The sequence below is a fragment of the Coffea eugenioides genome, chromosome 3, assembly GCF_003713205.1.
Source record: "Coffea eugenioides isolate CCC68of chromosome 3, Ceug_1.0, whole genome shotgun sequence".
In the NCBI taxonomy this organism is placed as follows: Eukaryota; Viridiplantae; Streptophyta; class Magnoliopsida; order Gentianales; family Rubiaceae; genus Coffea; species Coffea eugenioides.
In genome coordinates, this window is record NC_040037.1 from 47,768,476 (window position 1) to 47,840,564 (window position 72,089).

General features: G+C 36.2%; 1 protein-coding gene across 1 annotated transcript; it reads right to left on the minus strand.

The window, feature by feature from the left end:
- Nucleotides 1–34,293: 34,293 nt before the first annotated feature.
- LOC113766786 (probable disease resistance protein At5g43730) lies at nucleotides 34,294–56,308 on the minus strand. The gene is made up of 5 exons (XM_027310938.1): nucleotides 56,263–56,308; nucleotides 40,746–43,074; nucleotides 35,822–35,897; nucleotides 35,465–35,682; nucleotides 34,294–34,557 (listed from the first exon to the last, which is right to left on the minus strand). Exons 2-5 carry the CDS (start codon nucleotides 43,071–43,073, stop codon nucleotides 34,294–34,296), a joined length of 2,886 nt encoding a protein of 961 aa, XP_027166739.1. The 5' UTR covers nucleotide 43,074; nucleotides 56,263–56,308.
- Nucleotides 56,309–72,089: the final 15,781 nt, after the last annotated feature.

The window sequence follows — 72,089 nt, forward strand, 5'->3', positions numbered from 1 at the left end:
CATCAGATGGTTCCCCAAAAGGCAGCCGACTTCATCCAAACCGTCATTGAGAGGGTTTAGTTTTCTGAGGGCTGTGTAAAAGGGAAGAGAAAAGGGGAGAATCGGGGAAGTTCAGGGATGACGGCTGAGTGAGACCGAGAGAGGAGCAAGAGGGGAGCGGCTAGGTTCAGGAGAAAAAAAAAACAGAGCAAGAGTGAGATATAGAAAAGCTTACGGCCGAGAGAAAAGACGGAAGACGGAAGGAAAGACAGAGGGTTGGCTGAGGAACCGAGAGGTTCAAGGAAAAACAAGGGGAAGAGGAGATCCAAGGCTGAGAACGTAGCTTCCGGTTCTTCTTCGGAGTCGAACTCAAGCTGCAGTTTCAGATTCAAAGGCGGTGAACAGGTAGCCTTCAAACCCTTTTTTTTTCTTGCCTGTTTCCATTTCATATGAAATCCAGTTTATGCAACCAGAAATTCTGGAGTCTTACACTGAGTCTTGATTGCTAGAGTAAAAGCTTGATGCTTGGATGATTTTTGCGAGACAGTATGCTGTTTTCTTGTGTTCACTTGCTTGTGCAAGCCAAAGTAGTTTCTTTTCCTCGCTGTTTTTCTGTGCTTTGGGTATAGCCAGGTCTGATGGCTTTTGTTTTTCTTACCTTTTTTGTTTCCAAAATCTAGAGCCGACTCTATCTGTTTCTTTTGCATTCCATCTAGCACTTTTCGTGTCATGGCTGGGTCTTGATATTAGAGGAAGGTTGGGTTTTATCTTGGTTTTGGTTGAGGACTTTGTGGGTTTCGCTTGGATTTGGGGACAGAAGGTCGGGATTTTTCTTTCCTACAGGAGGTTTATCAGAGGAAGCCGCAAGTTTTTCTTTTGATTAAGTTCATGGCTGCTTGAATTTGTTGAACAAAGTCAACCCAGGAGAGTACATTGTGCTGATTGAAATTTTTGTATGTTGGAATGATTGAGTTGCTATGATGTTTGTTGCTTCAAGATCCAAGGTTTGATGTTTGCCATGTTTAGCCAAGAGAAATAGCATAAAACCCAGAAATTGTAGTCTAGAAAACCATGATTCTGCTAAGAAGATGCATGAACCGTCACCCTTCTTGCCGCTGGTTTGTTGGCTTGTTCCATAGCTTCATCATGTTTGCTCTTTGATGTTTCCCTTGCCATTGCTTTCCTTTTTCCTGTCTTGTATATCTTGGGCATGGGTTTTAGAAATAAAAAAAAAAACATCGGCTGCACGATTTGGCTGGGACTTCATTTTCCTTTCGGTTGGTGTTCGGTTAGAGCCAATACAGGGGAGTTGTAGAAGAGTTATTGTGAAGATTTGTTGGATTAAATGATTGGATTTTTCTATGATGTTTGTTGTTTAAAATCAGAACCCCGAAGTTTTGACATGTTAACAAAGAAAAACTTGCAGTAAAAACCAGAAAAAATTGCAGACGAAACCAGTGAAGGAAATGGCATGTTCCGTTCCTATTTTTGAAGTGTTCGTTGCTTGTTCGGATGTCAAAGTTCTCTGGTTTTGTTGCTGAAGTTTTAGTTTGATTAAGGTCTATGATTTGTGGTTCAGTTATGCATGTCTATCCTAAGTTTCTTGCTTTCCATCCTTGCTGCATTTTAAGTGTCTGAACCAAGAAACTTATAAGAGCTTGCGTCTCTTGCCGTTTCTTTTGCTGTTAAGCAACTCAGACTCCCGGCTCTGATTTTGCGGCAAACAAAATGTAATGCTCGGTTGAATGGATGATTAGGACTTGCTGTGTTTACTTGTTTTGCTTAAAAATCTAGATATTCATCAAACTTCTCTTCCATAATGAAATGGAAGAAAGCCGCGGCTGGAGTAGATTTATTGCAGAAATAAGAGCTAAGTCTTTTCCTACGTAGTTGCATGCATGTTGAAAAGAAAATTGTATTCTAACCCCTTAAATCATGCTTAAATCCCCTAAGGCCCTTGATAATTGAAAAATAGTCCTCTTTGTCACTTTAAATGTCAATTCTTTGATAAGGTTTTATCCTTCTTCTTTTTGGGTTAATTTTTAGTGGATCATTCATAATGGTTTTGAAGGTTTAATAATGGTTAGTAGATTTATAGTTTTGGTTTGGATTTCAGTAGAAATTTTAAATAATTTGTCATTTAATCATAGTAAGTCGGATTCTCTTCCTTTTTGAAAAGTCTAACATTGGATTTTGGTAGATTCCATTAGTCTTAGTTCTTCATTTTAGAGTTTTTAATTAAATTCTTGTTCACTCCATAGATGATTTTTTTTTAAGTGTTTTCATTTCATGATTGGTTTTTGTTTCGTGTTTAATTTTTATTTTGTGTTTCATGGTCAATTTTTATTTCATGTGATTATTTGATAATTAAAGTGGTACCTTGACCTTTTTATTATTTTGGAGGGTAAATTAGTAATTTCGCCTCATTAGGGACACCATTTCAAGGGAGGTACACGCTAACCCTTTATTTGCACTTTATTTGACCCTATGTGTACTTATGTGATTTATGTGTTTAATTGCATGCCTTTTGAATGTTTTCATTTTATTTATTTATTCGCTTTGGTCTTTTTAATTTCATATAGTTATTTTTGGGCTTCAATTTTATCATTTGGGAGGCACTCGAATGCCAAAATTGTAATAGTTAGGGATTTAATTGCTTTATTCCTTCTATTTCCCCTTTCAGATTGTAGTAAGCCTTCCCCCCAAAAAATGTAATAGTTAGGGCCTTAATTGCCTTGTGTGTTTCGCATGCGTATGTGCTATGTGTTTAATTGCCTTTTTAGGGTTTAGCATCTAGATATGCATGCTTATGTGTTATGTGTTATGTGAATTACATGCACACATGTCTACTTGCTTTAATTATGCATATTACTTATATATGTGTATGATGGATGCAAATGCACGTAATTGTGGCTAGTCCAATGCTAGTCATGATTATCCCCTCGAGCTCTTATAAGTCCAATGCTTGTGAGGGAGCGTAGATGTGGGCTAGTTCAACGCTAGCCCTTAGGAGCCCTTCGCGCGTTAGATCATGATTGCGTGCTCATTTCATCTCATGCATATCTTGACTTTTAAGGCTTCTTTCACCATGTTGCATGATATCCCTCCTTATACGTATAGCCCTTATCCCTAATTTCCCTATATATATACCCCTATGTGTGATACATAATATTAGAATTGCATTTCATTTTAGAATTAGGATCAGAATAGGGCATTTGCTTGATTAGATAGGGTTAACCCCTTGATTATGGGATATGGACGAGTTTGGCTTTTTTAGCCTTAGCACGCTCGTATTCCCTCTATTAAAAGGGAAAATTGAGTCACGAACATTAGTCCCCCGTACCCGACATGATGCATTCCTTTAACACATGTATATTTGTATAATTATTTTATTTTATTTCTTTTCTTTTCTTTTTCTTAGAGTCTCGTATTTTTACATTATTCGTGACCTTTCCAAAGAGTCATTATTGGGCATCACAATTAATGTGATTGGCACCATTCAGCTTTGAAGAGAAATTTTGCCCCCCGATGTCCCCCTAGGTCTAGGGTTTGCATTCATATAGCACATCCAAATGTGATAAATTCTTTGGTTAAAACAAGAAAATCTTTGACTAAATCGCGCAACTAGCCTTAGCTAGGTTGAGAGGGTGCCTTGGATCTCGTCCTTGCCTTCCCTCTCATCAAATGTGACTCCCGAATCTTTTTCTTTGATTTTTGTAGACTTGGAGTCGTTTAAAAAGGGTTTTCTACTTTTTCCTTCAAAATTCATTTTTAGGTGACTTGGTACACCTCAACTCAATACCAAGTGGCGACTCCATTTTTTTCATTCAAGAACCCTTTTTAAACTTATTTTGGGTCAAAATCGTCGCATTTCAAAGTCCCATTTAGACCCATTTCATTTTCTTTACCCATTTTCCTTTTAAATCAAAAATCACATTTTCAAATCAAAAAATTCACTCTTTAAACATTTATTTATTTTTCTTATAAAAAATGGGGCGCGACATAAAAAAGCCTTGAGTTGCCTCCCACGCAACGCCTTTCTTTAATGTCTTTGGATAGAAATCGCCATGTTTATTCACGAAGGATAAAATTTTGTAACTCGTTTCAGTGCTTCATCTTCTATGTATCCCTGATAACCCTCGTAAATAGAGTAATCATTGAGCACACGAGGTATGGTCTTCCATGAATTAGTAGATGGCGCCAAACAAGTCAACAAGAATATTAATTCTTCACTCACTCCTGCATCCCGAACACTTACTGGTTCGAGATATTTTGCCATCATAACTCTTAACTTATTCCTGTCATGAAACTCAAAATTTTCTGGCATAATAAAATTAATCTCACCAACAGGAATTAAAAAATAAAAGTTAGAAGAATATTGATTAAGGAATGGATGAGATGTCACTGCATTAGAGATTGTTCACTCGATTCATTCACTTGAACCATTTGATATTGGAGTCCCATTTCTTGCACTTCAATTTCCTTTTCAACTACATCTTTAGATTCTTCTTCTTGAGACTCTTGCAGTTCCTTGTCATTTATCAGGATAATTGTACTCTCATCTTCTTTAAGGTCGTTGATGGCTTGTGAGGGCAATTCTTCATTTAGAGAAATCAATTTACTCATTGTAGATGTCAATTCACACCTTCCTTCTTCCATCTCTTTAATCATGCTTTGTGTCTCCTGTTGAAAAAGATATGTATTAGTAGCTAGTGATTCAATCATTTCTTCAAGAGACATACCTAACGTAAATGACGTTTCTTGAGACTCTTGCTGTTGAAAACCCATTGGTCTGGTCGCATAATTAAAATTGGAATCATCCACCATCCTTGATCGTACCCGTTTTGAATAAGGGTCATACCACGTTTGATATTGAGATGAAAAATTTTCAAAAGTATCTATTGGAGCACTTAGACCATCTTGAAATACAGGCCACATGTTGGGTGAATGATCTAAGGCAAAATAAGTTCTACAATTTGCAACAACCCATTAATCATTAGAAAAAGCACGAGTCTCATAACCCCTTCTAGAAATAAAATTCAGTCTATCATCAAAATAAAGAATGTTAGCAACCATAAACGATATATAAAAAAATAGAGAAAAATAAAAAAATAAAAACAAGATGAACTCAAAAAGAAATAAATTAATCTGACATTAGTCCCCGGCAACGGCGCCAAAAATTGACAGGAGTCAAACCTGTGCAATAATAAATACCTACTCGAGAAAAATACAGATTTTGTATATAGTGGTGTGCAAAGTCGAATCCACAGGGATTGGAGATAACTTATTTCTTTTAGAGTCCAGAGATGGGGGATTTTTGGAAAATATAAAATAACTAATTAACCAACTAATAAAACAACTAATAGAAATAAACAGGAATTAATCAATAACCAATACGACTCCAACCAAAAGTACAACTTTTCAAATCTGGTCCATTCAACTGATCATCGATGCAAAGATAATTCAATTACTCATTACCAGATTTGTTATGCCCATCAACAAGCTCTAATAGCCAACTTTTTCTTACTTTATCAATAGCCAAGGTACGACCGTTGACAATTTTTCTAACCAAGACACAAGTCCAGGTATGACCACAGGATTTAATTTCTCGATTTCATTAATAATTAGAAAAATCCAATTCTAACCAACAAACGCGCTACAAGGGTTCGTTTAAGTTAGATCATATGTTTTACCAACATAAACCCAATTACGCCAGTTGCTACTGGGACGGAGGTAATCGAACAATTACGGATTCCACTATCCCCAATTATCAAAATAGCCTACGTGAATAATCAAATATTGCGCACAATTCAATCATACACAGAAGCTATAACAATTAAAAGCGAAAAATATATAAATACTAATGAATAAAAGAAATAAGCAAAATAATTCGATCTCACAGATGTTTAGTACCGAATTCTCAAATTGACCTTCGACTAGAAAATGGAAATTTAGCTACGCATCCTAGAAGAAATTCCGCCAGACTCCATGGAATCCGGTTGCAATTGGTTTTCCTCTAAAAACTAATGAAAGCAAGCCGAATTAGCCCAAGCGAGTGACGGCTCCCTTTTTGCTTCCCTTGCGGCCGAAACTACTCAAATCTTCTCGTGAGATTGTTGCTAGCCAAACTCTTGATTACGCAGGAATCCAGCTTTTCTTTATTCTTTTTGTTCCCTAATGGAAGTCTACTACCAAATAAAATTGGTCTCCTAAATAGAAAAATAAACCACAAAAGAAAGTATTTCAAGTTTCCTAATTCAACCATAAGACTAATAATTGGAATTCAAGTCTTCCAAATCTTCTTCTAAAGCTGCCCAAAGTTTGAATTGAACTTGAAAATCGGTCCCGAACGTGCCACCATCAAATTAATGGGAAGATTGCCCCTTTTTGTCACGTTTTGCTCTTTTCCTACAGTTTTGCACCATTAACCAAATATAAATAGAATCTATCAATTAACGCAATATTTGGCTATAATCAAGGGACGAATAACTATAAATTTAGCAATAAATTATAACCTATCAATTTCTCTAACGCCTAAATCATATTTGTCCTCAAGCATGGGAACAACAAATCAAATAATCAAATTCAAACAATGGCTTTTGCTCAAATCAATATGCACAAAGATAGGCAAAAATTGGATAAAATTCGACTAAGCCAAATAAAAAATTCCAACAAAAATGCCTACACTTACACTTTTTCAATAAAATACCTATATCCTACTTCCCCACACTTAAATCTTACATTGCCTCCAATGTAAGAGCTAAAAAATATAATATGAAACAAAAGGGACAACGAAACTTCCCTGAGCACGTAATGGAGGGTCTCGAGCAGCTATGGCATCGGTGAAATTGGTCGGTTCTTCCTTTTATCCTTTGTTTGAGTAGAGATGAGAACAAGCAGTAAGGGACTGAGGAGAGGGAGACCGCCGATGGTGAACGATGGCTAGCAATAGTGGCTGAACGAAGACGGCGGATGGAGCGGGTTAGGGAGGTGCTCAGTGCGGTGGCAACAGAGCAGTGGCGGAAAGCAGGCGAAGGCAGCAGCGGGATAGGGGGAAGAGGAAAAGAAAGTAAGAAGAAGAAAGAAAAGGAAAGAAAAAAGAAAAAAGAAGAAGAACCATGGATTTTTTTTTTTTAATAAAGGAACCCCTGTGTTAGGCGTGGGCATGCCTAACTGCCTTCGAGTCTTTTGACCAACAGTCCGAAATTAAGATTCTTAAACATAACCACCTGGCATGGGTACACCTAACTACTAGAGAGTCTTCTGACCGCCGACGTGAATTGTCTTATTTAAGCGTGATCACTTGGCGCGGGCACGCCTAACTGCTGGGTAGTCTTCTGTTCGACAAATTAAAATTTCCTTCCTTAGGCGTGACCACCTAGCGTGGACACGTCTAACTGCCAACTTCCTGCCACAACAATAACAAATCACTAAATGACACTGATACTTAACAAAAACTCCAAAAATATAAGAAAACTGAAAACAAAAAAGCCTTGAGTTGTCTCCCAAGCAACACCTTTCTTTAATGTCTTTGGATAGAAATCGCCATATTTATTCACGGAGGATAAAATGTTGTAACTCGTTTCCGTGCTTCATCTTCTGTGTATCCCTCATAACCCTCGTAAATAGAGTAATCATTGAGCACACGAGATATGGTCTTCCATGAATTAGTAGATGGCATCAAACAAGTCAACAAGAATATTAATTCTTCACTCACTCCTCCATCACGAACACTTACTGGTTCGAGATTTTTGCCATCATAACTCCTAACTTATTCCTGTCATGAAACTTAAAATTTTCTGGCATAATAAAATTAATCTCACCAACAGGAATTAAAGAATAAAAGTCAGAAGAATATTGATTAAGGAATGGATGAGATGTCACTGCATTTAGAGATTGTTCACTGGATTCATTCACTTGAACCATTTGATATTGGGGTCCCATTTCTTGCACTTCAATTTCCTTTTCAATTGCATCTTTAGATTCTTTTTCTTGAGACTCTTGCAGTTCTTTGTCATTTATCAAGATAATTGTACTTTCATCTTCTTTAAGGTCGTTGATGGTTTGTGAGGGCAATTCTTCATAAATTAGAGAAATCAATTTACTCATTGTAGATGTCAATTCACGCCTTCCTTCTTCCATCTCTTTAATCATGCTTTGTATCTCCTGTTGAAATTGATGTGTCTCCTGTTGAAATAGATATGTTTTAGTAGCTAGTGATTCAATTATTTCTTCAAGAGACATACCTAACGTAAATGACGTTTCTTGAGACTCTTGTTGTTGAACCATTGGCCTGGTCGCATAATTAAAATTGGAATCATCTCACCATCCTTGATCATACCCGTTTGAATAAGGGTTATACCACGTTTGATATTGAGATGAAAATTTTCAAAAGTATCTATTGGAGCACTTAGACCATCTTAAAATATATGACACATATCGGTTGAATGATCTGAGGCAAAATAAGTTCCATAATTTGCAACAACCCATTGATCATTAGAAAAAGCACGAGTCTCATAACCCCTTCTAGAAATAAAATCCAGTCTATCAACAAAATACGGAATGTTAACAGCCATTAACTATATATAAAAAATAAGAAAAAAATAAAAAAAATAAAAACAAGATGAACTCAAAAAGAAACAAATTAATCTGACACCAGACCCCGATATCGGCGCCAAAAATTGTCAGGAGTCAAACTTGTGCAATAATAAATACCTACTCGAGAAAAATACAGATTTTGTATATAATGGTATGCAGGATCGAATCCACAGGGATTGTGGATAACTTATTTCTTTTAAAGTCCAGAGATGGGGGATTTTTGGAAAATATAAAATAACTAATTAATCAACTAATAAAACAATTAATAGAAATAAACAGAAATTAATCAATAACCAATACGACTCTAGCCAAAAGTACAACTTTTCAGGCCCGATCCATTCAACTGATCATCAATGCAAAGATAATTCAATTACTCATTACCAGATTGTTATGCCCATCAACAAGCTCTAATAGCCAACTTTTTCTTACTTTATCGATAGCCAAGGTACGACCGTTGACTATTTCTCTAATCAAGACACAAGTCTAGGTATGACCACAGGATTTAATTTCTCGATTGCATTAATAATTAGAAAAACCTAATTCTAACCAAAAAACGCGCTAGAAGGTTTCCTTTAAGCTATATCGTATGTTTTACTAACATAAACCCAATTACGCCAGTTTGTGAGGATCCGAAAATTTTCTTACTTTTGTCAAATATTATTGGTTTGTTTAAATAGTTATTTACTCTTTTTCTCCGAATTATTTAATTCGACTACTTAAAATCCATTTATATGAAAAAACGTCTCTCTTATGTTTTTAAAGCGTTTTGTTAGAAAATTTACTTTTTGAAAACTTGTTTAGTTCGGAATAACAAGTACACGTTTTTCGAGACTATATTTGAATCGAGAGTGTATTAATTTTGGAGAAATAAGAATAATCAATAGTAGATTAAGAAAAATTAATTGGCAATTTGAGGAATTAAACTCGACTTATGTGAGGACTCGCAAAATTTCCTATTTTAAACCCCTATTACTAGCTTATTTCAATATTTAATTGCCCGTTTGCCTCGAATATTTTATTTCAACCTCTTTATACTCAATTACATGGAACTATGACTTACTTATATTTTTAAAATGACTCGTTTCAAAATTTAATTTTTGAAAGCTCATAAAGTGAGAATAGTGAATACGCGATTGGAAATAATAATCGATTTAAGGATACAATAAGTTTGAAAAATTGGAGACCTGTACATTAGTCTTGAAATAGGTATTTTTATGTTTAAATGTTCAATTATTAGTTAGTGATACTATCATTATAAGGATTTATTGGAATTTTCACTTTATCGCGCACAAATCGGAAGTATGCGTTTTTACGGCGCGATTAATTGAGGGACTTAAGACCATTATTTTTAGACCATTAAGAGTGAATAATAATAGTACAAATACAAGTGCATTAGAGGTTTAGAGCACAAGGGAAACAAACTCGAGAGGAATCAAGCACGAAACGCGCACACACGTGCACTATCCTTAATTGACTTTTGGAGCAATTTTGGCCACACATTCTTAAGCTTCTCATGGAAGCATCACACAGATCAAAACCCTTCTTTTCTCACCTCAAGTGCACGGATGAAACTCTCATTTTCTCACCTCAAGAGCCAGCCAAAACAAGAAAGAAAAGAAAGGAAAGAAAACTCTTTATTTCTACCTCAAATCTTCCACCAAATAACACCAAAATTTAACCACACTTAGCTAATCACTTGGAGACCACATCAAGCTAGGAAAGAGGGCTACTTTCACGGTTTTTCTTGGGCTAAGGAGGGCCGAAAATTTCTGTCTTGATCATACAGCAAAGTAAGTGATGATCAACCTTGATAATCTTGATTTATGAAAGCTCTATTGCATATATAAGCTCATGCATGCATGTGGGTAGCTTTGTTTATGTTGAAAAGTTGATGTGTGGGCTCTATGAACTCCCACTATGGTTGGATGGACTGATTTGATGAGTTATGATGTTATTAATGTTGGTTTAGTACTTAATTTAGTGGAATAATGTTGTGCTGTTGGTGGAAACTAAAAGGATGTGAAGAAGGAAAATTTTCCAGTTCTGCCCCTGTCTTTCCCGTGACCTTTAGTGTGATTTTTGGTGGTTCTAATGACTTGTTTCTGATGTATATGTGTAATATAGGTTGTGCAGAAAGTTTCATAAAAAAATAAGGTGATTTGGTTGGCCAAATGATGTATTTTTGGAAACCAGTAAAACTGGAAATTTTTCCCGCAACTGCTGTGGCAGTGTTTTTGTTTCAGCTATAACTTTTTGTTCCGATGTCAAAATCGAGTGCCGTTTGTCGAAATGGAAACTAGACATTCCTATATTTCCAACAGTATAAAATGCACGTTCTGATTCCACTTGAGTAGTCCATACCAATCGTTTGAACATAACTGTCCTGTTTTACATCTACACTGGGAGCTCTGTTTTGAGCAGCAAGTTGATGCTCAAATATGAGCTAGCTGTGGACAGATTTTGGAAACAATTTCTTCTAGAAAAATGTAGTTTTATGAATCTAGTTTTCAACGCCACCAACCATGCTTGATTCCAATTTGAATTGAATGAGTTGTGGTCGAAATCCGAAACTGACTCAATGATTTAAAACCCTCATTTTGGACAGATTTGTAACCAATCTTGACTTGGGACTTGCTATTCGAAATTCTTGGTGTAAATCACCTACCAAATGTATCTTGGATCCTTATTAGACCTGGTTATCATAAATGAGACATGTTATAGGCCTTTTTATTGGCCAAAGGTTTGAGGAAAAGAAAACAAAGGTACAAGGCAGATTACCTTGGAAATTCTTGAAACTTCAGCAGTTTTGTTAACTGACTTTCCGTGCGAGATTTTGAGTGAAAATTTGTAGATGAATAGGCCCTACATGGTAGCGTAATGCTGCCAAATTTGGTGCATTCCAAGTCCGTTTCGATGTTCAAACAAAGTCCCAAAAGTACGTGATTTAAACCTGAAATTGCTTGACAACTTCACTTTTGCAGCAAATTTAGCTACCATATCTGGTGCTCAAAACTCCGATTTCGTTTCCCTGGTTTTCTTTAACTTTGATTAGCAACTCTAATTGTGTTTCAAATTTGAGAGACTAGTTCAAATTCTGTGAATTTTGCCGAATTTCCAAAGTTGGCGAAAAAACCAACCTCAAAACTGTCTCGCAAGCTTAAAACAGTAATTTTGAGCCAATTTTGAATATGCTCCATTTGGGAATCATGGTGTATTCTCTTCTAGGAACTTTTACTTCTTTGGAGTTAGTTTCCAACGGCTAAAGTTCCCAATTGGATTGTAGAGAGTGAGATACGATTTTTCAAAGTATGGTGAACAAATCTGAAATTTCAAAACTTAAAGAAAATTGAGTTGCAAACTCTCTTTTTCCTTTGATAACTTGCTATCGTTTTACACTTGATTTCAAAGATGAAAATCAGATTTTTCTTGTATGTGTTAAAACTCCACTTTTTGAGCCTCGATTTACGAGTAATTAAGGCTCATTTTCATGAAATTTTCTTAGATTGTACAAAGGTGCAATCTTCCTTATTAATTGGGGTTTATAAGTGATAGTTTATTGTTAAATGCTCAGGCACTCAAGAGGACCCTTAAGAGGATTTCACAGGAGACGCCTAAACTTTCATTTGTACTTGCTACTTGAATCACTGTGAGTGTCAAGTGTATGAATTTATTGCTAAGTGGTTCACTGTTTCTTATCCGTTATGTGAATTTGAAAATTTGAGACGAGTGTGTACTTTACCGCATTCGCTCTCTTTCGAACGAAATTATATTCGTATTTTGTTATGTGAATTTATATTCGACTTGTACATAGTAATGTGGATGTGATTCGTATTTGTGATTCCTATTTAGAATCGTCGATTTGAGCGTTGCTCATCGACTTACATTCCTATTCGTATTCGTATTCGTATTCGTATTCGTATTTGTATTCGGGGGACACCCAAACTCGTTGGCTAATTTTGCGAATCGAGCCAGCATGGGCTTGATCGATAAGCTTAGCAAACCATGAGATATTCGTAGAGCATGATCTATTGGAGAGATCTTGCTCGGCATTACTCGTGCAGTATTGCCATGACATACTCGAGTATTATCAAAATTTTGATGAGCGGGCCTGGTAAGGGGGCGTAACGGTGACGGGAATCGAAGAAAGTGGTGTATCTACGAATTTGATACCTATGTGGTTGACGGAGTGTCAACAGGAGATGTGATCAAGACTCGGACGCGACTACGTGAAATTTAGCTCCTGAGAGTTACAGTATCCTTGAATTGTTTCTGTTTATTTTTCCTATTCGAAGTGTGAATTATTTGAAATTTGATAGCTTTGCTTACAATGTAATTGTTGTTGCTACTTGAATTATGTGTTTGCATGTGTGTTTCTTGGCCTCATTGAGTATTGGCTCATCCCATTAGTTTGTTTTCCTTAACAGGAACCCGATTGCAAGGAGTTAAGCAAATGCCGCCTTGAGGCACTTTTGTATTAGTGTTTTAATTGTAATCGACTAGACACTTTTGGATGTTGTATATTTTGGAAAAAGTGATTGTAAATTTGAAATTGTGATGTAAGACTGGATATTTATGTATGGAAATGATTTCGTACTTTTATTTCGACTTTCATTGTTAGTATTAGATTAGGTTTGAATTGGATTTGTCTCGAGTCCTGACGAGAGTTGGGCAAGCGTCCCGCGGATACCCTTGGGTTCGCCCTTGGGAGAAGTGGGGGCGTCACACAGTTGCTACCGGGACGGAGGTAATCGAACAATTACGGATTCTGCAATCCCCAATTAGCAAAATAGCCTACGTGAATAATCAAATATTGCACATTATTCAATCATACACAGAAGCTATAACAATTAAAAGCAGAAAATATATAAATACCAATGTATAAAAGAAATAAGTAAAATAATTCAATCTCACAGATGTTTGTAACCGAATTTTTAAATTGACCTTCGACTAGAAAATGGAGATTTAGCTACGCATCCTAGAAGAAATTCCGCCAGACTCCATAGAATCCGGTTGCAATTGGTTTTCCTCTAAAAACTAATGAAAGCAAGTCGAATTAGACAAAGCAAGTGACGGCTCCCTTTTTGCTTCCCTTGCGGCCGAAACTACTCAAATCTTCTCGCGAGATTGTTGGTGGCCAAACTCTTGATTACGCGGGAATCCGACTTTTCCTTATTCTTTTTGTTCCCTAATGGAAGTCTACTACCAAATAAAACTGGTCTCATAAATAGAAAAATAAACCACAAAAGAAAGTATTTCAAGTTTCCTAATTCAACCATAAGACTAATAATTAGAATTCAAGTCTTCCAAATCTTCTTCTAAAGCTACCGAAAGTTTGAATCGAACTTGAAAATCGATCCCGAACGTGCCACCATCAAATTAGTGGGAAGATTGCCTCTTTTTGTCACGTTTTGCTCTTTTTCCTACAATTTAAAACCATTAACCAAATATAAATACAATCCATCAATCAACGCAATATTTGGCTATAATCTAGGGACGAATAACTATAAATTTAGCAATAAATTATGACCTAACAATTTCTCCCACACCTAAACCATGCTTGTCCTCAAGCATGAGATTAACAAATCAAATAATCAAATTCAAACAATGGCTTTTGCTCAAATCAATATGCACAAAGATAGGCAAAAATTGGATAAAATTTGACTAAGTCAAATAAAAAATTCCAACAAAAATGCCTACACTTGCACTTTTCAATAAAATACCAATATCCTACTTCCCCCATACCTAAATCTTACATTGTCTCCAATGTAAGAGATAAAGAATATAATACGAAACAAAGGGGACAACGAAACTTCCCTGAGCACGTAATGGAGGGTCTCGAGCAGCTATGGCATAGGTGAAATTGGTCGGTTCTTCCTTTTATCCTTTGTTTGAGAAGAGATGAGAACAAGCAGTGAGGGACTGAGGAGAGGGAGAGCGCCGATGGTGAACGATGGCTAGCAGCGGTGGCTGAACGAAGACGGCGGATGGAGCGGCTTGGGGAGGTGCTCGGTGCGGTGGCAACGGAGCAGCGGCGGAAAATGGGCGAAGGCAGCAGCGGGAAAGGGGGAAGAGGAAAAGAAAGAAAGAAAAAGAAAGAAAAGGAAAGAAAAAGAGAAAAAAGAAGAAGAACCATGGGTTTTTTTTGGAATAAAGGAACCCCTGTATTAGGCGTGGGCACGCCTAATTGCCTTCGAGTCTTCTGACCAACTGTCCGAAATTAAGATTCTTAAACATGACCACCTGGCGTGGGCACGCCTAACTACTAGAGAGTCTTCTGACTGCCGACGTGAATTGTCTTCCTTAAGCATGATCACTTGGCGACGGCTAACTGCTGGGTAGTTTTCTGTCCGACAAATTAAAACATCCTTCTTTAGGCGTGACCGCCTAGCGTGGACACGTCTAACTGCCAGCTTCCTGCCACAACAATAACAAATCACTAAATGACACTAACACTTAACAAAAACTCCAAAAATATAAGAAAACTAAAAATAAAAAAGCCTTGAGTTTCCTTCCAAGCAACGCCTTTCTTTAATGTCTTTGGATAGAAATCGCCATGTTTAGTCACGGAGGATAAAATCTTGTAACTCGTTTCAGTGCTTCATCTTTTATGTATCCCTGATAACCCTCGTAAATAGAGTAATCATTGAGCACACGAGGTATGATCTTCCATAAATTAGTAGATGGCGCCAAACAAGTCAACAGGAATATTAATTCTTCACTCACTCCTCCATCACGAACAATTAGTGGTTCGAGATATTTTGCCATCATAACTCATAACTTATTCCTGTCTTGAAACTCAAAATTTTCTGGCATAATAAAATTAATCTCACCAACAGGAATTAAAGAATAAAAGTCAGAAGAATATTGATTAAGGAATGGAGGAGATGTCACCGCATTTGGAGATTGTTCACTGGATTCATTCATTTGAACCATTTGATATTGGGGTCCCATTTCTTGCACTTCAATTTCCTTTTCAACTGTATCTTTAGATTCTTCTTCTTGAGGCTCTTGCAATTCCATGTCATTTGTCAGGATAATTGTACTCTCATCTTCTTTAAGGTCGTTGATGGTTTATGAGGACAATTCTTCATAAATTAGAGAAATCAATTTACTCATTGTAGATGCCAATTCATGCCTTCCTTCTTCCATCTCTTTAATCATGTTTTGTGTCTCCTGTTAAAATTGATGTGTCTCATGTTGAAATTGATATGTGTTAGTAGCTAGTGATTCAATCATTTCTTCAAAAGACATACCTAACGTAAATGACGTTTCTTGAGACTCTTGTTGTTGAAAATCCATTGGCTTGGTCGCATAATTAAAATTGAAATCATCCCACCATCCTTGATCGTACCCGTTTGAATAAGGGTCATACCACGTTTGATATTAAGATGAAAAATTTTTAATAGTATCTATTGGAGCACTTAGACCATCTTGAAATGCAAGACACATGTCGGTTGAATGATCTGAGGCAAAATAAGTTCCACAATTTGCAAAATAAGTTCCACAATTTGCAAAATAAGTTCCACAATTTGCAACAACCCATTGATTATTAGAAAAAGTACGGGTCTCATAACCCCTTCTAGAAATAAAATTCAGTCTATCAGCAACATACGGAATGTTAGCAGCCATAAACTATATATAAAAAAATAAGAGAAAAATAAAAAAATAAAAACAAGATGAACTCAAAAAGAAACAAATTGATCTGACACCAGTCCCCGGCAACGGCGCCAAAAATTGACAGGAGTCAAACCCGTGCTATAATAAATACCTACTCGAGAAAAATACAAATTTTGTATATAGTGGTGTGCAGGATCGAATCCACAGGGATTGGGGATAACTTATTTCTTTTAAAGTCCAGATATGGAGGATTTTTGGAAAATATAAAATAACTAATTAACCAACTAATAAAACAACTAATAGAAATAAACAGAAATTAATCAATAACCAATACGACTTTAGCCAAAAGTACAACTTTTCAGGCCCGATCCATTCAACTGATTATCGATGCAAAGATAATTCAATTATTCATTACCAGATTGGTTATGCCCATCAACAAGCTCTGATAGCCAACTTTTTCTTACTTTATCGATAGCCAAGGTACGACCGTTGACTATTTCTCTAACCAAGACACAAGTCTAAGTATAACCATAAGATTTAATTCCTCGATTGCTTTAATAATTAGAAAAACCCGATTCTAAGCAACAAACGCGCTACAAGGGTTCGTTTAAGCTAAATCGTACGTTTTACTAACATAAACCCAATTACGCCAGTTACTACTGGGACGGAGGTAGTCGAACAATTACGGATTCCGCTACCCCCAATTAGCAAAATTGCCTATGTGAATAATCAAATATTGCGCACTATTCAATCATACACAGAAGCTATAACAATTAAAAGCAGAAAATATATAAATACCAATGAATAAAAGAAATAAGTAAAATAATTCGATCTCACAGATGTTTGGAACCGAATTTTTAAATTGACCTTCGACTAGAAAATGGAGATTTAGCTATGCATCCTAGAAGAAATTCCGCCAGACTCCATGGAATCCGGTTGCAATTGGTTTTCCTCTAAAAACTAAAGAAAGCAAGCCGAATAAGCCAAAGCAAGTGACGGCTCCCTTTTTGCTTCCCTTGTGGCCGAAACTACTCAAATCGTCTCGCGAGATTGTTGCTGGCCAAACTCTTGATTACGCGGGAATCCGGCTTTTCCTTAATCTTTTTGTTCCCTAATGGAAGTCTACTACCAAATAGAACTAGTCTCCTAAATAGAAAAATAAACCACAAAAGAAAGTATTTCAAGTTTCCTAATTCAACCATAAGACTAATAATTAGAATTCAAGTCTCCCAAATCTTCCTCTAAAGCTGCCCAGAGTTTGAATCGAACTTGAAAATCGGTCCCGAACGTGCCACCATCAAATTAATCGGACGATTGCCCATTTTTTGTCACGTTTTGCTCTTTTTCCTACAATTTAGCACCATTAACCAAATATAAGTAGAATCTATCAATTAACGCAATATTTGGCTAAAATCAAGGGAAGAATAATTATAAATTTAGCAACAAATTATGACCTATCACGCTTGCATCATAAACACATTTCTCAACCCACCTTTTTACATTCCCAACCACTTTTTTATCTCACATACATCACATCACAAAAAGTGCTACAGTAATTATTCCAAATAATATTTCAAATAATATCCTATCCAAACAATTATATTTTTTGATTTTAATTTCCAACTGATGGAAAATAAAGACTTTAGGCCAAGTAAATTATTGTGAAGGTTTCTAACTCTTATACAAGATTCCATTTAGTCGTCAAACTATTCTGAAAGTTTTATCAAAATTTCAGTTTCTCTTAACAAAGCTCCGATGCCATTCCGAAATATATTTCAGTTTCTAATCTAAATATTACATGTCAATTTAAGGCTAAATAGCAATCATTTCAACACTTATTTGATGCAAAACTCATAAATTTGTCGTTGATAGTTTGTTGTTACTAAATTAAGAGTGAGTTTGTTATGTTACATAGATTCTCTTTTTTTTAAGAGAAAAGGAGCCAAATACAATTGATAGCTTGCAATTTACTACCATTGTATTTATCTAGTGACTTAGGTGCACCATAATATTCTGTCCATCCAGCTAACGCTAGGCACTCGCTAAAAAGGATAAATTATCATAATTGATGAATTTTTAGTATTTAAAATATGATGTTTTTAGTTTTGAAAAACTTCTGATAAGGAAAGAATTTTGGAAATGACAAAAAATACCTTTTCAAATAAACCGATAAGAGGTAGAGCAAAAGTATAACTATTTGTGCTTTAATTTCTTTTCCTTTTTTGTTTAGTTTTTTTTGGCAACATAAATTTAGAAATCTAATAATTCATTTTTGTGAAACTAAGAACAAAAGTGGAGTCACTTTGTGCTTTGTTTTGTATTTTGTCTAAAAGATGTATAATACTATCAAGATTTCTAAAGTAACTTATTTTTGTGCTTTTATTTCTTTTTAACTACAAAGAGATTGTAGGTTCTCAAATTCTAAATGAAACCAAATCAAGACCGTTATGGCTAAAAAAAGGAAAACAATTATGAATTTGGAACTTTTTATCCTCCACAAAATGACAAAGTGACAGGAAAAACACAATTTATTCTAGAAGAAGACATTGAACAATAATTTTTTTAAGAATTGTAAAAAGAAGAAAATAAGCATATCATATATGATATTATTTTTCTTTTGAAGAATTGGTTTACTTGGTTTTCTTTTTCTTTTATTTGATAAATGAATTTAACACACTCCTCGTGACTTTTGACAACACTAGTCAAAACTAAATTAATGATTTTAATGTGAAACTATGTTAAAAACTAAAATGGTTTGAACTTCAAATACAAGAACATTTTCAATTGAAATTATAATTTTCTCTTGGATTTTGCATTTGTTTTGTCTTTAATATATTTTCTAAAATTATTGAAAACTTTTAAATATGAATTAAAATTTTTATAGTTCCAAAATGCTTTCTAAGTGCCAGCGAAAGATTTGTGATGTTTATTTTTAGAGAAAAGGTTAAGATTTGTCATTTAATATGTGAATTCTTTAAAAATAGCTTTACAAAATACAAAATAATTAATGTATTAATTAAGTTGACTATTTCTTACCCATATTAACGAGTGCCCATATTCTTTTGTTTCATGCTATGACGTCTTTGTCTCTTAATAATGCTTGGTAAATGCAGTAAACGAATAAAAGTCAAGATTATGATAACAATCATGACGTTGTTAAAAGTGCCTACTTGATTTGTGAAATTTCAAAGAATAAATTTGGGTGGATAGTAAAAGATTATGGATTAAATTGAAGAAATAAAAAATACGGTAAACTATACAAAAGTAATATTAGGGACAATGTTCCTACTTCCATTACCTAAAGTGAATCACTTATACCTACCCAAAAAAAAAGGAATCCATTAGTTTGAATATTCTGAGCATTAGAAAAGATGCAGGCATATGATTAATTTATATGAAAAAAAATGTCATGGGAACTCTATTCTCGTAGGTAAACAAAAGGGTAAATAATATTAACATATTAACCTCCTTCTAGTTTTGAGAAACATGACCACCCCCTAAATCTCATTATGATAATGACCTCCTTTCCACATGTTCTCTCTATCATCATCAATAGCAAGTGCATGTTTACAAATTTACTCTAAATTTTATTATTTTTCTTTTGCATTCCTTAGTCTGTCTTTATTATTATTTGAATAAATGACCAAAATAATCACTAAACTATTTAAAATGGTACAAGTTGATCACCAAATTTTTTTGTGATCAAAAAGTTCACTCAACTGTCTAAAACGAGCATTACGATCATTTTGACCAGTTAGCCAGTACACCAATTAAAAAAAACAAAAGCAAATTTGACCTACTATTGTAGGTTTTTAAGGGTACAAATGTCCTATTCTGATTGACACAATTTTTCTTTAAAGAAAAACTAAATTTTAGGGGTTAATCTAGATTTTGGCAAAACTTAATAAGAGGTAAATGCCATTAATACAAAAAATCGTCAACATATCATCTTTTTCCTCCTCCTCTACCTCCACTACCCACCGCCAGTATTACATAACCACCATCAGACCCTCTCTTCTCTCCTCCCACCGCCTCCTTCCCTGGCTTCCCCTTCCCTTCCTCCTTCTTCCGTGTCTAGATCTAGTCGCTAGTAGGGACCAAATTTAGTCACTAGGGATGTGGATTTTGGGTTGAGAGTGTTTTTTCCCACTAGAACTAGAAGAGGGTTTGTTGGAGAAGAGCGTAGTGCTGCGATTGGAAACTGAAGCAGTTGAGCAATAGGAGTTGTTATTGTTATTAGCAGTTGCAGTGAGAGGCCTAGATCTGAGATTCAAGGACTAGGGGAAAGCCATAGCAAATGAAAAAGTGACAGTAGCAACAGCAGATGATGATGATTTAGTATCATCAGTACTAGCAGAGGGAAAACTATGCTAATGTTTTGGAGAAAAGGAACTGGTGGCTATTATCTCAATATTTGAATTTAGTATCATTAACTGGTGGCTATCAACTAGTGGAGAAAACTATAGTAATATTTGAATTTTAAAAAAAAAGTAAAATAGTAGAACTAGTACTGGGCACTACGGTACATATCACTAGGACTTTCGAAGAAGAGAAAGAACTAAATTTATTATCTCATCTCATAACTATGGAGCAGAGAAGAGAGGAAAAAAAAGGAGTGGTAGAGGTGGGAGAGTGATGGTGGAGGGGGAGCAGGGAGAAGTTGGTGGTGGGTGGTGGAGGTAGTGAAGGAAGAGGAGAGAAGGTGGCACGAAGATGGTAGAGGATGTTGCTATGGCAGGGATGGGAAAAGAGTAATCGCATTATTTGGATATTTTTGTCCCTAAAAACTTGTACTTTCAGTTAATTTAGTAGGAAATTATCTCTTTTAGGGAAATAAACTTGTGTCTATCCTTATAAAGCTACTGTTTTCACAAGCATGGTACACTTTGTATCCATATAAACTAGCATGTTCAGTCAATCCATCTACTTCAAAAACACTTACACCTATGCTTTTAACATAGTCAATGATAATACATCTCCACCCTTATAATGTGGACAAGGGAGTGTATGAAATCAACCCTTCATGGTGACACCTTAGGATTATAAGTGTGCTACCTTGTTCTGATAAAAAAAAATGAACATGTCAATCATTCAATAATCAACATGCCATACATTAACAACAATGCAATCAATAATGCAAACATCATCGACCCATCTAAATATTATAATCAGAAATATGGACCACATGCATATTATTTAAACATTTATTGTAAAGAATCACAAATTTATCTATTTTAAACTCCAAATTCTAACTTATTTAATTATTTACTTGGCCATTAACTACGAATATTATTTTCTAACCTCTGGAGACCTAACTACATTGATCTATGACTTACTTATATTTTTAGAGTAGTTCGTCTCAAAAATTAATTTTTCGAAACCCATTAAGTGAAAATAGTGAAGGCACTTTTGGGAACGATAACCGATTTAAGAGTACAATGAGGTTAGAAAATTGGAGACATGTACATTAGCCCTAAAATAGGTATTTTTATGTTTAAGTGTTCAAATGTTAGTTAGTTATATTATCGTTATAAGAACTTCTTAGAAATTTCGTTTCATCGCGCACAAATCAGAAGTACGCGTTTTTACGCGCGCGATTAATTGAAGGACCTTAGACTTTTATTTTGGGACTACTAAGAGTGAATAATAATGATATGAATGTAAGTGCATTAGAGGTTTAGTTCACTAGTGCAACAAACTTAAGAGAAATCGAACACAAAACGTGCACGTATGCGCACTATTTGCGGTTGACTTTTGTGCACCAAATACTTAACCATTAAGCTTCCTTTTAGAAGCTATTTCCATCAGATTTTTACCTCTCTCTCCTCACTCCCAACAGCCGAACAAGAAGAAGAAAAACAGCTCCACTTTCCTCTTCATTTCCTTCACCAAATCTTCTCCGTTTCACCTCAAATTTCACCTACACTTAGCAAATCACTTGGAGATTACATCAAGCTAAGAAAGAGGGCTGCTTTCCACGGTTTTCTTGGGCTTTATTGGATTGAAAATTTCTGCCTAGTTCATCAAGAGAGGTAATGGACGATCAACCCTTTAAATCTTGATTTATGGAAGATCTATTGCACATATAAGCTCATGCATGTATATGGGTAGCTTGTTTATGTTGGAAAAATTGTTGTGTGGGCTCTATGAACTCCCACTTTGGTTGGATGGACTGATTTGATGAATGATGATGCCATTAATGTTGGTTTAGTGCTTAAATTAGTGGAATAATGCTGGATTGTTGGTAGAAACTCAAGGAAAGTGCAATGAACAAAAGTGACCATTTTACCCCTGCCATGGTCGTGCACTTTGGTGCGAAATTTTGAAGTTTTAATGACTTGTTTATGATGTATACATGTTATATGAATGGTGTAGAAAGTTTCATTTAAAAATAACGTGATTTGGTTGGCCAAACGTTGTGATTTCGGAAGTTCGGCAAATCTGGAAAATTTTCTCGGATTGCCCAGGCAGTCTTTTTTGTTCGGCCATAACTTTTTAGTCCGATGTCAAAATCGAGTGCCATTTATGGCACTTGAAACTAGGCATTCCCATATTTCCAACGGTATAAAATTCATGTCTTGATTCCACCCGAGTGAACCGTACCACTCATTTGAACATGACTGTCCTGTTTCGCTAGTTCACTGGAAGCTCTGTTTTGAGCAGCAAATTGATGCTCAAATATGAGTTAGTTGTGGACAGATTTTGAAAATGATTTCTTCTGGTAAATTGTAGCTTTATGAATATAGTTTTCAATGCCCCTGACCATGCTCGATTCTAAGTTTAATTGAATGAGTTGTGGCCGAAATCCGAAACTGACTCAATGATTTAAAACCCTCATTTTGGACAGATTTGTAACCAATCTTGACTTGGGACTTGTTATTCGAAATTCTTGGTGTAAATCACCTACCAAATGTAACTTGGATGTGTCTTAGACATTATCTACACAAATGAACCATATTTGAGAGGTTTTTAGTGGCCAAATGTTTGAGAAAAGGAAAACAAAGGTACAAGGCAGATTACCTTGGAAATTCTTGAAACTTCAACAGTTTTGTTAACTGACTTTTCGTGCGAGATTTTGTATGAAAATTTGCAGAGGAATAGCTGCTATATGGTAGTGTAATACTGCCAAATTTGGTGCCATTCCAAGTCCGTTTCAATGTTCAACCGACGTCCCAAAGTCAGTGATTCAAATCTGGAAAATAGGCCAACGGTCTCATTTTTCAGCAACTTTGAGCCGCCATATCTTGGTGCTCAAAACTCCGATTTTCATTCCACTTATTTTGTTTTAAACTTTGATTGTAACTCTAATTGAGTTCCAAATTTCAGAGGTTAGTTTGCATTGTGTGAATTATGCCGAATTTCCAAACTTTGCCGAAAACCAACCCAAATCTGTCTTGATAACGCAAGTCATTAACTTTGAGCCAATTTTGAATGTCTTCCACTAAGATTCATGGAACATTGTCTTCTAGGAATTTTTAGTACTTTGGAACTAGTTTTCAATGGTACCAAGTTTTTCAATTTTGGACCTATAGAGAGTGAGTTATAATTTTTCAAAAAATGTCACAAATTCGATAAATCTTGACCGTTTTGAAAAGAATTCGCGCGGGAACATTTTCAAAGAGTCCGGCCGCGTATCCGGCTAGTTCTTGGCGGGATTGTGACGTGGCCAGTCCTGGTCCGACTTCGATCGTTCATTTTGAAATTGATTTACATGATTTCATACCTACTTGCTTCTATCCAATGATTTTAAGGATGAAACTCAACCTTTTCTTCCATTTTTGAACAACCACTTCCGAGCCTCAATTATGAATAATTAAGGCTCAATTCATGAATTCTCCTTAGAATGAACACTAGTACAACCTTCTCGATAAGTAAGGGATTTTAAGCGATGGTGTGTAATAGACAACTATTGTTTGCTCAGGTGCTCAAGGAGACCTTCAAGAGGATCTCGAGGGGAACACCTGAAGGATTGTATACGCACTTACTCTTTTGTTGCAATAGGTGAGTGTTCCATATAGGAGTACGTAATTTGAATAAGTCTATGACATGCTTATCCATATCATTAAGTGTTAAGTGCTACATGTTAAGTATTTACCACACTCATGCATATTTAAGTAAGTATACTTGAATTACTCGACATGAAATGCTTGAAGAGCATATTTACGTGACTACTTGAATTATTCGACTGAAATGCTTGAAGAGCATATTTACGTGACTACTTGAATTATTCGACATGAAATGCTTGAAGAGCATGTTTATGTGACTACTTGAATTACTCGACATGAAATGCTTGAAGAGCATGTTTACGTGACTACTTGAATTACTCGACATGAAATACTTGAATTGTATATTTACGTGAAGTGTTTAAATGATTAATTATGCTATGGCTGCATAAGTCAGTTGGAGTGAACTTCCTCGACTCTTAAGTGGTAAAAGTGAGAAATGGCCAATGGCGGCCTATTAAAATGACTAATGTCTACCAATTAACCGTGATTACTACCGTTAACCGTTTACCGTAATTACTTACCGTTTTCCTATCTACTTGATTACCTGGTACTTAATTACTTGATTACCGTAAATTGCATGTTCACATGAAATTATCAAATATTGCTTACGTGTTTATGTGTTAATTGTTACTAGTAATTGCTCATATGAAATTGTCCACCATTTTAAGGCGAGTGTGTACTTTATCTAACTCAACCTACCAAAAGAATAAATTTTTACCGTTCGCCAAGTTATTTGATTACTTATGCATGTTGTAAACTCTAAGCTGAACTTGGGCCCTGCCCTTGGTTACTGACCTACTCGAGTCTGGACTGGGCTCGGTCGGGTAGGTTAGAATCCTGGGCCACCATTTTGGTATACTCGAGTATTACCATTAGAAGGATAAGGCAATGGCCAGACAGTACCGTGGGGACCGGAAGTCATAAGGTGCAAATGACCGAAATGGTTCCAATGGAACACCGTATCCTTCAATGTGTTTTTATTTTACATCATGATAACCATTTCATGCAAATGTGCTATACCTGTGATATGCTCAAATTACTCGTAGAATGATAATTGTCTCATGTTCATATGTCAACGTGCAACCCTGAACCATACTGCGGTATGCTCAATTACTTGATTTATTAGAACTGCTAGAGTGTCTTGGAACCTCACTGGACTGTGTAGCTCATTCCACGATTTTGTTTTCCTTAACAGGGTTCGAGACCAAGAGTGCTCGTGAATAGTACTAGATTGCTTTCTTTTGAAGACTTTAAGTTGTATTACAGCAGGTGGCTGTAGTAAATATTCTTTTAGGTTGTATTAAGCTTGAAAGCTGATTAATTGTAAGTGTGAGATATTTTGGAGTACTTTAATTATGTATTGAAGATATTTGAAATATTCCTAGTTTTGAATGATGGATTGTACCGAGTCCTGGCGAGAGCTGGGCAGGCGTCCCGCCGATACCTTGCGTTCGCCCTTGGGAGAAGTGGGGGCGTCACATTTATGCTCTGACATTTCAAATAAAAATAATTAAACTTTTCAACCCACTTCAACTCAACTCAATGAGGATATACCCACAATGCAAGCCTCAGGGACCACATTTAAATATTATACTCACAAAAGTTAAAAATTTTTACATTTAACTCTTTATCCAACAAATCAAAAACTCTAGAAAATTTACCATAATTTGAGGGTGCACGATTGTTGAATTCTTTCTTCCGAACCAACGTTTTCTCCACGTTGGATGACTTCAATCACAAATCGGAAACCTCCACTCTACTGATTGTGGATTTGAATCGATGTGGAAAGGGGAAACTTGGAGAGAAAAGTGACAAAAGAAAGTGAGAGTAAAATTCTGCATTGAATTTTGTCGGTTTTGACCGACAATTTACTTTTTGTTAATGGCCACATGCTAGACACATGATACTTCTCTGTCCAAATAGAACAATTTACCATTTTTGGACTAAATATGGCTAGAAGTTATTAATTCATGTACTAAATGTGTTGCGTGAGGACGAAATGTCTCCCTAGCCCAAAGTTAAGGATGAAAAGTGGATTTTTCCCTTATTATGAAGGTTCCTAACTTTTATACAAGATTCCATTTAGTCTTGAAATTATTCTAAAGTTTAGTCAAACTAGCATTTTGGACCAGGTTTATATCTCCAAATAAATAATAAAAATTTATATGAAAAGTAAAGGTGAAAAAGTTCAAGAGAGTGTCAATGTAATATCAATTTATTCTGAAACTTACTATAAACAAAACTAAAAAAAAAATTTCAATAGCGCATGTTACTTAACATACATAATAAATATATATATACACCATTAGAGCATAAGGTAAATCTTATTGCTTTGTTCCGTTTGGATTGCTATTTTCTAAAATTTTTGTAAAAAATTGTATTATAACGATTTAATATTTGTGAGGTAAAAAGATGATTGAAAAATATATTCACAAAAAATATAAAAAATTTTTGACAGAAAATGGCTTTCCAAACAAGGATATACAGTAAATATCTAGTACTTGTGATAATAAAACAACTTAGTAAAATGTGTTCACCTATAGCTATTCTAAATTTGTAAAATAAAATATTAACAACATCATAAAGTAAATCTAATAAGTAAAGTAGAAATGTGAAACTAATATTGTTAAGTAAATTTAATCTCATAAAGTGATAATTAAATATAAATTTAATATTTTTGTTAAGTAAATTTAATATCGTTACGTAAATTTGTACAATAAATTTAGTATCACAAGTAAATTCAGCCCTCTCTAACCATTCCCCCAATCCCCATCCTACCTTACCATCTTTTACTTTCCTCTTCCCTAGCCCACGCAATACCTAGAGGAAATTGATTTCTAGGGATGGCAATTGGGCATGCACCCGCCCCGTGGGGGGCTAATGGGGTGTGGAGCATGGTTCAAAGACTCGGTCGAGTCGTCACTGGAACGAGGTTTCCCAATCCGATATCGGGACGACATGATTTCGAGATAATGAATTGTCGAGAACTTAGCCGAGACGGATAGAAACGGCCGAGTCGCCTCGAGTCGTCCCGAGTTAGCTGAAATTTTTATTACTTTTACTAATTTTTAATTATATATTTGTACAGTTTTTAGAATATTAAATATTTCAAAATTTGCATCTCGCCAAGACTGCGACCGATATGCCGAAACCGATGTGGAATGGTCCGGGCCGCAACCACGACTTTGAACCATGGTGGGAAGGGGGAGGAATTTCCTCCTACCTGCTAAGAAACAGGGTGGAGAAATATACCCCTGCTCCATCCTCCGTCCCCGCCACCTGCCAAAAAAATGTATATATATTTATATGTATATATAATATTTAATTTAATTAGTTACAAATTTATAATAATGATGTTATTAGTTATAAGTATTAAATAATGTATATTAGTATATTTAATTACTAATAATTATACATGTCTACTAATAGAAATTATTAATTAGTTATACTAAATTTACTAATACATTTATATTAACTTTCTAATTACACTTAACACATTAACACTTTTTTCTCAAAAAAAATACAATAATGATTTAGTGATTGTATTTATTACAAAAGTGAAAATTTGATTACTTTAGTTGTATTTGTTTCACCATGTTAGATGGTATTCAAATATTTTTTTTATTTGATTGTTTTTATGGATTTTAATTGTAAAATTACAATGGATAATGATTTGGTGATATATTTATATTTTAGTATTTAATTATTTGATAAAATTTGACTACAATAAAATTAAATAATAAATTTTTATTAACCCCACGGAGGAAGCGGGATGGGGTGGAGGGAGCAAGGGACGGGGAAGGGGAGGTGCGGGGGGAAGTAGTGGGCAGCGGGTGAGGGCGCCTGTCACGCCCCGAGCCCGCACGTGCCCGTCACATGACATCCGCCGTACTCCCAAGTCCCACTCAAGAATACAAGGCTACATTAACTAATTTAACTTTGACAGTACTAAATAATTTAACTAAATAAAGTGCAGTACGAATTACATATAAGAGAAAGTCTACGAATATTCAAGACGTTCGTACATTTATTCTCTAATTGAAACAGCGGAAACAAAAGTAAATAAGACTAACGACTAGAAGTAGCTAGCCTGCCAGCTTCTATTCATCTAAAACTAATAAAAGTCATTCTCAGGGTCTTCTACGTAAACCAATTCATACTCCTCAGAATCTGCAAAAATGGTAAGAAGTGGGTTGAGCGACACATCGTTCAGTAGGTAATATTTACCCCTCTATTGGACCATGCACTCTTAATTTTATAGATACATAAATGCATAAGTACAACTTAAAGCGTTTGCATATCAATCGCATCCATAATTTTGAAAGTGACGTCATTTATAAAGCAATCAGTAGTAAAGAATGACAAGCAATTTAAGAGCATCTTATTGGTAATTGTACATGAGAAATCGTAAAGCCATAAATCATTTCGTCTCAAGTCACAAATCAATTCATATCAATTCATGAGTCTCATCTCAGATCAGTTCATAAATCATTCCTTATCAGCTCATAACAAGTACATGTAATGACCGGCTACTAAGTACTCAGCTTAGAGATTAAATCCCTTCTAGGTGGACGACCAATAGATTTCGCGACTATCGATTGATCTCATTTCATTCTTGGGTCAATCGGCCGGACTTTATTCCAGGCTACCATGACCTTGTCAATCGGCCGGACTTTATACCAGGCTACTATGGTTTTGTCAATCGGCCGGACTCTATATCAGGCTACCATGACCTTGCCAATCGGTCGGACTTTATACCAGGCTACCATGGCGATTACACAGGACTATAGCCCCTACCGTTTATTCCATAACTGCTCTGAGCTTTACTTGTCAAAATTCATTTCATATATCATATACATAAATCTTTGTTTTCATAAAAGATTCAGCTCATTTTGTATATAAGAACATATCAAAACATTTCAAATAAGTCACGTGGTCCATTTTTGTATAGTAAAATATAGCTTTCATAAATATCCAAGTAAAGCATTTAATCAAACACCTTTCAAGTCTACACAACAAAATAGTATTGAAAATAAGAATTTCATTTTGCACATTTGAAATCTCAGAAGGGTAAGTACCACATACCTCTGTTTGGCTGCTCGGGTGGAACTAGCTTAGGTCCTTGTACCGTACCTATCAAACGCATAAGTTCTCTAATTAGTTGTTACTTTCTATAGATACATAAATATACAAACTCCGAGTACGTCAAAGATTCGTATCTAGACCATTACATGAACCCTAGCAGCATTTTCCAAAATTGGACGATTTCTATTTTTGAAAAGTTTCCTAAATTGGAAAGTTTCTTAATTTGTAAAGTTCTCCTTTTGTAAAGTTTCCATTATTATCTTGACTATTATCTTACTATACATATTTATAATTTATAGTTATTCATTATTATTATCGATCTCGTCATCGCTACTTTATTTTATTACCACTTATATATATATATATTTATTAATTAGTTATTATTACCTTTCGCTTTATGTTCACTTTTGTTCATGTGTAGGTGTTATTTATATTTATATATATATATAGGTTTATTATTATAATTATTGACTTAGTTTACTCCACTTGTATTTATATTTTCATTTTATTTTTGCTTTTATCTTTAATTTACTTTATCTACATCTATCTTGTTATTATTATTGTCATTATTTTAAGCATTTAAAACCTATCTTATATTGTATAACTTTATCTAATAAGGCTAGGTTAAAATGTTTTAGATTTCTATTTAAGTACTTTAGACTTAATTAATAAAGTATAAGCTTAAATGACTAAATTTTTAAACTCCAAAAATTATTATTTAGATTGGGTTTTTGGTTGGCCGAAAAGGCCAACCTTGCCTTTACCTACTGGCGACATCCCTTCCCCTTTGTTTTTTTTTCTTTTTTTTTTTTTTTTTTTTTTTTTTGCATTAAAAAGCTTCAGCAATGGCGCACAATCAGCCGCGGCAACAAGCGCTGCTCTCCCCTTCCCTCTTTTTTTTTTCCTTTTTTTTTATAACCTTCAATCAGATTTGGGTAAACCCTATTCATCCCATAACTAAAATTTAATACCCTTAATCCTACTAATCCAGTATACGAATCCTCCTAAATCTCTTATACCAAGCATATATATAATAATATATATATATTATTAACATAATACATATTCGTAAATCTTTAGAATAATTCATCCGACTACTAGAACTTAAAAAGAAGTTTCACTTGTGAATTTGGGACTTACAGGTTTAGGGTCTAGTCATCTGATTGATTGACGCGATCGCTCTGCTTCTTCTTCTCTACTCTCTGACAGCTCTTGCTCTAAGAGGAGGCAGACAATGAAAGGTAGGATATAGGTTTTTTTTCTTTGTTGTTGATATGTATGCTAAACCATAACCACCATTATAGGTAGTTTAGATAGTGAGTTTTAACTATGGTGAACTTTCACTCTATTTTATCTCATCTTACCCCTTAATTAACCATTTAACCTAACCTGCAATTATTTTTGCTTTTATCCATAATAAATTACCATTTAATTAAATTGGGCAAGATAAAATGAGCCCAAAAATCGTGGATTTTACAGCGCCCCTCCCCAAACCCGCCCCATTTACTAATTTTCCTCTATCTTTCCTTCTGCCTAGAACCCCCAACATAGATTACCCAGGCCACGTCTCCCCCTCTCCCCCACACTCTTCTTTCATGCCATCGTTTATAACTTGCCTACTATTTTTGAACATATCCAATGCCAACTTTAAAAAGTTAATCAAAAAATTTTCAAAGCACCCCAAAAATACCATATGCAACAATTTTTAACGATCATGGCTACTGTAAAAGTTTTCTAAGGACATCCTAATACTATCCCATCAGAATGGGGCCAAACTTTGTACATTATTTTCAAATTATCCTCTCAAAACTATTTTCATAGTATCAATACGTCTTCGACTAGAATTTCAAACTGTTTAAGTGCTTTAATATCTTTGAGTAAATTTAGCCTCCAACTCTAGCCTGTCCCCCAAAGCCCATTCCTGCACTTTACTACTTTCCTTTTCCTTGTCCTTAACCCTGTATCCCGCAGCAACCCCCAATTCAAATCGTTTTTCCTCTAGATGCTACATCTGCCCCACTCTGTCCATCCTCCTCACACACACCCCCCCCCCCCCCCTCTCTCTTCCATCATTTTTCACGACTGATTTGCCACTTGCTAGTCATTTTCACACATATCTAATGTCAACTATGAAAAATACCCCAATAAGATGTTCAAAAACACAGAAAAGATATCATATGTACTATAAAAGTTTTCTAAGAACATTTTGAAAGTATCACGGACCAAACTTTGTGCATTATTTTTAAGTTATCTTTCCTAAAACTAATTTTCATAGTATAAATATTTTCTTCAATTTGAATTGAAGAAGTTAGATATTTCCTTTTGCATTTTGTTAGTCATAGTTATACACAGATTTAGTTTGGATTGCTAAAAATAAGAACAGATAAAAAATATTATTGTTTCTTTTTTATGTTAACAAAACTTAACAACTTTAGTAGGTAGTTAAATATAAAGTAGGTCCAAATTTAGATCCAGATCTAGATATAGAGTTAGACCCATTTTAATTTCAATACGTGGTGATTATAAAAATCGAAGCATTTGATAAATACATCTCATTGTTTAGTGCACGTAGGCTTTGCAAATTATAGTTAGGATTTCCATAGAAAAGGGTTTAAAATTTTTATTTTTCTTTTTGCATTTGTTAGTCAATTTTGCTAATTTGCTAAATTGTTTCAACTTGTAAGATTTGGAATAATGTTGTTTCGACGGACAACCAGAACATATGTTATTAGTTTATGTTGGTCAATGGATGTTATTTAGCCAATTTTTTATATTTATTATTATGTTTATGATTATTTTTAGTTTTAAATGTTTGTAGTTATGTTTGATATATTTATTTAATTGCATTATGAGAGGATTAAGTATTCTGGGGAATGTTTGGAGCAAAACAGAATAGGGAATGATATAAAACTAACTAAGGTTTAATATTATATTTAATACAAACGTTATTTTGGTATGATTAATCAATTATATTTATTAAGAGAGCGAATACTATATGCCATATTTGGAACTACATAAAATTTAGGGAACTATGCACAATAAAGCAATCCATGACATTATTGCCAATCGAAATAGAAGAGGAGTTGGCCACCACATGTATTGTGGGGTGGGAGGTGAAGGATTCAAACATTATCTTTCATCAACGTGCCACTATATGTGGTTTTTTCTAAATTCATGTGGATGTGTGGTGCACCCGTATGATCTAATGGTAGTTCACAGCCCATTGGATTCTCTCGACTCAGTTGGACCACCTTCCCAGAATAGGTTAGAGTAGAAATAGACTAGATTAGATATGTCGTTACAAAAAAAAACAGAAGACATAAATCAACTTTTAAATAAAATAATTCAAAATTCTAAGCAAAAAGGATAGAGACTTGGAAGCTTAATGGGAGGTTTAGGATGAAAAGTGCTTATATACACACACATACATATAGGGGTGCTATCAAGCCATGCTGCTCGCAAATAGCTTGTGAGCGGCTTGATAAAAATCTTGGCTCGAACTTGGTTTGACCGAGTTAACCGAATTCGAGTTTGAGCTCGAGCTGCTTGTTACATGTAATGATGGGCTCAAACTCGAGCTACTCGTTACATGTAACGAGTCGAATTCGTGTATCAGAAGTAAATACTCGAGTACATGACGAGTTTACTAGAGTATTTATATTATTTATATATTATATATTTTAATTATGAAATGACTATTATGGGTTCATATTTTAATAAATTTACATGAAATAATATTCAGTAAAAAAAAGTAATGGATGACAAAATGGTAATCTAATAAATCTAAAATGTAAAAAATTAATAATAAGAAAAGAAAGCTCGAACTTGAGCTTGATAAGACTTACATTACTCGAGTTCAAACGAGTCGAGTTCGAACTCAAATTTATATACTCGTTCGAACTCGAGCAACACTGATAGAAATCGAGTTTGTGCTTAAACATGCTCGACTCGATAGCACGTCTACAAACATACACACACATATACATATACATATCCATGCACATATATATACACACACATATATATGTATATGTATTATGTATTATCAACTTCTTTTAAACAAATCTCTGATGTCAATCCAAAATAATTTATTTCAATTTCGACTCCAAATCTTTTATCTCAATATAAGGTCAAAGAGCAACCATTTCAAGAAGTATTTGATGCAACATTCATAAATTTGTTACTGATAGTCTGTTGTTACTAAAACAAGAGTTTGTTATCATGTTATTTAGATTATCTTTCTTTAAAAAGACCCAAATATGTTAATTTTCTAAAAAGTAAAATTAATTAGATAAATTATATAAATTCAAGCGAAAGTAATAATTGTAATTAGGAAAAGTGTATAACTATAAGGATGTGTAATAACCGTTAGTATTTTCGTTTATATAATAGGTTTTAGGCAATGTTTTTAAACTCGGACTAAACTGGTCGATCCGACCAATTGAACCAAAAACCAGCCAAGCATTCGAACCGAATTTCTTTGAAAAACTGCCCGTCTAAAAATCGATCAAATTCAATCAAAACTTAAGTTTGACCAAGAACTGCTAGAATCGGAAAGATCCCAATGCCGATGGTACCTTATCCTTGCTTCTTCATAGTTCATATTGGCTGCTTCTTCCGGTTTTTTTTTTTTCCCATCTTTTGATCTTTGACCAGCTCCAAGCGAAATGAAGTATCAACCCAGATCAAGAGAAAAAATTCATTCCCTAAATTTCTAACTTGATTTCCTGCAACTCAGTTCTTGAAATATTTGAAATCAAATAGGAGGAAAAACAGCAAAGAAGGGAAGAGGAGAGAAGGAAAAAGGGAAAATAACAAAGATAAAAACAGTTTTTGGGAGCACACTTCTTGACTTCTAAAATACCACTGCGCACTAACCTAACAATAATTATCGTTAGGATTGACACCCAAAAATTAAAAAGCATAACAGATGAAACTGGCATTGCCGTCGTCTAATGGGGGATACTTTCATGATTCATGACTTCGAAGTTCATCTAATCCTTGGAAGTTAGCATATGACACAAGCATTTGGATCCTCCTCCGCACTCCCGGCGTAGTCTGCCGGCAGTGCAGCGTAGTATGCCTGCACGGGTGGCGGGTACGGATATTGCATCGGTGCCGGGTAGTGTGGGTGGTAGTCCGGTGGGTAATGTTCCAAAATACCTGGTGGCGGGGGAAGAGCCGGGTAGTCTCTCACGGCATCATCTTTTGATTCGTTCTTCTTGTTATCTCCACCACTACCACCTCTTCCTGGCTTCTTTTTGTTCCCACCCTTTTTGGGGACAAGAAAAGATTTATAGTGAATGGGAGGAAGAAGAAGGAACCAGGATAAAGTGAAAAGCAAAGGAACTAGAGCGGCGGCTAAGTGCTAACATTTTGACCCCATATTATTTTAAGAAGTACAAAATCCACCCATTATATTTTTTTAAACTACAAATTTACCTATAACTTTTAAGTGCATTTCTTTTGGACTAAATCTAAACTCATCAAATATGCATATAAAGTTGTAAATCACTTATTTAAAGGGAATTTTTATATATTATTTTAATTATATATAATTAATATATATTTATGATATCATCCGATTCGAATCCATTAATCTTTGACCCCTAAGTTCAGCTGAATCGATACCCAGTCCGAGTCTAAAACATAGGTTTTAGGTATGCTAATGAGTGCTATTAGGCACCCATTTAAAAAAACCCCATTATGTTGTAGCGTGTTAATTTATTACCGTTCTATTTGTCTAGTGATTTAGGTGAACTGTAATATTCATTTGTTTCGTACTATGACGTCTTTCTCTCTTAATAATGGTTGGTGAGTGTGGTAATTGTATGAAAGTCAAGGATAAGAAAATAGACATGACTTTGCTATAAGTGCCTACTTGATTTGTTAGATTTCGAAGAATAAATTTGGGTCGATAGTAAAAGATTAAGGATTAAATTGAAGAAATAGAAAATTCCATAAAACAAATATAAAAGTAATGTTAGGGTGCAAAATTATGTTCCTACTTCCTACAGCCTAAAGTGAATCTCTGATACGTACCCCAAAAAATAGGGAATTCATTAGTTTGAATATCATGAACTTTAGAAAAGATGCAGACATTTGAATAGTTTATATGAAGGAGAAAAAAATCACGTGAAGTCCATCTTGAGGTAAACAAAAGGGCAAATAATGCTAACCTCCCGTCTTGTGTTATCTTCCCCACCTTTAAAGTTATCAATTTGCATATTCTTGACCTGGTTGTTCAAGTTGAATGCACCACCCCCGCCTTTCTGTGCTCCCCACAATTCTGCGCGCTTTCCAGCCCTGGCAAGCTTCCTTATCAGTGTAGCTGGATCAACATTTCCTGTCACAGTAACTTTTTGTTGGTCTACATCCATTTTAACAGCATAAACTCCTGCAAAATCATATTTACCAAAAAATCAGCAGTGAGTCCAAAGGGGTCATACGCACTTGAACAGAGTTGCCCAAGATTTACCTATTCTGAGCAACTATTAAAAGATTCTATTGCTAATTAGTAACTAAGAGTGACTTACCATCAATTTTCAGCAATGTCTTTTTGATCTTTTGCTTGCAACCATCACAATGGATGTTCATTCTGAGAACACAACTCTGCACGAAATTTGTGGAAAGCAAATTGAAGATGAGAAAGAAGTGCAAAATCTTTCTACATTCCGAGAGAAAATATCCTCATCAGGTCTCAAACTAGACATTTATTGGCTCTCTTTTTCTAAAAATCATCCCTTTGAGGGAAAAAATAGTCTTGATTAGCTTTTACAGCTCCAGAATCCTTCCAAGTTGAAATCTTTGCAGTAAATTTCTCATTTTTCCCGACAAACACTCAAAAAAGTTAAAGAAACAACAAATATTGCTCCAGATAACTTCATGTAACAAGAATAGCCAATTACCATATCTTAAAATGGAAGAATAGTACAACAAACTTAATCATGCACAATAAAGCAAAAACAAGAACCTAAATCTAATATAAGAGAGAGCCCGTGGGAAGAAGTAACACAATACCTGAGTCTTCAAGAAGTCCGGTTTACTCATTCTGCTATTTTGTTACAGAACGAGATGCAAGGAGCCCTTAAATATAGTCTAATTGCTGACAGGAAAATGAGAACTTCCAACCAAAAACCAAGTCCTTTTGGACAAAAGAAGCTAAATGAGATGAACCCCTCTTGAAGAAACTTAGCAGAGAACAAGAAAATGCAATGCTCAAATTCAGGAAAGGAAAAGGGATAAAGAAGGGCCGGTTGGGTGCATATAATTTTTGCAAGAATAAAACTATTTAAGCTCTTTTTCGTATTTCTGGCTTTGCTACCTAGTTATATGGGGTTTCGTGCTGTTTTATAATATGGAATTAGTATAGGAAAGCAAAGTGAAGCGAATGTAGTCACAGCGCAAATACAATAAAGCAACACAATATGGTGGATTCGATATCAATAGCAGCTCCAGAAGATAGCTTTCTTATGGTACAACCAGTGCTAGCACTGCTTGTGGGAACCCAAGACCAGATTTGACCATGTGACAGCTTGAAATTATCATTTGCCAGTAGATTTTAAAGTTATTGTTTACCAGGAAAGTTCTGCCATCTATAATATGGTCGGAGGACAAGTTATAAAGGACCACATTAAGCAATTTCTTACTTAGGTTTGTTTTAATTTGTTGGAGGGTTTGATGTTGATGCTATAGTAAAATGTTCTTTCACAAAAGCCAAAAAAAAAAAAAAGATGCTATAGTTAAAATGTTAATGTCACAAAAATTTTTGAGTAAATTATAAATTTGCGTATTGCGAAATTGCACCTAGACTTGAAGGGTTTAATTTTGTCATTTCTACAGATTTTTTTTTTAAATCCTCTCATCTTTTTCCATACTGTTCCTATTCTTAATCATGAGGTTCAAATTTGAACTTTGAACCTCCGACTATTATTTGATAAACAAAATTTGCTTACCATCAGTGACTTCCCTTCATGTATTCTCTATCCATCATCATCAATAGCAAGTGCATGTAAACAAATTTACTCTAGACTTTATTTTTTTCTTTATTACTTTTCTTTTTTATTCCTTAGTCTCTCTATATTATTATTTTTTTCTTTTTGGCCTTAGGTCATCTTTCCTATTTTTTGATTTCCCAGAACATCCGTGCTTCTTATGCTCTTGTAATGCATTAGAGAATCTGACTGAAATCAGATGATTGTTGTTTCGAAAAAGCATGGCCAAACATGAGACAGAGTAGACCAAAATAGTTCTCAAGGCCAAAATACAATTCAAAAGACAAATGAAATAATACAAAGGTTTCCTATTGCTAATTAGAGTAATTGTTTTCTTCAGATTGTAGTAAACCTAAAACTATTTTTCTACAAGAAATAATATTAGGAGGAGGTGGCTTTGGGTAAGTTTAACATATTACTTGTTCATCTATAAATCTACATGTACATGCCTAAGCTTAGAATTATGACAAAATGCAATGGGTAATCCAATAAATTTTTAAAGACAAAATTCTAGCGTCTGTTGTTTTGCTATCACTGCAACGAGTATTTTGGAAAACATATGGAGATATTGTGAGACGTTGTTAACTCCCATTGATAAGTTTACACCAGGAAGGTTTGTAATTTTGTTTAACTACAAACTAGGATGGAGGTCTTTTGTTAGTCTTAAATCTTGAAGCGAGATCTTCATTTAAAAAAAAAAAAAAAAAATCAGAGGGAGAGTTGTATTTTTCCCCATACAAAATTTATTGAGGTAGCGTTAACATGGGAGGACATCACCCTTTTCCAATATACAATATGAAAATTGAAGAAACAATTTATAGTCATCTTAGTTTTGGGTAATATGAAATAATTTATTTTAATTACCTTTACTTTATAGGAATTTAACATTACTAAGATGGACTTAAATATTACCCTCTTTGATAACTCAATTCAACACTTAACTTAATAGTTTCATATCTTAGCATGTTCAATACATTTGTTAACCAAATATATAATATCTGAATTAATTGAGTGATACTAAATTTATTAAGCAAAACTTGCTCAAAACAATAGGTCATAAGCTATTCATTTATCATTTAATGTGATACATATTCAAATGTATTAAATTTAGTAATTAATAATTTAGTAGTTTAATATATTTAGATAGATATCAAATTTAGATTTTAGTTTTCAAAGTTTAGTTTTATCAAATGCATCCAAAGTAAAAAGTCAAACTTGAACAGAATGAAGCTTTTAAAGAATATAAGGGGAAGGGTAACAAATAAGCAAATTTTCAAATATTAAACAAATTAAATAAGGATAATTTTTGAAAGCTCCCTTGAGGTTTCTAACTGTTTCACTTGCACCCTTAAACTTTGAAAACTATCACTTGTCTCCCTTAATTTAAGCTTTTTGTATAATTTGAAACCCATTTTAATATATAATATAAAAAAATCATTTTAGGAGTGTAAATATAATCCTATTTTTTTTTATCAGACTTTTGAAGTTAGTTAATTAAACCTAATCCCAAATTTAACCCCAAAAGCCGGCACCTCTTGAGGCAATCTTGGGGACTTAACTACCCAATCCCCAAACCCCTTAGAATCGATGTGGGACTACGGAAAAGTTAGTAGGGAAGCCTCTACTAGGCCTTAAATATAATCCTATTACAAATTTACTTTTGTTGTCTTATTTTTTATTACAAAAGCATGTGTATTTTAATAATGAATAAAAACAGAAATAAAAAGCATGAGGGTTTATTCCGATTGAACAAAATATAGTGTGTTTTTAAATATCAACAGTTAATATTTGAAATTTTTTAAGTTTTTACAAGTTACAAATATAATATTTTCTGTACTAAAAAGTATTTTTAGTTAGTTTAAGAAGTTTTATAAATTGTATATATATTTTTTGAATTTTCTAATTTTTTTGTCCATACTGATAGCTTGAAAACTAAAATAAAAAACATGCTAAAAATAATATATAAGGGCATTGTAAATCATTAGTAATTTTAGGCAATTAACATTTTTTGTCTAAACCAATGATACAAAACTATTAAAGAGTTTTTCAATAAAGAATTACATCAATCAATTGACAAAAATTAAGAGATAAATTTGGTGTGTTATGAAAATTCATAAATCACAAGAAAAGGGCAAATTTGGAATGAAATTATACTCTCCCTCCCATAATAATTTGGGTTATTATCACTTTACCCCCTTAAACTATATCACTACTATCAGTTTACTCCCTAACGTTATCTTTTAGTCACTTTACCCCCATAAGCAATTCAACTCAACATGTTACGAAATTTTGAACAAAAATACCTTTTTATTTTATAACATTACTACATTATTATTATCACTTTATTCGTTTGGATTATAGTGATATACTCACTTTAGTTCCTAACATTATTTTCTAGACATTTTATCTCATCATTAATCTAACTAGTATGATCAAAAAATTTTAAATATATTTACCCTTTTTATATATAATTAAAAATAAAAAAGTTGGAATGGTTATTCTTTCTTTTTTTTCACTTTAAGAGATCGAAAAAATAAATATAAAAGGATTTTCTCAAATTTTTATTTTTCACACTTATTAATACTAGGAAAAGAAAAGGAGATACAAAAGAAGGAGGCAAAAAATTAGATTTTGCAAAAAAAGAAAATAAAGAAAAGTCTAACATTATCGTATTACTTTAAGGTTGTCACGATTAGAATTGAAATTTGGTAGTAAACCAAAAAGTGAAATAATTTTAAAATAATAAAAGTATTTAATTCTTTCTTATTTGTAATTTTTAAAAAAAGAATTGAGCTCTCTCTCTCCCCCTCACCCTCTCCATCTTTCTATTTTTTTTCAATATTAATAAGATTACCAAGAAGAAAGAAATTAATATTTTGACTATTTTTCTTGATACTAAAAAGGAGAAGAGTCACTCTAAATTTTTTATTATGCAAAGAGAAGGGTAATTTCTTCTAAAAATTTTTAACTTGCTAAGTTGGTTTAATGGTAGGATAAATTGTCTAAAAACTAACTCTAGGGGGTAAATTGATAATGAGACTATATTTTATGGGGGTAAAGTGATAATAATTTTAAGGGTTAAACATGTCTTTTCACTTTAATTAACAAATTCCGTTAAATTTAACCGTTAGTCTTGAGGGTAAAGTGACTAAAAGATAACATTAAGGGAAAAATTGACAGTAGCAGCAAAAGTTAAGGGGATAAAGTGATAATAACCCTAATAATTTTTTCAATATTATATTTTGAAGTGGGTTTTAAGTTACAAAAAGTTTAAAATAGGAGAGAAAAGTGAGATTTTTCAAAGTTTTATGGCATCAAGTGCAACGGTCAGAAACCTAGACCTAAGGGGAGGTTTCTGAAAAATTATACCTTAAAAAAATTAAAGAAACATTTTCATTGTAGGATAAGTAATTTTGCCCCTTTTCGTGTTGGAAAAGGTGCAACAGATTTCAAATGAAAAGGTTACCTTGATGTCTGATCTCGGAGACTGGTTTCCTGTTGTTGGCTCATGAGCATGACTTGCAGGAACACTTGGATTCGGAAGGTATACTGCCTTTCCCTTTAGTTGAACGAGATTCCCTTGGTCCACTGATTGGGACGGCCTATGAAGAATTAACTTAAACTGGTTATTTTTGTTCTCAAATTCAAGCACCTCTGCCTTTATTCGATCAACAATGCCGTCATTGCTTCCATTTACTAAGACAATAGTCAACTCCTCGAGCTTGTCAAGCTGGTCAGACATTCCGGGGGAAAATATCAGCCATGTCCGTTCTAGCTCCGGATTGGGATTGCATGCTTCAAGGACAAATGAAAACCTCAAGCACCTAAGGCCAAACAAACTGCTGATCTCTTCGGGCAAACAATGGATTGAGGTGCCTCGAATATCAAGAACTTCAAGCTTCTTGAGTTTCACTATTTCAGGTGGCAGCACGGTTAAGTCACAGCAATTGTTGAGGTATAAACTCCGGAGTGACATCAAGTAGGAGATAGAGGGAGGCAACAATTTTATTCCTTTGCTGTGCAGGTCCAAAACTCGAAGGTTCTGCATCCTTCTGAAGAACGGTTCCTCAATGCTTGTCAAGTTTGGGTTAAGTTGCAGAAATAGTGTTGACATGCCCTCACATTTCGGGCTCGCAGGTAATTCCTCTAATTGGCTTTGTATCAAACACACCCTTCTGGCCATCTCCCATTCTTTGTCTTTTAGGTGTCTGTCTATCTCTGGACCCGACCTGACAAAGGACGTTGCATTTTTCTCCCCAGGGAAAGGTGTTTCAAGTGCAAGTCTCCTATAGATTATTGGCATCTTGACATGGTGTTCAAAACACTTCTCTAAGAGATTAAGCTCAATCAGCTGTTTGAGTACACACGCTCCTTCTCTTCGTGCGTGAGAGAGTGTAGGAATAGGACACCATAGAAACTCTTCAGCTTTCCAACATTCGACCAAAATATCTATCGGAATTGTGAAGTCTTTTGGAAACAATGCTGCATAAAGTATGCACTTTCGATCATTCTCTTTCAATTTACTATAAGCTGTATCAAAAGCCAATTTTACTGCTGCCAAACCTGCCAATTCCAGAAGATTATTGTCCCAAATATCTGCTTTCAATCTTCGAATCATACCTTCCCAAAATTGTACTCGTTTATTAATTTTCAGCTGCCCAGCTACAGATGTGATCACCCCTGGAAGCCCACCAAGCTCCTTAACAATCAAGTCAGCTAGAACTGTGTTTTGTTCACAAAGTGTTTCATCATCAATGATCTTATCAAACAATTTCCTTGAATCTTGGGGTGGTAACCTCTCTAATTTGATTGCTTTGTCGACTGGAAAATTCCTCAGGAGATATGGATCTTTAGCTTCAATGATGACTTTCCCGTGCACATGTTCTTCAGAGATTCCAATGTCCTCAAGCTCAATTGAGGAAGAGAACCCGTCAAAAAGCAGCAAATATGATTTCTCATGCAGTGCTCTAAATATTACTACTTTTTTCCCACTTCCACTGCTCTGCCCATTTAAGCCCAGACGTTGAAGAATTTTGTCTTGTATGTCAGTGATGATGTCCTCTGGCTCCGGCAGATGAGTTGGAAAGGTCACCCAAATGACATAGTCCAATTCCAGGCCAGGAGGGCATTGAACCAACCGGTTATTCAAGTTTCTCAAAATATTTGTTTTTCCAACTTGTGGTTCTCCGTGGATGATAATCCTCTTGCAGCGCACCAGGCCATCAATGAAAAGGCTATCAAGGACCGTTTGATGTGAAGGCACATGAGTTAGTTCTTTAGCACTCTGTCTTACAACAATTTCTGGATTTATCCGACTAGTAACATGCTCAAGTGTAATCTTATTTTCCAGATTGGTGACTTCAGTCGCAAACTTGAGAACGTCTTTATCCAGCTTTGCAAGCTTGTAGAATGTTGGGTTACGAAATTTGTTCTTCCAACCTTTGGAAGCGGCTGACAATTCATGGACTGGGGTTTGGTTTCCACCTGATTCAATTCCAACTAGCTTTTTGTACCGGTTGACAATATTCTCTTGGTAATATTTCAATATCCACTCTATTTCACTATGACAAGCTCCATGATTATCGTTTCTCTGCCTGGTCGCTGATTGATGATTTATATCGTCACTGACGACCTTCCAACGTGCACGGAGACTATCCACTTGATCTTTTAGTGTTTTAAAATTGTGGGGTAAATCTATGACATGCCTTCTCCTGTGATTTTTGTGCAGAAAGACGTCTGCAGAAGTCCCGTGTGCAGCTGAAACGGATGGCCCAACTGGCTTTGGAACTGACATCCTGCAAACTGCAAATTCATCTTGAGCAATCCTATGCCAAAATCTGACCGACTACACATTTTCATCATATAAATCTATTCAATGATTCCAAACACCGCCAAGCACGGGTATGTTGCTCTTATATATGCAGAACATATTTTGGTGTTGCAGATTGTTTGTATTTTTGTTTCGCTAGGTAATTACTCAAGTTCTTATTCCTAATTAAAGTTACATTTCTTATCTAATTAATTTTATTGAACAATACAGAATTGAAGTATTAACAAATCTATTGTTGGGTGGAAATTTGAAAATTTACCTATACACTAAATAATCCGGGGGGAGGGAATTCAGGAGACAATCAGAGTCTTATTCTTTTAAATAACTTATGTTCCACAGAACATAAGAGGATAGGATTTGTTTTTTTTATCCTTTAAATAAATTTAGAATAGGATGTTTTTTGTCAATGAGTATTTAAAATCTAGCAACTCAAATATGAATTTTAGACAAGTTAGAATGTATTGAATCACTGAACTTTATAATCAAGTGATAATTTAATCCAAAAATTTTTTTCAATTAGTTTACATGACCTTAGCTAGAATATCCACTTCCACATATACGGAATTTCATACATACATATAAGATTGCACATTGATTTTGCCAACAAATATATTTTTACAAGCACAAACACTTACACTTACTTTTGCCCGGCATTCATAAACTTACTTTTGGCCTGGCATTCATGTCACTTTTCCCCTTTTCTTGTTTAGAAGATATAATTTGTAGTCATTCTTTTGTCTCAAGCTCCTGAATTAGTTACTTCCACATTGCCTTCTTGAATCCACTTTAGTTACACTTAGCCCCTAACCAATTTAATAGGCATTTTAACTGGGTAAAAGTTTCTTTGAATGCATTTAAAGAACAAAAATGACGCTGACACTTCCTGGACATTAGATTTGTGAAATACAAATAAAACTAATCTCTTATTTCATTTCTAATGTCGTCATATACTCCTCTAAATTTATTTTGTTCGAGTTGATTAGAATATTACAATTATCATTCTATTTTCTATAATCAGACTATACATCAACAATGTTGGTTTCTAGAACTAAGTACCAATGAAAGGAAAGGAACATCCTAAAAACCCAATTTAGTTAATAGAGATATTAGATAGGTGATCACGGAATCCCTAATTCGAATCGTAACTCCTCTTCCTTCCTTTTTTCCCTTTGTAGACCTGAAGTTCCCTATGATTAGAAAAAGAAAAAATAAATGGGACACACTCCAGTCCATACTCCATATATATGCACCCATGCTCCCTCTCTGCTCCCCACCCATTCCAGCCCTCTATCATGGACTATGGGTGAAATGATGTCGTTTTGTGCATTAGGGAGTTCATTCCACTTAATTGCAGTAATTGGAGAGTTAGTTACAGAATAGCCACTTGTAATAGCTGCATTAGTCCTTAAATACCAATGTTAGTTGAATGAAGAGTCGAGGCAAATTGTAACTGAATTCATTCATCCTTCTCTCTCTCTTCTAAAGTGCAATACTAATTCCTTCTCCAATTGCTCTCTCAACTCTCCCTTTTTTTCTGACTTCTTTCTTTCATCTATCTCATTCTTCTATCTCTCTTCAATTTCAATTTCTTCATAATATCAACACTGATTCATGACAATTTGGTACCAGAGCTGGTTGATTCTTGGATCTGCAAAAGTGTTGATAAGATTCTACAATGTCAGACGGAACGAGGTTTAAGCATTTGGAGGAACAGATCAAGAAGCAGGATGGGAAATTTCAAGAATCCTTGGAGAATCTGCAACAGCAACGGATGCAATTTCAGCTCCAAATGGAGGCTTAGTTGCTGGTGCAGAACAAGAAGATGGATTCCAAACTTCACTCGATGGTAGGAAAAATGGAAGAACAACAGCATATGTTTGATTCAAAGATAGATTCTCTCATAGTTGGCATGAACACTATAATGAGGATGTTGAACAGGGTGAAAGCTCAAGAAGATCAGATGATAGTACGCAAACACCCCTGTTACCAACTCCTCACTTGCATTCCCAGCTAACGTGTGAGGAGGAGTTAGCAATGGCAGGAAACAAGAAGAAGAAGATTGGGAAATTCAACACTCCCTACCAAACCAGAGCTGAATTGAGTTGTTTCTTCAGGAAATAATTCAAGGGAATGGCTGAGGAAATGCAACAAGTACTTCACATTTTATCAAGTTCCTGAGTTAATAAAGGTGGATGCGATAGAAGTCTTCCTTCAAGATAAGGCATAAATATGGTTCCCTTGGATTTGGGGATAAGGGCATACGTGATGAAGTGGAGGAATTTAATAAATTATCACAGCAAGGAGAAGTTGAGGAATATCACGAGAGATTTGGAGAATTAAAAGCATTAATGCTGACAAGGGATCCAAGACTCTTTGAGCTGTATTTCATTTCAAGTTTTATAATGGCTTGAAGGAAGCAAAATGATGAAGAAGTAAACCTTGGGGGACAGAAGAAGCAAAAGATTCCAGTCAAGAACCATGGGGAGTGGCAGGTTGGCTTGATTAGAAACGGGGTGGGTACTGCTGGATCCTCTAACCAGCACAAGGTGCCAGCTATTCCCAAACCCAAAAAAGCCATCCGCCATCCAAATGATGTGCAGAGGTTGTCTGATCAGGAGATATAGCATAGAAGGAACACAGGCTTGTGCTTCAAATGTGGAGAAAATATGGATTTGGCCACCAGTGCAGAATGAAGCATCTAAATTTCATGGTGCCACAGGAGGAAGAGCAAGAATTCTTGGATGAAGCAAGATGAGAAAACCGGAAATCCTGGGGAGGTAACTGACGCTTCCTTACATGCTTTATCAAATTCCCTTAAAAGAAAAATCATTACTATTGAAGGCATGCTCAAAGAAACCAGGATGCACATTTGGGTTAATATTGGTAGTACTAACAGTTATGCAAGCTATAAACTGTCTCAGGCATCGCAATTGGATTATATCTTCATTGATCCCTTTACTGTTACTATGGCTGATGGAAGTAGTATTATGGGCAGCTATTTGTCCACGGGTCAGATGGAAGATTCAAGAATACAATTTCTGTCATGATTTGTAAGTAATGGATTTGGGGGGTTGAGATGTAATTTTGGGTGCTGACTGCATGTTCTTGCTTACATCATCTTTGACTTCCATCACTTGAATATTCACATGTTACAAGGAGGAGAGCTGATTACTTTAAATGGATGGGCTGATGATGCTTTTGTAAGGTTGATAAGAGGGAAGGATCTAAAAGAATATAGCAGATTCATGCAAGAATGTTGTGTTATGTCAGAAGAGAAAGGAAAGGATGTCATCAACTAAAATATACCCTCTGTGATTCAATCAATACAATTCAGTATTTGAAGAACCAAGAGGGCTACCCACAAAAAACTGTTGATCATCAGATAAACTTGGAACCAGGGGCAAAACCTTTAATAACTGAAACCATTCAGATATCCTCAATCTGAGAAACTCTGTTTCAGGTTACCAAGATGCTGCAAAATGAGATCATTAAACATGGCAATAGCCCCTATGCATCTCCTATTTTGTTGGTTAAGAAGAAGGATCACACTTGGAGGTTCTGTGTAGATTACAAATTTCTCAACAAACTGACAATCAAGGATAACTATCCTATACTAATATTTATGAGCTGCTGAACGAGTTGTATGGGGCTAAATGGCAGACTAGACTAGACCTCACTTCAGCGTACCACCAGATCAGAGTCAAGCCACAAGATGTGCCCAAAACTACTTTTCAAACACATGAGGGCCATTATGAATTTTTAGCAATGCCCTTTGGACTCACTAATGCTCCAGCCACATTTCAGTCGCTAGTGAACCAAATATTCAAACCATTTTTAAGGAAGTTTGTACTGGTCTTCCTTGATGATATACTCATCTATGGTCCCACCTTGGAGCTTCATGTGCAGCATCTGAGTATGGTTCTGAAAGTTCTACAAGAAAATCAGTTACATGTCATGAAGTCCAAATGCTCATTTGCTCAGAAGGAAGTGCAATACTTAGATGGATAACAAGAAGATTGACTATATTGTGAGTTGGCCCAGACCAATGAATGTAAAGGGTTTAAGAGGCTTCTTGGGTCTTACAGGTTACTATAGATGATTCATCAAAGACTATGGCCTCATTTGCAAACCCCTCACTGAATTACTTAAAAAGGATGGATTTCAATGGACAAAGGAAGCTGAATTAGCATTTACAAAGCTCAATAAAGTGGTGATTTTAGCACCTGTTTTAAGGCTTCCAGATTTCTGTAGACCCTTTGTCGTGGAAACAAATACCTTTGGGGTTGGCCTCAGAGCAGTGCTTATACAAGAAGGACAGCAAATTCCCTTCCTAAGCAAAGCACTGAGTGCCAAAAACTTGTGGCTCTCCATATATGAGAAAGAATTGATGGCTTTATTGCTGGCCTTGACCAAGTGGAAGCATTACTTGATGGGATATCATTTCGTGATTAAAACTGATCATCAATCACTTAAATATATCCTTGAGTAGAAGTTGACCTCTTCCTTGCAACACAAGTGTCTTACAAATTGCTGGGGTTGGATTATGAAATCCAATATAAAAAAAGGTTTGAAAATAAAGTAGCAGATGCATTGTCTAGAAGAATGGTTGAATAGGAAGGAAATGAGAATCAGAATGAAAGACTTATGATGATATTCTCTGTTCAGCTAGATTGGATGAAAAAAGTTATGGATAGCTACTTAGAGGATGAACAAGCTAAGGAGCTGATAGCTCAGTTGGTGATTGCTCCAGCAACCTTGCCACAGTATTCTTACAAAGATGGCATTTTCAGGTTTCATGGCAAAATTTATGCGGGTAATTCTGCTAATCTCAGAACTCATATCATTCAATAGTTACATGCCTCATCAGGAGGAGAACATTCTGGTCAACTAGGGTGTTTACAGAAAGTCAACACTCTATTTTACTGGCCAGGATTAAAGCAAGAAGTGGTGACTTTTGTTAGACAATATGATGTCTGCCAACGCAACAAAACTGAAAATGTCCCCTATACAGGGTTGCTGCAACCATTGCCTATTCCTACACAGGCATAGTCACATATTACGATGGATTTTATTGAGAAACTGCCCTTGTCTGATGGTTTTGACAAAATCTTAGCAGTCATTGATCGGCTGACTAAATTTGGGCATTTCATCCCACTGACACATCCTTTTTCTGCTGAACTTGTAGCACAGAAATTCTTGGACCAAATTTACAGACTTCATGGATTACCAGAGTCTATAGTGACATACAGGGATAAGATCTTCACTAGTATATTATGGAAGGAGCTCTTTAGACTACTGGGCACTCAATTGAATTATAGTACAGCTTTCCATCCCCAAAGTTATGGTTCGAGTGAAAGGCTTAATCAGTGTCTTGAAGTATACTTGAGGTGTATGACAGGAGAAAGGCCACATAATTGGAGCAAATGGATTGCATTAGCTGAATGGTGGTACAGCGCCAACTTTCACAATAGTTTGAAAATGACTCTTTTCCAGGCTTTATATGGATATGAGCCCCCTCCACTTACCATTATGTCCTTTTCATGACTCAGTTATTCCTGCAACCAATAATTGGATGCAGGATAGACTTTCAATCATCCAGACTCTTAAAGATAATTTGACCAAAGCACAAAATAGGATGAAGTTGTTTCAAGTGGGGGATATGGTATACCTGAAGCTCCAGCCTTCCAAGCAGCACTCAATTGCATTCAGAAAATCCTTGAAGCTGGCTGCTAAGTTTTATGGACCTTTCAAGGTGATTGAAAAGATTGGGAAGGTGGCCTATAAGCTGAAGCTTCCACCCGGAGTTAAGGTACATCCAGTATTCCATCTCTCCTTATTAAACAAGAAGGAAGGAAGCGCCATTCAAGCCTACCATACTAGAATTTGATGTTGATGATCGTTATTTACTGGAGCCTGAATTGGTGCTTAAAAGAAGGGCTACTTTGAGGAATTCTCAGCCCACAAACCAACTTCTGATTAAATGGAATCAATTGAGCTTTGAGGGAGCTTTGTGGGAGGACTTGTCCTTCATCACCAATCAGTTTCCTGACTTCAAACCTTGAGGACAAGGTTCAGTCTTAAGGGGAGGGAAATTGTCATGGACAATGGGTGAAATGATGTCATTTTGTGCATTAGGGAGTGTGTTCCACTTAATTGCAGTAATTGGATAGTTACAGAATAGCCACCGTAATAGCTGCATTAGTCCTTAAATACCAAGGTTAGTTGAAGGAAGAGTCGGGGCAAATTGTATCTGAATTTGTTCATGCAATAATAATTCTTTCTCCAATTGCTCTCTCAACTCACCTCTTTTTTCTAACTTCTTCCTTTCATCTACCTTATTCTTCTATCTCTCTTCAATTTCAATTTCTTCATAATATCAACACTGACACATGACACCCTCAATGATTGATTCACAGCTCCTTGCTCCCCTATTCGACTTATCTTCAAGTCTGAAATTTTGCTTTGACTATTGGCAAAGAAGAAGAGACCCATCAAAGCCCTGCGGCTTTGGATCCTCTGTCCAGTTTTCTGCGTCTAAGGCCCCGTTTGGGGTTCCAGTGCTTTTGATAAAAAAGCACTTGTAGGTGCTAAAAGTACTTCTAAAGTGTTTGGTGAATATCATCCCATAAAATTAGGAGGAGAGCTGTGGTCTTAAAAGCAGTTGTAGCAAAACCTCAAATTTGGTGCTTTTAGAATAGCTTTTGTGATTTAAAAAATAAAACATTAAATTTAATCATTTTATCCTATATTATGAACCAAATAAAAAGATAAACATTTTTAAAAATTTTCAAATTACACATTATCCAATACAATAAGTACTTATTGAATTATGTCTCCAAACAATATATTTAAAAGCACTTAAGCAGTTAATAAATACTTTTATTAAAAACTCTATTAGAGAAGTGCTTTTCAGAAAGCTACTGCAACTCCAAACAGGCCCTAGGTCCCTGTTTAAGTACGGTTTCATTTCTTATCAAACAACTGATCATGAAGCTCATGGTATACTACAAAACTTTTCTACTTCAGAGTCGGTGATTATATGACACCATAAAGTACACTTTCACCGCTGCTCCATAAGCTGGTTAAGGTAAAGCAAGGAGCAAAAGAAGTGAAGAACTATTAGAAGCCATCATCATCAAGTCTTGACATACTTATTCTTCGTCAGGATTGTCGTAATAGTTGATAGCTAACAATCAAAAAGAAATCAATCCACAACAAAAGAAAAGCAACCTCTATATACCTTCACACAATATATTTTGATCTTTCCTCTCTTTTCCCACCATACAGTCTCCTACGTCCTAGTTTGACTAGTCCTTCAACACTTTTGCTTTAATGACCAAACAATTTTCGACCAAAAAACAACTGATTTGATGGAGAAACTTTTGTTTACCAAATTTCCACCATGAGAAAGTGGTATATGTACATGAACTGGACTGAGTACAGTCAGCGGTTCAACTGCAAATAGCAACGCCCAGCCCAGATCGGGCCGCTAGTAATAGGACTCGATCTAAACTGCTCCTTTCGAATTTTAGTATTTTCTTTTCATTTTGAAAGATAAATTTGAACAACTACTGATTAATTCGATGCTACGATTAGATTTGTGACTACAATTATAGTCCCGAATCCCTCATAATTGCTTAACCAGCAATCTGAGGTAGACCAAGAAGACAGGCAGTTGACTCCACAGCTAAAGATAATTAAAAGCTCCCAGCAGGAGTTGAAGCTACAATATATGAGATCATTTAAAGTACTAATTATACTCTATGCTACGGAATCAAAGAATCAAGCAACAGTATTTGGAAAGATAGAAGGAAAAAATGTTAAGCTGAACCTTAAAAAGCTTGCACACACACCTGGAGTTGAAGCAAATTGCCGGACTATTGTGCTGAACCAATATTGCGCAGCAGATTGCTCACCGAGGATTCCATTCCAAAATCGTTTGCAGAAAACTGCTAAGCGGCCAAGCCATTGAGTCTTGGAGTCAACGCTGTAAGGCCAGAGAAATTAAGGTCCATCATCCGCAATTTTGAATAAAAAAAGATTAGTGCTGCACAGGTTGGATAGTGAATTATTTACTATTTTTTATTTGTTTACGTCATTTAATACATTTTTCAATCATTTTTTTATCTCACATATATCACATTAAAAAAATACTTTAATATTTTTTTCAAAACATTATCCCAAATAATCTACCTTCCAAACACAATAATGCTTTCATTATTTTTGTGGGCATATCATCTACTACAAGTGTTTTGGTTTTCCCTCCCTAATTGAGGATCACTTGTATCCAAATCAGTAAGTTGCTACCCCCAAAAGGTTTCAATGTAGTTAAAGCAATAGATCCTGGGGATTTGTGGCACTTTGCTCTTTCTTTGTAGGGTACTATGATAATGTTTGGATTACACATTTTATTTTCATCTTATTTACATACATTAACTTACTTGTATTATCAATATATTTTTCAATTATATTTTTATTTCACATATATCATATCAAAAAAGTGCTACATTTCAATTATTTTTTTTATCTCACATATATCATATTAAAAAATACTTTGATATTTTTTTCAAAAAATCCCAAATAATCTACCTTCCAAACACAATAATGCTTTCATTCTTTTGGTGGGCATATCATCTACTACAAGTGTTTTGGTTTTCCCTCCCTAATTGAGGATCACTTGTATCCAAATCAGTAAGTTGCTACCCCCAAAAGGTTTCAATGTAGTTAAAACAATAGATCATGGGGATTTGTGGCACTTTGCTCTTTCTTTGTAGGGTACTATATATGATTATGTTTGGATTACACATTATTTTCATCTTATTTACACAAATTAATTTACTTGCATCATCAATATATTTTTTAATTACATTTTTATTTCACATATATCACATCAAAAAAGTGCTACAATAGGTTTGTTTGGATTTAGATGATTTTAAATAAAATAATTTGCTTCACAAATTTTAATTACCTTTTTATCTTCCCAATCACCTTTTTATCTCACATATATCACATCATAAAAAGTGTTACAATAATTATCTCAAATAAATCATCCAAATAAACTCCTATCCAAACAACCTTTTTTAAAAAAATTATCTCAAATAATTTACTATCCAAACGCACTCAGTCTAGTTTTCAAAATAACCTTTTGTCTAGCAAATATGTTTTTTGTTTTGATAGTTTATCAATGGTTGTTGGCCTTATCAAGGCAGCATCACTTTCTTTGCAGGAACTAAATTATAATTAATTACTTTTGTTCCAATTAATTTTAAGTCAATAATTGAACTAAAGAATTATTTAGTACGGCAAGTCTAATACATGGTGGCCCAACTTTGGCAACATGAAAACAAAATGAGGGTAATTATCTAATGTTTTCAAAATAATGTCATTGTCAATAGTGGGCCGAGTCCGAGTTCGGAATAATGAATTCTAGCCGGATCCGGATCCGATCCGTTTATCCGACGAGTCTTCTATTCTATGTTCCGGATCCAAATCCGACGGGTTGGGTCTACCCAAAAAAGAACTATCAAAACTTACAATTTCTAACAAAAATTAGAAAAAAATATATTTGTAAACTAATTTCTAACTAATACAAAAAAAAAAATAAGAAAAAAAATCAAATTAACCTTACTCAAATACATCACCCTAATCAAATTATATTGATAAATATATATATTTTAAATTATTAATCCATTTATATCCGAATCCGGATCGGATATGGGTTGGAATACTATATTCCGTATCCGCCCCATTTTTTTGTTTCACAAAACGGATCCGGATCCGGATCCGTGTAACATAATTAAATCCTTACCCGTACCCGGAATAATTTGACGGGTCCGATCCTGGTCCGGGTCTGACAGGCCTAATTGTCAACCATAAGAAAACGTCAATTTGCAACTTTGCATCGTAGTCCTAACATTGTTGTGTTATCACTTTACCCCTTCCATTAATACAAACTCATTATTTGAGGATTGAAATTTTTGTAAAAAAAGGAAAAAAAAAAAAGAATATCTACTCCTAGGCTAAATGGGGGTACTTAAACTAAATTACACCCTAAAGAATAGTGTAATTTTCCCTTTAATAACTATTTTCAAGTGTGTATCAATTAACCCATTTTAATCATTAGTCAACATATTTATGTTGTCAAAGCTATCAAAATGACAAAGATACCCCTATCACTACAATGGTTTTCTTTTCTTGTATAATTGTGTTGTGAAAACAAAATTAAAAGCCAAACATGTCCGTTTACACCGATACTGCTGTTATTATTTCCTTGCTTTTCTTTTTCCATACATTTTACATGTATCGAGTTTATTTCAAATAAGAGAGGCCCATAGTGATATGTAATTCATCCATCTTTCCCTTTTCTTTTCGCCTTTGTTTCTGTTTATCTTCATCGAAGATTTTTCTTCGTTCTCATTTCTTGATTTGGAATCTGGATATAACCGTTAGCTGAATGCAATATGTGAACAAATTCACCAATATAAATTAAAATTCAAGGTTCCTTTTTTTTTGAGCAACTAAAAACTAAAATTAAAGTATAAATAGCTTAAACGAGCTTGCGTTAATAATGTATCAAAAATAAATTAGTTATTTCACTATGTTACTTCGATCTCAGATTATTGAAGAATGCATAAATTGGGAACAGAATTTGGGATTGGAATATACTTGGCTTTTTGACGATATTGACGATTTCAATTTGAAATAGTAATCAATTGGACGTTGACGATTTCAGAATTGAATTTCTTTCAAATTTTCAAAACTCAAAATGTCAAATTTTACCAATCTCACTTTTATTTTTTTCGCACACCACCCTATCCTTTCATCCTTTCATAGTTTATTTTGGATTCTGAAATCCCTTTTGTTTACTTAGCGTAAAGAGTTTTTGTCGATAAAATGGTTGATCAATGGTTGTTCCGGCATTTAAACATTTCATGAAGACCACATTTCTTTCTCTGCGCGGATTAATATGTCGAGTACTTTTCTTCCGGCTTATTATTTACAAATGATTGAACTATAGAATTATTGAATACGTTAAGTCTATAAATTGTTTTTTTTTTTGGTAAATAAAGATGCATTAAAATAAAGTCAAGTCAACAGAATGCAAATTAAGGTACAGTCATCCGTGGGGTGGTAACCACCTTTAAGTCTTGCAAAAGTAAGGGAAGTACAAAATTAGAACATAATTCAAAAAAAGTGAAGTCTTGAGTGTTGCTTCTTCCTCAGTTGGCAAGGATGTCTGCACATTTGTTTGCTTCTCGATAATTATGGTGAAAACATACTTTCTGGAATGTAGTCAACAGCTCTCTGCAATCAAGAATAATAGGCGAAAGTTCATGAGAAATAAGATTACTTGACTTACACAAGGAGATGATAATGGAAGAGTCCATCTCCACTTCGAGAGACTGGATGTTGAGGTTTTTTGCAAGCTGTAAGCCTTCTCTAAGAGCCCAGCATTCAGCAGAAGGAACTAAACAGAAGCCTAAATTTCTTGCAAAGCCTGCAATCCATAACCCATTTGAGTCACGAATTATACCACCAACTCCTGCCTAGTTTGTTGGTCCAGAGACGAACCATCAGTGTTGAGTTTGGCAAAACCTATAGCAGGGGGGATCCATCTGATGAATTTTTCTTGTCTAGGGGATGTGGAGATGTGAGAACCAGGCCCTAGTAGGTAAAATTCATGAGCATGGTGGAGGCAAAACTTGATAGGATCATCAAATTTTTTTTTGAAAGATCTTGGCATTGCGAGCTTGCCAGAGCTCCAACAACCAAAGCTAAAGATGGTTCCCCAAGGAATAAGGTTGAAAGGGGAAGGAATGTTGGACGAGCATCCATCCTTGATCCAGGAATAGAAATCCGAGTTGGTTTGGAGCGGGGTTTGGGAGGGATGGGTGAGTTTAAGCCAAAAGGCGGTTGATTGGGGACAAAATCTTAGTACGTGATTCGAATCTTCAGAAGGAGCTTCACAAAAAGGGCAAGAGGCTTCAGAAAGAATTGTGCGATGTGTGAGAAGACTTTTTGAAGGGAGTCTATCCTGGGAGGCTAGCCAAAGGAAATGCTTGACTTTTGAGGAGGTATTAACTTTCCAAATCCAGCTGAAGGGGTTATAGTTAAGTCTATAAATTGTAGTTCACCATTGGCAACTTCGAAATAACGCAAGGGTTAACTACTTTTCTCAAAATAATCTTTTGTTTAATTAGCATAAGCATGTTATTGGTTTAATTTGACAATTCACCAATGGTTGTTATAGCCTTCATATATTTGATTAGAAAGAAACATCTCATTTTTGGCATGGACTAAATTATAGATTATCTCTCTTCCAGTTTATTATTAGTCAATAATTGAACTAAAAAATCATCTAGTACGTTAAGTCTATAGATGATGACCCACCTTTGGCAACCTGGGAGAAAACAAAATGAGGGTTGATTATGTTTCAATTATAATCTCATTTTTCACCGATATAAAACTGTTAATTTCCCAGTTGGCACTATAGTCCCTAACATTATTGTTTTGCCACTTTATCCCTTCCATTTATACACGTTTATTGCTACTGCCAAACCAAACGGATTACTTATATTGAACCCCTTAAAAGGTACTGCAAAACTCCCCAAAAGTAAGGACATTTCACTTAATTTCTAGCTTTAAGTTTGTGCAAAACTCCCCGAAGCAATTTAAACGAAAAAGATACTCCGTGCACTATCGTGGTTTTTATATTCTTTTGTACTTGTGTTGTTAAAACAATGTAAAAGAAAAACATGTCCTTATGCATCAATACTTTTTATTGTTTTCTTTTTTCAATACCTTAGTTCATGTAAAAGCATATCATCGTGAAAGAGAAGAATATCACCTCAGACATGTTTAGAGTTTATTTTAAATGAAAAGACCCCTAGGTGTCTACTATTCATCCATCTTTTCCTTTTCTTTTTTTTTTTCCCCTTTTTGCCTTTGTTTCTATTTATCTTCATCGTTGATCTTTCTTCTTTCTCCTTTTTTTCGAATTTCTGACATAGTCATCACTTCAATGCTACACGTTAATAACTTCACAAATACAAACTTAAATTCAAAATTAAATAGCATAAATGAATTAAAGAATACGCTATGCTACGGAATTAAAGAATTAAGCAAACAGTATTTGGAAAGCTTGCACACGCACCTGAACTTGAAGCAAATTGCCGGACTATTGTGCTGAACCAATATTGCGCAGCAGATTGCCCACGGAGGTACTCAAGGATCCCATTCCAAAATCCTTTTGTAGAAAACTGCAAAGAGGCTAAGACTTAGTGAAATAATTGAGTCTTGGAGTCAACGCTGTAAGACCAGAGAGATTAAGGGTTATTATTAGTTTACCCCCTTAATATTTAGTGCTACTATCAATTTCTTCCTTAACGTTATCTTTTAGTCACTTTACCCCCAAGACTAATGGTCAAACTTAATGGAGTTTGTTAATTAAAGTGAAAAGACATGTTTAACCTTTAAAATTATTATCACTTTATCCCCATAAAATATAGTCACATTATCAATTTATCCCCTAAAATTATTTTTTAGATAATTTATCCTACCATTAAACCAACTTAGTAAGTTAAAAAACTTTAAAAGAAAATGCCCTTCTCTTTGCATAATAAAAAATAATAAAAAATTTAGAGTGACTCTTCTCCTTTTCAGTATAAAGAAAAAAAAGTCAAAGTATTAATTTCTTTCTTCTCGGTAATCTTATTAATATTGAAAAAAAAATAGAAAGATGGGGAGGGAGAGGCGGAGAGGGAGGGAGAGAGGGACAGAGGGCTCTATTTTTTAAAAAAATTTATAAATAAGAAAGAATTAAATACTTTTATTATTTTAAAATTATTTTACCCTTTTTGTTTACCACCAAATTTCAATTTTAATCCTGACAACCTTAAAGTAATACGATAATGTTAGACCTTTTTTTTTTTTTGCAAAATCTAATTTTTTGTCTCCTTCTTTCCTATCTCTTTTTCTTTTCCTAGTATTAATAAGTGTGAAAAAAAGAAATTTGAAAAAATTCTTTTATTTTTATGTTTCTCGATCTCTTAAAGTGAAAAAAGGAAGAATAACCATTCTAATTTTTTTATTTTTAATTATATATAAAAACGGGTAAATATATTTAAAATTTTTTGACCATACTATTGAGATTAATGATGAGGTAAAATGCCTAGAAATAATGTTAGGAACTAAAGTGATTGTATCACTATAATCCAAACGAATAAAGTGATAATAACAATGCAGTAATGGTATAAAATAAAAGGGTATTTTTGTCCAAAATTTCTTAACATGTTGAGTTGAATTACTTATCTGGGTAAAGTGACTAAAAGATAACGTTAAGGGATAAACTGATAGTAGTGATATAGTTTAAGGGGGTAAAGTAATAATAACCATAAAAAAAAGTACTGGTAAGGTCCAAAGGTCCCACACGGAGGGTCACATGACAGTTTATTATATGTCCTTTTTTATTTGCTTATATCGTCAATAAATATTTTAATTTATCTCATATATCTCATATTCAAAAAATATTATAATATTTTTTTAAAAATTATCTCAAATAATTTACTATCCAAACACATATATTTTTGCTCTTTTTGGTGGATATATATCATTTTCTATAAGTGTTTCGATTTTCTCTCCAATTGAGAATCACTTGTATCCACATTAATAAGTTACTACTTCCAAAAGGTTTCGACGTACTTAAAACAATAGATCATGAGGATTTGTGCCACTTTGCCATTTTTTCGTGAGGATACTTAGTGTAAAGTTTATATATCCAATGCATAAGAGATCAAATGTGACTGTCAACAAATTACAAGGTATATATTATAATTAATTTTTTTTAAAATTGGTCTGGTGTTGTTGTCATTTGCTTTTCATGGAGACCTTTATTGTCAATTTTGTCTGGATGACTATATTTTTCTCGTCACATGTATCTCTTTTACAAGAAATGCAACTTGCTTAACTAATGCTCTTTTTTTTTCCTTTTAAATTTCCCCCATCATCATTGACTTCAATTCTTTTTATATCTATCCATTAGATTTTGTAGTTTTCTCTGAGCTATTGCATGTGCAATTAATATTTTTTATTTTAATAATGAAATTGATTTTACTTTTAAATGAACATCAATTTGATTTTGATGAGTCAAGAGATGCAATTGGTTCAAATTTTCAAAAACTCAAAATTTCAATTTTACCAATTGTATTGTATCGTATTTTACTATACTTTGATCTATTCTTACCTCTAGCCTTACGTATTTTGGTATGGTTTATGTGATCTCTTTTGTTTAGTTACAAAAAAAATGATTCTCTTTTTTATGGACTCCATACATTTCATAAAGATGACTCTCTTTCTCTGCATGGACTAAATTAAAGATTAGTTTTCTTCCAACTTGTTGTCAGCGAATGATTGAAAGTAAATAATTTTTCAGTATGTTAAGTCTATAGATGATGGCCCACCATTGGCAACTTGGAAATAAGACAATGGTTAATTCTGTTTTCTTTTTTTTTTTTATCAAATAACTTTATTAATCAAGACGCAAAAGGAAACAGGAAAGAAAACAAACCGCAACCTATCAACCTAACTAAGCTCTGCTTCTACGAAGGCTCGGAAGCCCCAAGCGATCAAGAGTGATATCACCTCTCACCAGGCGAGGCAACTCAGTGAACGACCTATACGTTGAAGTAATCCCAGAGTCCACACCCACATTTTCCAGTCTATCTACAGGTTTATTCGCTTTCCGAAAACAATGAGAAATCTCACTTATAAACCATCTAGCGTCCAACAGCTCCTGTAGCTCTTTTTGCAACTGCCATGGCGACCTTGCTGTTCCTCGAATAATCTGAACCAGCACTAACGAGTCTGATTCTATGTGCAACTTAAAGTACCCCCGATCCAAAGCCAACTGAACACCATAAAGAAGCGCCTTCAATTCCGCCTGCAGACTCGTCAGCTCTCCGAAAAAACATGAAAACCTTAGAAGAAACCTTCCCTCACAACTCCGAATCACTCCTCCTCCTCCACTCCTGCCAGGATTACCCCTAGAGCAACCATCGGAGTTAAGCTTCACAGCCGACTGCATCGGACGCCACCATCAAACTATTTGCACATGATATCTTCTTACCAACCCAACCACGGTCTCAAAGAAACTCTGCCAACCGCGACTAGAGGTAACAACAATCTTAAACCTAAGATGAAAAAGGTCATGTAGATCCCCAAAGATTCTATCACAGACAAGTGCAACAGGCAAAAGCTGACCCTCAAACACGAATTTATTCCGCATTTTCCCCTAGTTCCAACAAATTAAAGAAGGCAACAGGCGAAAGAGAAGCTGAAGGAATGGGTTCCGAGTAGGTTTCAACCACCAACTAATCATGTTATGTCTTATCATCGAGGACACACCAAACCCTTCAACCACCACTTCAAAATTACCCCAGATATGACGCGCAACTTCCCCATTGCAGAAGATATGGTCCAGGGTCTCCTGGCATGGGAGGGGACAACAGAAACACCGAGACAGGCCGACTACCCCAAGCTTGTGCAAACTATCCATCACTGGCAATCTGGCCCCCAGCAATCGCAGAGGCAACCCCTGACTCCAAAACAATTAGTACAGACAAGAGCTGTTACCAGCCCCTTGAGCAATTTGAAATGCCGAGGATATGGAGAACTCCCCTAAGGTGCTAGGAGCCCAGACCATCCTATCCGAGTGAGCTAAATCGAGAGGTTCCACGCTCAAGATCCGCCCCACCCACCAACTGGGCAACACAGAGCGAAGCCTCTGCACATTCCACCGACCATGCTCCACGAAATTGGAAACTGAATATTTCTGGAAGGAATCCATTTGGCGGCATAAAGGGCCTTGTCCTAACCAATTATCATGCCAAAAACTTACGGATCCACTGGACAAAATCCAGCGTATCTGGCACTCAGCATCCCCCTGAACAGCCACCATTCTCTTCCAAGTCCACGAGCACCCCGGCGAGACGTCCGTAAAACAAGGGTGAGAATTTGGGCAATATTTGCAATGCATGCACTCATCCCATAAAGACTTCCGCAACCTCAACTGCCACCATAGTTTCATTGAAAAAGCCTCAAAGACATGCCTCAACGACCTTAAGCCTACACCCCCCTTGTCATACGATTGGCACAACTATTCCCATTTTATCCAGTGGAAGCGAGGCCCACCCTCAGAAAAGCCCCAGAGGAAATTAGCAAAGGTCTTCTCCAGCATCCCAAAGATAGCTTTGGGAGGAGTAGATGCCGCAAGTCAATGAAAAGGCATAGAAGATAGCACACTCCGAATCAGGACTAGCCTTCCACCATGTGACAATAGCCTCCCTTTCCACGATAGTAGGGGTGGGCAAAATTATCCGCTAATCCGAAAACCCGTCATATCCGATCCGATCCGATCCGAAAATTAGGATATCCGATTTTTATTATTTGATCGGGTCAAAAGAGGGTCGGGTATCCGCTAAGATGCGGGGCGGATTAGGGTCACATAATTAAAAATCCGCGGGTACCCGATCCGCCCCGCATATATATATATATTTTTTATTTTTTTTTATACACACACTATAAAATAATAAGTTATAACTAAATAAGTAATTTTATTGAACAAATTGCATTACAAATATGAGAGACTATAGTTTATTTACAAGATTCATTTGTAAAAGCTATGATCTTATATTTTATAGAAAAAAGTTTAATTAATGTGGAACATATATATTAAAAATTATGTTACTTATTTCAAACTTTTATTGATTTTGAATTCTTTTAATTTTTTTCCTTTATCTTATATTCTCTTCATATGCTTGTTTCTTGGTGGGAAACCTTTTTCTAGAAAAAAAAATTATTAAATCTTAGATGAATGTGTAAAATATAAAATTAAATTGGTATAAATCATTTTTTTTAAAAAAAATTAAATGATAAATGGGATGGGTCGGGTACCCGCTGATCCAACCCTATCTCAGCATAACGGGTACCCGCTAATATGCGGGGCGGGTAAGGGTCAGAAAATGGCTGATCCGCAAGGTGCGGGTCGGGTCAGAAAATGGCTGATCCGCAAGGTGCGGGTCGGGTCAGCCAAATGGTGAATGGGACGGGTACCCGACCCGCGCCCACCCCTACATGATAGCACCCTGCCCATGATCGATTCACAAATTTCTGAAAAATACCCTTTCTTCTTCCGACCAACGTATAAGGGGCAACCCAAGTATTTTACTGGAAACTCCCTGAATTGGAACCCAGTGATTTCACCAAGCATACATTTCCTTGCCCTGGGAAAATTGCTATGGGACAAGAAGCAGCTCTTTTGATGGTTCACCTGCTGACCTGATATCGAGGCATAATCTTCCAGAGCTTTCATCACCACGCGAATTGACCTCTTCAGCCCACTAGAGAAGATAATGACATCATCAGCATAAGCCAAATGCGTAACCTTCGGGCATCCATGGGAGACCCTAAACGGTGAAAAGTTCGTGGAGTGAAGCAACGAATTCAGAAGGCGAGAGAGGACCTCGGCACCAATCACAAAAAGAGCTAGAGAGATAGGATCCCCCTGTCGCAGCCCATGACCTAATTTGAAGAAGCCTTGCGGAGTACCATTGACGATCACCGAAAATCACACATTCGATATCAACCTCCAAATCATATCAATCCACATCTCTCCAAACCCAAATAACACTTGTAACAAGAAAGGCCAAGAGACTTTATCATAGGCTTTGGCCATGTCCAGTTTTAGCACTACATTGCCCCCTCTATTCAACTTCTGAATGTCAGATATCAACTCCTGGGCTAGCAAAAAATTCTCAAAGATCTGCCTGCCCTGAAACACTTTGCTGCGGAGAGATAATACTCGGCAGAACCTTTGCCAACCGATCAGCGAACAGTTTCGAAATGACTTTATTGACAAAGTTACAGAGACTTATCGGCCAAAATTGACTGAAATCCTGAGGGGAGGTCACCTTAGGAAGCAGCACAATCCACGTCGAAGAAATGGCCCTCGGCAACTCATGCCCACAAAAGAAGCTAAGCACTACCTCACATAAATCGTTACCCACCACCTCCCATGCAAAGGTAAAAAATGAGACAGTAAAACCATCTGGGCCAGCCGCACTCTCCCCATCCATCTTAAACACCACCTTCCTTATCTCCTCGTGAGATGGAAACCGCTCCAGATCAGTGTTTTGGGTGTCGAAAATGACCTTAGGAATCACATCCAATGTATTCCATGACCCCCTGGTAGGTTCATCCGAAAGTAAGGAATTAAAGAACTCCACCGCGATAGCAGAAACCTGACCTTCATCAGATATCCACTCCCCCTGGGCATTCTTAATTTGGTGTATGATGGACTTAGCTCTTCTCTCCGCCACTATCGAGTGGAAGTACTTAGAATTTTTGTCCTTGTCCTTAAGCCATTTGACCCTTTCCTTTTGCCTCCAATACCCTTCCTCCCTTACCGGAGAGTTTTTCATTACAGCCTGAGCTTCCTGAAGTGCCAACCAATGCGACTGAGAAGACTCATTGTCAAACTTAGCCTCGACAACTGCTACCGCGCATTCTGCCCTTTTCACCACATCAAAAATGTTGCCAAACTCCTCACGAGACCAAGCTTGAATGTCTCGTTTAACAATTCGCAGTTTAGCTGCTAAACGTTGCAATGGACACCCAAAACAAGGATCTGCCCAACCCTGCCTAATGATATCCAGCAACTCAGGCTTCGTTGTCCATACGTTCAAGAACCGAAAGGATTTAGGCTTGTTATCTAGCCTAGTTGAAGACGACAGTAACAGGAGGGTGTGATCCGAAGGCTCCCTTCCTAGATGTTGAACCCGAAAATGAACCCCTGAAATAAAAGTCGTCTGATTGACAAGCATTCTGTCCAGGCGTTTCCAAATGCGAGCCAAACCCCCCTATTATTACACCATGTGAAGGTGGACCCCAAAAAACCAACATTCGAAACCCCTGCCATCGATATGAATGTACTAAGCTCCACTCCTTTATCAACTCGAAAGGGCAATCCGCCCCTCTTTTCCTCCGCGCTACCAATGACGTTGAAATCACCCGCCAACAATCAAGGGTACTTCCCCGGGTTTTCCGCTAACAAAGCCGACCAAAGCAAGAAGCGCTCTTGCTCAGTGCACTTTGCATGGATGAAAGAGAAGTAGACGGGTGCCGATAAAAGCTGAGAAGTGATTTTGAGAGACAAGTGCTGAGAGGACTCTCCTACCAGGGTACAATGAAAATAGTTTTGAAAGAAAATCCAAATGGAGCCCGCGGTGTTCACGATCCAATTATCCATCTTGAGCCGTGATCCAAACACATGAACGTCACATGGTAATATCTTAGGCTCACAAATAGCCACTAAAGGGATTGAAAACTCAACAATTAACCGCTTTAACCTATAGAAATTAAAGGTACGCGAGATATCCTGAATGTTTCAAAATAGAAAATTAATCATGAGACAAGGGGGCAAATGAGTTAGAGGAAACTTTCGATTTAATGCGTAAAGCACGGTCACTCGGGAGCGGGAGCGGGAGCTGAGAGCTCTTCAGCTTAGCTTTATTGACCAATGCAAGCTCCTCCCCATTGTTAAACTTTTCTTGAACATGTTGAATTATAGGATCAAGATTGAAAATGTCAATAACCAAAGAACCAGACTCACGGTGCTAACCTGTCAGGTGCCCTCGCAGCGATAAACTCCCAGCACTGTGTTCTGCAACAGACAACTCCGCTTCCACCATCTCGAGCCCCCCTTCTGACATTTTCTCCTCCCTTGTGCCTGCCAGCGTCTTAGTTTCATCCGCGCTCAACAAATCTGCAGGAATACCAGCACCATGACCATCACCCACTTGGTTGTCCACCGCATCCGATTGCCTCCGCACTTTCCGGGGCTCCCCCACTGACCTTGAAGGTTATCTTCACTTTGTTCCTCCGCCAGCACACGCTTGGGCAAGTCTTGGGAAGCCCCGATAGCAACCATCACTGTGGCCTCCTTTGCTAGCAACTCCATCCCCGAGGACGCACGACCAGTTGCCTCACCCAAGCCCTCAGCCCCCGCCATCACGTGGAAAATCAACCCCTCCAACACTGCCAGCATTGCGGGGCCGTTAGCAACCCCAGAGTCACTCACGGTCAACAGCCGCACCCCCGTAACGTCAGGAGCAATCCCAGGCGACCGCTGCAGTGGCGCCATGCACGATAGGCCCCTTATCTGTCTGCTCATTTTCTTCTAAGGGAGCCACCGTCGCGTGGTGTGCGTCCATAGATTCTTGCGGAGCCTCCAGTTGAGCCTTCGGACGAAACTCCAGCTTTGATCTCCTCTCCCGCAGTGCAGGTTCAGCAGTCCTTCCCACTGCCGATGCCTCACGGAGCTCTGGATGTTTAACCCGACACTCCTGCTCGCCATGCCCTTGTCGAAAATAGTAAACACAGTACTGCGGTAGCCACTCGGGGTCAAGGGCCTGTGATAGGGTGTTAATTGTTGGTTATTTTATTGTTAATTTCCCCATTTTATCCTTGCCAAATATTGTTTTAATTATTAATATTTACTTATATTTGGTATTGGACTCAATTTCAGGGAATGGAGCAGAAAACTACAAAAATGAGAGACTTTTTTGAAGATAATTGAGATTTCAAACAACCGGGCTCACATGGTGCTACAAAGAGATTGCATTTCCTTTGCTGATTAGGAGATTGGAGTCCTACAAGTAATAGGAAACAAAACAAGAAGGAAAGCCTCGGTTGGTGCAGGAAGCTTTGGGAGGACTTTTGATCTCAATTGTGCGGGGGCCACGGAGAAAAGAAAGGCATTAGTCTATTATTTAGGAAGAAACGTACAGAGGCTTGGAAGTCCTACTATCAATAGGAGACAAGAAGGAATTCGGAGGGTCCCATCTTTTGGATTCTTTTCTCTTCTTATTAGGTTAGAAGACTAGTCACGGGGGATATATGGAATTAGAGGCTGAATAGCCGCAGGACTGAGTTTTTTTACTTTCGACAGTATCATGTTGGGAATTTCCTCAAAAATGAACTGAATTCTTATTTTTCTAGTCAAGGGAACAATTGACGATTTGGTTTGATAATTACTGTGAGATCGAATCTGTTTTAATTATTTTCTTCATTTATTGGTATTTATATGTTCATTGATTTTAATTGCTATGGCCTTGTGTATGATTGATTAGTGCGCAATAATTAATTATTCATATAGGCTATTTTTGCTGAATAGGGGTAATTGAATCCGTAATTGTTCGTTATCTCTACCTCAGTAGCAACTGGCGTAATTGGGTTTATGTCAGGGGAGCATATGATCTAATTTAAACAAACCCTCGTAGCGTGTTTGTTGGTTAGAATTGGGCCTTTCTAATTATTAATGCAATCTAGAAATTAAATCCTACGGTCGTACCTAGGGTTATTTTTGGGTTAGAGAAATAGCTAACGGTCGTACCTTAGCTATCGAGAAATTAAGGAAGGGTTGGTTGTTTATCGCGTGCATGACAACTATAACTAATCTATTACTAAATGTTGGAATTATTTCTGCATCAATGATCAGTGCATGAACCATTTCTGAAGTGTACCCTTGGCTAGAGCTTCTCTTAATTATTTCTTTGAATTAATTACTTCCTGCATTTAATTTGTTTAATTGGCATTTAATCTCAAAACCCCCTATACTTTGAACTCTAGAAGAAACGAATTATCCCCAGTCCTTGTGGATTCGACCCTGCTTATCACTATCTACAGAAATTATATTTTATTTAAGCAGGTATTTATTATTGTACAGGTTTGACACCCTGTCAATTTTTGGCACCGTTGCCGGGGACTGGTGCCAGATTAATTTGTTTCTTTTTGAGTTTATCTTGTTTTTATTTTTATTTTTATTTATTTTTCTTTTTTTTTATATAGTTTATGGCTTCTAACACTCCGTATTTTGGTGATAGACTGGATTTTGTTTCCAGGGAAGGCAATGAGGCTAGTTTTTTTGCTAAGTTTGCATATTCAGAGGCACTAAACTCTATTAGAGAAAGAATGGCTGCTGCAACCTGTAAAATTTGTTATGTCAGGGATCATTCAACCGGTATGTGCCCCGAATATCAAGATAATCTGAGTGTCCCACTCAATAATTATGGAGATTTTTCACCCTGGTCTCAAATGTGGTATAACCCTAATCCAAACGGGTATGATCAAGGATGGTGGGATAACTCCAGTTATAATTATACAACAGCGCCAATGAATTTTCAGCAGTATGAGTCTCAAGAATCATCATCTATGTCAGGTATGTCTCTTGAAGAAATAGTTGAATCAATAGCTACTAATACATACCGATTCCAACAGGAGATACAAATGAGGAATGAGATGATGAAGGATGCAATGAGTAATCTGGAAGATCAAATATGTCTATTGACATCCAGAATAAATCGATTGGCTTCTCAATTTGAAGAATTGCCCTCGAAAACCATTGTTGATTTTGAAGAAAATGAGAGTGCAATTTGCTTGACTAGTGATGAGGAGATGCAAGAGTGTCAAAATGAGAGATCTACAGATGCAGTTGAAAAAGAAGCCGAAAAGGAAGAAATGGAACCCCAACCGCAACCCATTCAAGTGAAAGAATCCAATGAAGAATCATCAAATGTGGTGACACCACCTCCATTCCCTAACCCGCATTTTCTTATCTCTTATTCTATGATTTCTGTTAATGAGATTGATTTTGTTATATCGGAAGTTTTTGAGTCTCATGGCAGAAATAAGTTAAGAGTAGCTATGGTCAAATATCTTGAACCGTTGAGTGCTCTTGATGGAGGAGTGGATGAAGAATTGCGATCAATGCTTGATTATTTGGCGCCATCAACTAGTCCATGGAAGACCGTAGCTCGTGTGCTAAAAAATTACTCCATTTATGAGGGTTACCAGGATCACATTGAAAATGAAGCATTGAATCGAGTTACAAGATTTTATCCTCCGTGAACAAGCATAGCATGTCTAGCCAAAAACATTAAAGAAAGCGCTTTTTGGGAGGCAACCCAATTGTTGATTATGTTATTTTTGTGTTCAATTTCTTAAATATGTCATTTCTCACTTGGGTACTAATCACTCTTGATGTTTCCTCACTATGACCAGAATAGGTAATCTTGGCGTGCCCACGCGAGCAGGGCACGTGTTAAGCATCTGAATTCAAGTCTCATGGGCAGTGGACGTTTTACAATCTTGACGTGCCTACGCGGTGTTTGACGACCCAAAAATAAATTAAAAAAAAAATTCACATTGAGAAAATTCAAAAATTCAAAAAGCATTTTTTTCTTCAAAAATTCAAATTTTGAAAATTTCAATTAGGAAAAAAAATTGGAAAAAAATTGAAAAAAAAAAACCCCAAAACCACCAAAACCATTTTTTTTCTTTTATTTTTTTTTATTTTTTCTTTCTCTCTTTTCTTTTTCCTTTTTCTTCTTTTCTTTCTTTCTTTCTTTCTTTCTTTCTTCCTCTTCTTTCTTTTCTTCTTCCCCAATTCCCCATTTCCTTCTCTTTGTCCTCCGTCCCTGTCCACGCCACCACCACAAACCTCCATCTCCACTGCACACTCCTTTTCCCTATCGCGCGTTCCCCTGCTCCCTCTGCTCTCTCTCCTTGCAGCGCACCTCCGCCAACCGCATCACCACGCGACCACCACTTGCTCTCCTCCAGCTTCGTCCTCGGCCAGAGCCACCACCAGTTCGCCCAGCTCACCACAGCCGCGCGCCGCCTGAAGCTCGTCGCGCGCCTCTAACATCACCAGACCTCCACTGACTTCCACCTCCACCAGCTCGCGCGATACCAGCGGCGAACGCCGCCCCTGCTCCACCTCTGCAGCAGCCTCAGCTCCGCCGCCGCTTCTGAGCTCCAAGCTCCACCTCACGAACCACGTTCGTCCCTCCACCTCACTCCCTTTCTCCTCGCGTGACTATCGCGCAGCTGCTCCACCTCGCGCGACCCGCTGCTACTGTCCGCCACCACCCAAGCCGAATGCCACCAGCAGCTCCCAGCTCTTCCTCCATTACTGCCGTTCTTGCCGCGTCACCCATCGCTGCCCCACGCGCTGTCACCACCTGTCAAAAAATTGACAGGTGGAGGTATTGAAATTTCCCCCTCGTTTAGTATTTCCCTGAACCCTCATTTGCTGGAATTTGTGCCTTTTTAGTGGATTTCTTGTTGGATAAAAACAGGAAGTGGTTTGCTTGATTTTTCTCTTCCCGTTGAACTATTTAGGAGCTTCTGTTGCATTTGTTGGTATTTGATTTTTGAAGGCTCCTCTGACATTTAATTTGTTTGGAGGTATTTGGAGTTGCTTTGGGAGTTGCTGGCCAATTATTTCCCATTTTCATCTCTAGTGCTGTTTAGTGATTGTTTGGGGTTTCTTAGTGAATTGAGTTTGCCGTTTGATTTAATTCTTCCTTGTGCGTACACCAGTGGTACTAGTTGTGGTAGTTTGCCTAACATTTATTCATTCTCTTTGGTTGGCTGCTTGATTGAAAGCTCAGAGCTTGTGACTAAGTTGTTATTGCCTAAATTCTGACCTGCTATTACTGGACTTGCTGAATTCTTGGGGGCATTTGTTGGGATTTTGGGTGGATATGTGTCCAATTGCTGAAATTTGTTGCTTTGTTTAACCACTCGCATTGCTCCTAGTTTACTCGAGTGAAATTGGTTGGACGTCCTTTGCCCGTGGAGTTTAACTGTTACATTGTTTGGGACGATTTTCTGGTATTGATTGAATTGTTGGGCTTAAATTGCTCAGGGCTTTACATTGCTAATTTGGTGGGCCATTTATTGTTCATTACCCTTTTGAATTGGGAGATACCTGTGCTTATTGGTTTGATTGTTGACTTCACTAGAGGATATTGATTTCTACTGATCTGTATTTACTTGTTCCTCTATTTGTTGGAAATTTTGTTTATGTTGATTAGATTTTCTAGGTCCGGAACCTCTCGACCTTAGCCTACCCTAACCCAAATCTACCATTTCAGGCCTCACCCACTGCTGTGGCCCTGCCATGGTCCCCGTGATTTCAGGGAAGTACCGTTGCTCTTTTGCTTACTTTTGCTGTTAAGTTATCACATTGAGGGCAATGTGTGAATTAGGTGTGGGGGGGATCAGTTGGGTGCTAGTATTTTTAGTTTTTAGGTTCTAGGGGTTTTCCTTTGTTTTAGTTTGATATTTATCTCCTTTTTCGTTTATTTTCTTTTCTTTTTTCTTTCTAGTGGTCAGTCTTCATATGAATACCAAGTTTGATGCTGGATTGTTGTCTCTAATTCTGTTATTGCCAAGTTTATTAATAAAAAGGTATCAAGTTGATGTGGTTGAATTCAGGAACATCTCTTTGGTGAATATCAATAATTGCTTAACTTTTCCAATTTTTGGTTAATTTTTCTAGGCATAGGGAATGATTGTTGGCATTTTTCATGTGAATTGGTCCAGTTATTAATTTTAGTTCTCCATGTCTGGAAATTTGAGGCTGGCTGCTGTTATTCTTGTGTTGCTTTTAGATATCGTGCTATATGGTTGTAAATAAGAGTTGACTGTACTCCGCTAGTGATTAGTACCAAGTAACCGGGGATCTTCACCTAAAATGTTGATTCTCGCGTCAAAAGATAGTAGTTGCTATGAGTGTGTGGTCCCGTAGCGATTGGAGCTGAGTAACCGGGCTCCTCCATCTGACAAATGTTGGAATTCGCGTCAAAAGGCTCTAAGGGCTATAGACTGAGTCTTTTGTTACTCAAAAAAAAAAGTAAAGTAAAGATTGTGTTAGTATGTGAATAAGTCAGCTTGCCGGTTTGTGATCTTAATGTCGAGATTTTAGTTAATAGTTGGACCATTTGCTGATAAATGTGAGCAACCATTCCTTTTCTTAGATCAGTTTGCCTTAAATTGGAGGAGTTTGTGGTTAGGAAGCTAACTGGGGTGATTTGTCTTTGATCTTGACCTGTGATGCTTGATATATGTTTTTCTTGGTACCTTGGCAATACGGCAGTTGGAGCAATGCCCATTTTTAAATATTGGTGTTATTTGTCGTCCCCATGCTTGAGGGCAAGCATGATTTAGGTGTGGGGGGAATTGATAGGGTGTTAATTGTTGATTATTTTATTGTTAATTTCCCCCTTTTATCCTTGCCAAATATTGTTTTAATTATTAATATTTACTTATATTTGGTATTGGACTCAATTTCAGGGAATGGAGCATAAAATTACAAAAATGAGGGATTTTTTGGAGATAATTGAGATTTCAAACAATCGGGCTCACATGGTGCTACAAAGAGATTGCATTTCCTTTGCTGATTAGGAGATTGGAGTCTTACAAGTAATAGGAAACAAAACAAGAAGGAAAGCCTCGGTTGGTGCAGGAAGCTTTGGGATGACTTTTGCTTTCAATTGTGCGGGGACCACGGAGAAAAGAAAGGCATTAGTCTATTATTTAGGAAGAAACGTACAGAGGCTAGGAAGTCCTACTATCAATAGGAGACAAGAAGGAATTCGGAGGGTCCCATCTTTTGGATTCTTTTCTCTTCTTATTAGGTTAGAAGACTAGTCACGGGGGATATATGGAATTAGAGGCTGAATAGCCGCAGGACTGAGTTTTTTTACTTTCGACAGTATTATGTTGGGAATTTCCTCAACAATGAAGAACTGAATTCTTATTTTTCTAGTCAAGGGGACAATTGACGATTTGGTTTGATAATTACTGTGAGATCGAATCTGTTTTAATTATTTTCTTCATTTATTGGTATTTATATGTTCCTTGATTTTAATTGCTATGGCCTTGTGTATGATTGATTAGTGTGCAATAATTAATTATTCATATAGGCTATTTTTGCTAAATAAGGGTAATTGAATCCGTAATTGTTCGTTATCTCTACCTCAGTAGCAACTGGCGTAATTGGGTTTATGTCAGGGGAGCATATGATCTAGTTTAAACAAACCCTCGTAGCGTGTTTGTTGGTTAGGATTGGGCCTTTCTAATTATTAATGCAATCTAGGAATTAAATCCTACGGTCGTACCTAGGGTTATTTTTGGGTTAGAGAAATAGCTAACGGTCGTACCTTAGCTATCGAGGAATTAAGGAAGGGTTGGTTGTTTATCGCGTGCATGACAACTATAACTAATCTATTACTAAATGTTGGAATTATTTCTGCATCAATGATCAGTGCATGAACCATTTCTGAAGTGTACACTTGGCTAGAGCTTCTCTTAATTATTTCTTTGAATTAATTACTTCCTGCATTTAATTTGTTTAATTGGCATTTAATCTCAAAACCCCCTATACTGTGAATTCTAGAAGAAACGAATTATCCCCAGTCCTTGTGGATTCGACCCTACTTATCACTATCTACAGAAATTATATTTTATTTAAGCAGGTATTTATTATTGCACAGGTTTGACACCCTGTCAGCCTGCCAGAAATCATCATCCTCCCTCTGCCCAAACCCTACCCAAACTCTCCTGGGCAGAGGTCTCTAAATCAACCTCCACGCAAACTCTAGCGATGCTCGGTCGGGACAGAGAACTCGTGGCTGTATCGATGAAGAGTGGCTGGCCCAAGGGCGAGATGATGTGGAAGAGGCACTTCTTGTTGAAGAGGTGTATCAGGAGCTTGGGAAGGGAGAACCAGACAGGAACAAGCGAAGGCTCCTTATCGACATGGAACGAAGGAGTCCATTTGAAAATCCGCATCGGATAGCCCAGCACATACTAGATGTGGCGCCCCCAGATTCTGTGAAAGTCACGTTCAGTTTCCAGGCGAATGACAATGTGGTGATGATCCAACAAACCCACCGAGAACGCGGCCGTCAAGTCCAGCGTGTTGAAGAACTTGCGGATCTTCTCCATAGCCGGCCGCCCCTTGGAGAACTTACCTATTAGAGCAAGGGTGAACGGCGCCGCAACCCTTGCCACATCTGTTGGCAAGAAGACCACGGCAGGCTCCCTTCTCCTTGTGGTTTTGTCGGCTCGCACGTT

Bases quoted from the DNA above. Each gene is read 5' to 3' on its own strand.
- LOC113766786 (XM_027310938.1), bottom strand. From the start codon at position 43,073: ATGTCAGTTCCAAAGCCAGTTGGGCCATCCGTTTCAGCTGCACACGGG. The intron at 35,898-40,745 runs GTAACCTTTTCA...AATTTCGTGCAG, and splicing joins CTCCGAGATCAGACATCAAG to AGTTGTGTTCTCAGAATGAA. The intron at 35,683-35,821 runs GTAAGTCACTCT...ATGATTTTGCAG, and splicing joins GACATTGCTGAAAATTGATG to GAGTTTATGCTGTTAAAATG.